We start from the raw sequence: 60,948 nt of genomic DNA, 5'->3' as shown, positions 1-60,948 counted from the left end.
AAATTTTCATCTGAAGAATGGTTGCTGTTTGGCTTAAATAAGATACTAATATTGTGAGGTACAAATAAAATCATGAATGTGAAAGCACTTGGAAAAGCATAAAGCACTCTAAAAATACAAGGTATTACTATTAGGAAGGATGAACGTTTGACCAATTATATGCTATGGCTCTAGGTTTCCTTGACAACTCCCTGTGTAGTGCCATTAGCACTGTTTTCTTGCAATTGGAAATACAAAACAACCTTTCCCATAACAATTCTGTAAAATATTTCTCAAATATTTGTGAAAGACTTGGATTCTTATTCTGAGAGGAAAAAATCATTCTGTCTTTACATAGCTTTAATACTTTTCCTCGTTTTATTTATAGATTGCCAAGATCTCCACATAGGGCAGTGGAAATCGTCTTTGACTGTGAAACATTGGGCAGGAGCTTTGCCATTGACTGGCCAAAGAGGATGCAGAATGTCTTCATTGTCACACTATGGAGTTTAAACTTAAGAAGATTTTGGGTTAAACAGTAACATTTTACTCTGTAAATGATTATGTCTTCTCCTGTCCTCTGTGATCATCACAAACTAATGAAACACCTTTTTAGGTCTTATGAATTTAGGTCACACTGTTTTCCAATGCTCTGGCAGCTGAAACAGGTAGGATTGGGCTGGGTGTTGTGAGGAAAGGTGGAAGGGAAAGAACTAACTTTTCCCATTCTCCAGTCCTTGCTCAAGTTAAACATCTGTGCATGTAAAAGATTAGGTTAACTGCCCTGGCCGGTTTGGCTCAGCGGTTGGAGTGTCCTCGGCCTGAGGACCATGGAGTCCCGGGTTCAGTTCCCAGTAGGCCCTAGCGGCTAGGGGCACGTACAAAAAAAAAAAAAAAAAAAGATTAGGTTAACTAATCTAGGCTGTTTTATAGAATAGGATTGAACCTAGAGAAATGCTTTAGTTGTTACATTAGGATTTTTAAAAATATATAGAGATATGAAAGGCACAGTTTCTTCCAGTTTTATTTTGTTTGAGGACTTAAACTGATGTTGTGTTTGAAGGTACAATTTGAAAATAGTGGATAGCTTCTTTACATTTCACTTTCTGTACTAAATATCACAAGTGATTTTAACTGTGTGTGTACTCATGTTGACGGGCTTATTGCCTTTTCTAGGGGCCTATGAAAAATGGAACCAAACTCTCTGAGGACTAAAGTCCCAGCTTTCTTATCTGATTTGGGGAAGGCCACATTGAGAGGAATTAGAAAGTGTCCCCGATGCGGCACATACAATGGAACTCGGGGACTGAGCTGTAAGAACAAGACATGTGGAACCATATTCCGTTACGGTGCACGGAAGCAGCCTAGTGTTGAAGCTGTCAAAATCGTAACAGGCTCTGATCTGCAGGTCTACTCAGTGCGACAAAGAGACCGGGGCCCCGATTACCGATGCTTTGTGGAACTAGGTGTTTCAGAGACGACAATCCAGACGGTAGATGGGACAATCATCACTCAGCTGAGCTCTGGACGGTGTTATGTCCCCTCCTGCCTGAAAGCTGCCACCCAGGGTGTTGTGGAAAACCAGTGCCAGCACATCAAGCTGGCAGTGAACTGCCAGGCAGAGGCCACCCCTCTGACTCTAAAGAGCTCAGTCCTGAATGCAATGCAGGCCTCGTCAGAAACCAAGCAAACCATCTGGCAGTTGGCCACAGAACCCACGGGTCCTCTCGTACAGCGAATTACTAAAAATATTTTGGTGGTGAAATGCAAGGCGAGCCAGAAGCATAGTTTGGGGTACTTGCATATATCTTTTGTGCAGAAAATCAGTTCCAAAAGCTTGCCTGAACGTCGTTTCTTCTGTTCCTGCCAGACTCTGAAATCACACAAGTCGAATGCCTCCAAGGATGAGGCAGCACAGAGATGCATTCATTTCTTTGCTTGCATCTGTGCCTTTGCCAGTGACGAGACATTGGCTCAGGAATTCTCAGACTTCCTAAATTTTGATTCCAGCGGTAGGTAGTATGGTTGACACACACTGTTTTTCTAAAATGAGAGTGAAAGAGTTCCACTGATGGCATTTGGAGATTGTCCTAGCAACCTTCAGAAGCAGTTGCTAGGTAATTCAAATGAAAAGCGTTCCTTCTTTTAATCCCAGTCAGCACTTGCATAAAGGTTGGTTGGTTGGTTGGTTGGTTGAAATTAATGATCAAAAGACTTGGACATTTTCATTGAGACAATGTAGTTAAGTTAGCTTTGCTTTGATTTTTTTTTTTTTTACACATTTTTTCCACATTTGCCCTGTGTTAATAAAAACAAAGAACAAAAAATTTCCCTTTATTCTGGCTTGTTTCTTGCCTTTGAAGATGGAGAAAAGTACCTTGCTCAAAAGAAAACCTTTAAAGTTTCAAGTCTTTTGTTGTTGTTAACATATTTTTATCTTGTAGATGCTTTTTACCTTCATTTCTTTTTTTTAAGGTAATGAAAATTTTATTTATTTATTATTTTTTAGAGGAGGAGGAAGGGAGAGAGAATCATTGATATGAGAGAGAGACATTGATCAGTTGCCTCCCATACACTCAACCAGAGATTGAACCTGCTATCTTCTAGTGCACAGGACGACGTTCCAACCAACTGAGTCACAACTGCAAGGGCTACTTTCATTTCTTAAAAATTTTAGTTGGCAGCAGCTCCCAACTTTTTAGTTTTACATTTCTCTGTGGAGGCTCCTATCAAGTTAATGGTCCAGGAACAAAAATATGTTTTGGGCTGTCCTTTAAAGAAATTTTTTTATTTTTTGCAGGTCCACAATCTTTTTTAAAAATTAAATTAATTGGGGTGACATTGGTTAATAATATTGTATATGTTTCAAATATACAAGTCTATAATACATCATCTGTATATTGCATAGTGTGCTCACCACCCATACATAGTCTAGTCTGCCATATATTTAACCCTCTTTACCCTCTTCATCCCCCTCCTACCCCTTCACCCTCTGTTAACCTTCAAACTGTTGCCTGTGTCTATGAATTTGTTTATTTTGTTGTTTTGTTCATTGCTTTCTGTTTTATATACCCCATATAAGTGAAATCATATGCTTTTTGTCCTTTTCCATCTGACTGACTTTGTTAGCATGATAGTCTCAAGATCATCCTTGTTGACACAAATGTCAGTATTTTAGTCTTTCTTATGGCTGAGTAATATTCCATTGTATATATGTACCACATCTTCTTTATCCAATCATCCATTGAAGGGCACTTAGGTTGTTTCCATGTCTTGGCTACCGTGAATAAGGCTGCAATGAACATAGGGATACATATATCTTTACTAATAAATGTTTTCAAATTATTTGGGTAGATACCCAGAGGAGGGATTATTCGGTCATATGTTAGCTTTATTCTTAATTTCTTGAGGAACTTACATACTGTTTTCCATAGTGGCTGTGTTAGTTTTCATTCCCACCAGCAATGTATGAGGGTTTTTTTTCTTCATATCCTCTCCTGTGCTTGTTATTTCTTGTCTTATTTATAATAGACATTTTAACAAGTGTGAGGTGGTATGTCATTGTCATTTTGATTTGCATTTGAAAGTAATTTATTTTAATGTAGGCAATCACTCCATTGTTTGGGGATTGGGATATTTATAAATTAATTATTCTCTAAGTAGAGGTCCATATTTCTTCCTGGGTAGTAGTAATAATTTAGAAATCTGTTATATTTTAGGTCTTAAAGAGATTATTGTGCCCCAGTTGGGTTGCCATTCAGAATCAACAGTATCAGCTTGTGAGTCTACTCCATCTAAGACAAAAAAGAGGAAAAAGGATGATATATCTGGTGAGAAGCTGTTTGGTTTGTTTGTTTGATGGTGTTATCTTTAGAAATTGTTTTACTTGTTTCACTGAGTCTCAGCAATTACAAGAAACAGTTTTTATATGTTTTTTTTTCATGAAAAAGTTTTACTCTCCATTGATGATTCTTTGTCCAATCAAGCTAAGAGTAGGTTTTTCTGGCTAAATATAAGATCAAATTAAACTCAGCTCTTATTATTGAATATGTTTGTTCATCCCTTAAACACTCAGACTAGTCTTACACCTTAACCTACCTTAGGACAGTGTTAAGAGGTTTTTATCCATAGAGTCTTTTTAAAAACTTATGACAATAATTCATTATCTTTTCACACCAATGTAGGAATATAGTTTGTTACCTGCATTTTCATTCATACACACACACACACACACACACACACACATATTTTATATATGTGAATTTAATTCAAATAATACTACTGTCAGTTAAGGACTCTTATAAATCAATATAAAAATGATGAAGGACCCTACCAGATACATATCAAAAGACATAGACTCTAAATAAAGAGAAAATATTACCTGGTCCACAAATGTGGACCAAACTCCAAACTCACTAGTGAACAGAGAAATGCAGAAATTTTAGAAATACAAAATTAAAATAGATAAATTTTGCTACCAAATTAGCAAAAAAAAATTTTTTTAATGATGAGACCACAGGTAAAGGTGAAATTTAGGCTCTCTGGCATGGCTAGTGTAATGTAAGTTGGCATGATTATCTGTTAAGAAGCTGAAAAAAGGCTCCTACTCATAGGGAGTATTGCTAGTGGTGGGCCGGGTGATCATGCACAGGAGTTCTGGTGCTGGGAAGTTGGAGAAAAGTGGAAAAACAAAGCAACACAATCATTTTTGTAAGAGGTAATTCTAGCAGCAATGTAGAACAGAGATTATTGTTAAATGTTTACTTATTGGTCTTTCCCAGAAAAACATGAAATTAAAAAAAGTTCTTACCCTTTGCCACAGAAGCCCACTTCTAAATAATCTTTTCTAAGGAAACAATCCTTGGTACAGGAAAAGCATTTTGTCCAGAGATGCTAATTTTATGGTTATTTATAGTATTAAAAAATTAGAAACAACTAAAGGTCAACAACTAGGGGTAGGTAAATGAACCATGATAAAACTGTTGTAACGTGTCAGTGAGATAACTAGAGATGCACAGTCGAATTGTAAAGGAGCACTTCATTACACCAGTGGGCTGGGGGCCTACAGCTTCCCCAGAGGCCTCAGCCCCTATTCTTCTTGCTCTTCTGATTTTAAAGACAGAAGCCCCATACCCCTTTTGCCCCCCCCCCCCAACAGTAGTGGATGTGACAGCGATTACAGAAGTCAAAATTAGCATTATTCACTGGGCTCATGATTTGCAGTTTCCGATACTCAGAAACTGCAAATACCTCCCAACACGTGGGGCAACTATAACCTTAGGCAAAATTCCTTTACTTCTAGGGGTAATTAACCTATTATTGGAAAAATATCAAGGAAGGTCCATTGATGATAAAAATGGAGTCATTTAGTTGCCTTAGTCAAGAGGCCCACATAAGAAAGGAATCTAGTCGCCTTAGCCTCGGGGCCCAGGTCAAAACCACTTGTTAGAATATCAGGCAACCATTCAAAATGATTAAATAGAATTTAGAGAAATGTTTAGGTCACTCGGGTAGCCTGATAAAGTACAGAATGCTCAAACTTGACTTTCAGATAAACAAAGAATTTAAAAAAAAAATTTTTTTTCCTTTATTGATTAGAGAGAGAGAGGGGAAGTGAGAGAGAAAGAGAGATAGAAACATCAATGAAAAAGAACATCGATTGGCTGCTTCCTGCATGCCCCCCACTGGGGATCAGGACAACCAGGGAATGTGTCCTGACCAGGAACTGAACCTGCAGCCTCTTTGGTGAATGGGTCGATGCTCAACCACTGAGCCACACTGGCTGGACAAGAATTTTTTAGTATAAGTATGTCCCATGCAATATTTGGAACGTACTTTTGTTAAAAATCATTTATTTGGCCTGGCCAGTGTGGCTCACTGGTTGAGCATCAACCCATGCACCAAGAGATTGCTGATTGGATTCCCTGTTAGGGCACATGCCCAGGTTGTGGGCCCAATCCCCAGTGAGGGCATGTAGCAGGCACCAATCAATGTTCTCTCTCATCGATGCTTCTACCTTTCTCTCCCTCACACTTCCTCTCTCTAAAATCAATAAAGGGAAAAAAAACAATTTATAACAAAAATTTTCATTTATTTGAAATGAAAATTTTTCTTTTTGCTAAATCTGGTAGTCCTGGTAAAATCACAGCTACTTAAAATCACAAAACTAGCAAAATAATCTATTCATAGAAAAAATGGAAGATAGTTAACCAGAAAATTAATAATGATTCTGAGAGGTGGGAGCAATGAGTGAATTTTTTTCTTCCTTTCACTTTTGGGTTCCACCCACTTTACTTTAAAGAGCTTCAGAAACTTAAAATATTATATATTAAAGGCTAATGCTAATTTAGAAATTATCAAAGATAACTTAGAAATTATCAAAGACTTTTTATGTTTCAGACTCTTCAGAAATTAATATAAAATCTATTTATATTCTATAGATATGTTATTAAACAATATACTGATTTATGGTTTAGGTGCACAGACGAACAGCTCACTGTTGCCTCAAGATGCAGTGAGCAGTAATTTAAGGAAAAGTGGCCTGAAAAAGCCTGTGGTTGCTTCTTCATTAAAAAGGCAGGGTAAGTTTCCCTGCCTGAGGATAGGCTAAAAAGGTGGAAAATCATCTGAAAGAAGGTAAGGGCAATAAATCCAAAGAAACATTGCATGGTGTCCCCCAAAGAATGCTAAGATAAATATTAGAAGGCACTGAGGCTGAAATCTTTCCTGTCCCATTGGTCTCAAATCATGGGCAAAACCAAACGGTATATTTTAAATAACAAATACAACAAAAATTACATGTTTTGGCAGAGGTATTTTGTAGGATTTCCCCCTTCTTGTTTATTCACATGCAGTTGGTATGGAGATTTAAAGTTGAAGAAGAAACATGTTTTGATCTGGCCAGTTTGGCTTAGCAGTTAGAGCATTGGCCTGAAGACCAAAGAGTCACGGGTTCAATTCCAGTCAAAGGCACGAACGTCGGTTGCAGTTTGGTCCCCGACCCTGATCGGGGTTGTGCAGGAGGCAACTGGTGGATGTGTTTCTCTCTTTCTCACATCAGTTTCTCTCTCCTCTTTCCCTCCCACTCTATCTGAAGATAAATGGAAAAATATTCTCAAGTGAGGATTTTAAAAAAAGAAACATGTTTTATAACTATTCAGTGATAAATATTTATTGAGAAAGAAAAATGTAATCTGTTCTCCACAGTTAATGCAATTTGAAATCGTACCTAAAAAACCATGGCATTGCCTTGGCCAGTTTGGCTCAGCAGTTAGAGCGTTGGCCCACAGACCAGAGAGACCCAGGTTCAGTTCCCACTAAGGGCACATGCCTCAGTTTCAGTTTGTCCCTGGCCCCACGGCCCCAGTTGGAGTCGTATGGGTGGCAACCACTTGATGTGTCTCTCACACATCAATGTTTCTCTCTCTCTCCCTCCCCCTCTCCATCCTGCTCTATATGAAGATAAATACAGAAATGTCCTTGGGTGAGGATTAAAAACAAACAAAACAATGGCATGGCTATTGTTCTGAATTATTGAAGACAGATGACTTAATTTGAACATAACATTATATATATATAAAGAACGAGGCGGAACGAGGTGGTGCAGGGTCTCCAGAAGTGCAGGTTTATTAGGAATTAACCTGCCGCACTACCTCTAAGAAGAGAGTAGCAACCAGCTCATACAGACTAAGGATTTTTATTTTTTTATTTTGTTTTTGTTTTTGTTTTTTTATCCTCACCCGAGGATATATTTTGATATTTTGTTCAGATAGCGTGGGGGAGAGAGAGAGAGAGAGAAACATGTTCCGCCTGACTGGAGTGATGGGTTTTGGTTTCCTGGAATGAGAGGCTTAGGGCAAGGTTAAACGATAAGAGACTTGGGGCATCAATATAAAAGTAAAAGATTTAAGAGCTTGGGGCAGTAATATGTTAAGAGCTAACATATATCAATCACTTTTCTACCAAGAATAATTAAGCTCAGACATTTGGGAAATCAACCTTTTTTTTTTATCCTCAGCCAAGCACATTTTTTGATATTTTGTTCAGATAGAGTGGGAGGGAGAGAGAGAGAGAGAGAAACATCAACATGAAAGGGACACATCGAATGGTTGCCACCCACACGACCCAACCAGGGCCAGGGACAAACTGCAACCGAGGTATGTGCCCTTGGTGGAAACTGAACCCAGGTCTCTCCAAACTGCAGGCCAATGCTGTAACCGCTGAGCCAAACCGGCCAGGGCGGGAATCAACCTTTTTAAAACTCTTCTTATACATTTTGTGAAAATAGTTTAGTTCAATTTTGGTAGTATTTATGGAATATTTGCTATGATATGGTTGACCATGTAATATGGCTGGGTGATTAAAAACGAGACATCATCCCTGCCCTCATACTCTGATTTGGAAGACCAATACATAAATATAAAAAAAGCCCTTCTGGTGTGGCTCAGTGGATTGAGCATTGTCCCATGAACTGAGAAGTCCTGGTTTGATTCCCGGTCAGGGCACTTGCCTGGGTTGTGGACTCGATCTGTAGTAGGGGGCATGCAGGAGGCAGCTGATTGATGTTTCTCTCTCACATCGATGTTTCTCTCTCTCTCTTCCTCTCTCTCTAAAAAATTAATAAAAACATATTTTAAAAAACACAAGACCAAATCTTAATTAACTAATTAAGAACTTGCACGTTCCATGAATAAATGTTTTTGGAAAGTTAGGAAATACACAGATCAACTGTATCAAGTAGAAGATTTTCAACAAATTTACATCATTTGCTTTGGCACAAAGAAGAAAGAAAAGAGCTTTTCTTAAAAAAATTTTTTTTCCTTTATTGATTTTAGAGAGAGAGGAAGTGAAATGGAGAGAGAGAGAGAGAAACATCCATGAGAGAGAACATCGATTGGCCACCTCACGCATGCCCCCCACTGGGGGTCGGGCCCACAATCTGGGCATGTTTCCTGGCCGGGAATCAAACCGGTGACCTCTTGATGCATGGGTCGATGCTCAACCACTGAGCCACACCAGCTGGACGAAAGAAAAGAGCTTTTAATGTAAATTATCACTATATGCATTTACCTAATAGAATTTTAATTTCAAATGGATAGTAGCTATAGCATTAGTATCTCTCTATTAAAGAGCATATAGCCTGGCCACTGTGGCTCAGTGGATTGAACAACGTCCCATGGACAGAGGTCTCAGTTTGATTTCTGGTCAGGGCACATGCCTGGGTTGCGGGCTCAATCTCCAGTGGGAGGCCTGCAGGAGGCAGACAATCAATGTTTCTCTCTCACATCAATGTTTCTGTCTCTCTAAAAAAAAAAAAAATCAATAAAAATATATTTTTTTAAAAAGAGAGAGATGATTCTCATTTAAAAAAAAGTTACTAAAACATTTTGTTGTTTTTTTCTAGCCTGCGGTCAGCTGTTAGATGAAGTACAGGTGACCTTATCCTTCCAAGACTGGCTAGCCAGTGTCACAGAACGCATCCATCAAACCATGCACTATCAGTTTGATGGTAAGTATTGGTTGCCAAACTGGGCTGTTGTTGAAAGTAGGAGAAATTAAAGTAATTGTGCTGGAGTTCTCTGTTTTGATAGGAAAAGTAACTGGGCTTGACTCCAGAGTACATTGGGCCACAAAAAGTAGAAATCTAACTGAAAGAAAGGAATTCTCAGATTATTTATTTATTTTTATTTTTATTTTTATTTTTTTGGTATGCGCCCCCAGCAGAAACCGAACCCGGGACTCTCTGGTCCTCTCTGGTCCGCAGGCTGATGCTCCAACCGCTGAGCCAAACCGGAATTCTCACATAATTTAAATGTGGATCAACAAACTGAATTTAGAAATGGAGGTAGATAGCTTTGATCTTGGGTAGGTGGTGTTTGGTGAGGAAGATATCAAAGTCTTAGAAAATTATATAACTCCAATTTAAAATTGAAGGAAGGGGGAGAAAATTTAGAGAAAATCTAAAGTGTGAGACTAAAATAGTTACATAATATTACACAGACATGCTACAGAAGATTGGAGAACACAGGCTGGGTATGATTATAATACCTTCATGGGACCTCAGCAATTTCAGAGGTGCACCATCCAGCCAGTCCTTGACCATTGCTTTAAAAGCATCCTTGCCAGCCCTGGCTGGTTTGGCTCAGCGGTTAGAGCGTTGGCCTGCGGTCTGGAGAGACCCGGGTTCAGTTTCCGCTAAGGGCATGTACCTTGGTTGCAGTTTGTCGCTGGCTCTGGTTGGGTCGTGGGGGAGGCAGCCACTCGATGTGTCCCTTTCATGTCGATGTTTTTCTCTCTCTTTCCCTCCCACTCTCTCTGAACAAAATATCAAAAAATGAGGATAAAAAAAAAAAAGCATCCTTGCCTGGCTGGTGTGGCTAAGTGGATTGAGTGTTGTCCCATGGACTGAGAGGTCCCGGTTCAATTCCTGGTCATGGCACATGCCTGGGTTTTGGGCTTGATTCCCAGTAGGGGCATGTAGGAGACAGCCAACCGATGTGTTTCTGTCACATAGATGTTTCTATCTCTCTCTCCCTTCCTTTCTCTCTAAAAAAAAAATCAATAAAAATACTTTTAAAAAATAAATAAATAAAATAAAGTATCCTTGATGGATGGTTTTCCAGCTTTGTTCAGTGATGAGAAGCTCACTGCTTTCTAATTAGTTCATAACATTGTTGGACAGTGATAGCTGTGAGGAAGGTCTTCCTCATTGCTAAATGGACGTGTGTGTTTTTTTATAGGTCCACTTATATTTTCTCTTCTTAAGTCAATTATATTTTATTTATTTTTTTTAATATTCATTTATTTTATTTTATTTTTGTTACATATGTTTCTCCTTTTTTACCTCATTGACACACTCCCCTCATGCTCCCCACCCCGTACCCGGCTTTGTCCATGTCCATTGGTTACGCATACATGCATATACGTTCTGTGGTTTATCTCTTCCCCCCCCCCCCACCCCCTCTTCTGAGGGTTGTCAGTCTGTACTCTACTTCCATGTTTCTGGGTCTACCCTATTCCTCAGACTGTTATGATCATTATATTCCACAAATAAGTGAGATCATGTGGTATTTGTCTTTTTCTTCTTGGCTTGTTTCGCTTAGGATAATACTTTCCAGGTCCCTCCATGTTGTCTCAAAGGATAAGAGATCTTTCTTTCTTATAGCTGCATAGTACTCCATTGTGTATATTTACCACAAATTTTTTACCCATTCGTCTACTGATGGACCCTTGGGCTGCTTCCAGATCTTAGCTATTGTAAATGGTGCTGCTATGAACATGGGGGTACATATATTCTTTCTGATTGGTGTTTCAGGCTTCTTAGGGTATATTCCTAGAAGTGGGATCACTGAGTCAAATGGCAATTCAATTTTTAATTTTTTGAGGTAACACCATATTGTTTTCCATAGTGGCTGCACCAGTCTGCATTCCCACCAGCAGTGTACTAGAGTCCCCTTTTCTCCACACCCTCGCCAACACTTGTTGATTGATGATTTGTTGATGGCGGCCATTATGACAGGTGTGAGGTGATACCTCATTGATGTTTTAATTTACATCTCTCTGATGATTAGTGATATTGAGCATTTCTTCATATGTCTCTCGGCCATTTGTATGTCCTGTTTGGAGAGGTGTCTATTCAACTCCTCTGCCCATTTTTTACTTGGGTTCTTTGTCTTCCTTTTGTTGAGTTGTATGAGCACTCTATATATTTTGGAAATTAACCCCTTATCTGATGTGTCATTGGCAATGATGCTCTCCCATACATTGGTTGCCTTTCCATTTTGATGGTTGTTTCTTTTGCTGTGCAGATGCTTTTTAGTTTGAAGTAGTCCCATGTGTTCATTTTTTCCTTTGTTTCAGTTGCCTTAGGTGATGTATCAGTGAAAACTCTGCTGCGTATGATGTCGGAAATTTTGTTGCCTACATTTTCTTCTAGGATTTTTATGGATTCACGGGTCACATTTAAGTCTTTTATTCATTTTGAGTTTATTTTTGTGTATGGTGTAAGTTGATGGTCTAGTTTCATTTTTTGCATGTAGCTGTCCAATTTTCCCAACACCATTTATTAAAGAGGCTGTCTTTATTCCATTGTATGCTCTTGCCTCCTTTGTCAAATATTAATTGAGCATAATGTATTGGGTCCAATTTTGGGTTCTCTGTTCTGTTCCAGTGGTCTGTATGCCTGTTCTTGTGTCAGTACCAGGTTGATTTGATTACAGTAGCTTTGTAGTATAACCTGATATCTGGTATTGTGATCCCACCTACTTTGTGCTTCTTTTTCAAGATTGCTGTGGCTATTCAGGGTCTTTTTTGGTTCCATATGAACTTTTGAAGTATTTGTTCTAGTTCTGTGAAATATGTTGTTGGTATATTGATGGGGATTGCATTGAATCTATAGATTGGGGTAATATGGACATTTTAATGATGTTAATTCTTCCAATCCATGAACAAGGTATGTGCTTCCTTTTTTCATATCTTACTGTGTTTCTTTTTTCAATGTCCTGTAGTTTTCTGCAAATAGGTCCTTTACTTCTTTGGTTAAGTTTATTCCCAGGTATCTTAATTTTTTTGCTGATGGTAAATGGGATTGTTTTTTCAGTTTCTCTTTCTGTGAGTTCAGCATTGGTGTATAAGAATGCCGTCGATTTCTTGACGTTAATTTTGTATCCTGCTACTTTGGCAAATTCATTTATTAAGTCTAGTAGATTTTTGATGGAGTCTTTAGGGTTTTCTATGTATAATATCATGTCATCTTCAAATAATGAGTTTCACTTCCTCCTTTCCAATTTGGATCCCTTTTATTTTTTCTTCCTGTCTGATTGCTGTGGCTAAGACTTCCAGTACTATGTTAAATAAGAGTGGCGAAAGTGGGCATCCCTGTCTTGTTCTGTTCTTAAGGGAAATGCTTTTAGTTTCTGCCCATTGAGTATTATGTTGGCTGTAGGTCTTTCATACATGGCCTTTATTATGTCGAGATATGATCCCTCTAGTCCCACATTGCTGAGTGTTTTTTTCAGAAATGGATGCTGGATTTTGTCGAATGCTTTTTCAGCATCTATTGATATGATCATGTGGTTTTTAGTCTTCATTTTATTTATGTGGTGTATCACATTTATTGATTTGCGAATATTGTACCAGCCTTGCATCCCTGGAATGAATCCCACTTGGTCATGGTGAATAATTTTTTTGATGTATTGCTGGATTCAGTTTGCTAGTATTTTGTTCTGGATTTTGGCGTCTATGTTCATCAGCGATATTGGCCTGTAGTTTTCTTTCTTTATAGTGTCTTTTTCTGGTTTTGTAATTAGAATTATGCTGGCCTCATAAAACAAGTTTGGAAGTCTTCCTTCTTCTTGAATTTTTTGAAATAGTTTGAGGAGAATGGGTGTTAGTTCTTTTTTGAATGTTCGGTAAAACTCCCCCGTGAAGCCATCCGGGCCTGGGCTCTTGTTTGCTGGGAGAGTCTTTTTTAAAATTTTTTTATCCTCACCTAAGGACATTTTTCCATATTTTGTTCAGATAGAGTGGGAGGGAGAGAGGGAGAGAGAAACATTGACGTGAAAGGGACACATCAAGTGGCTGCCACCCACACAACCCAACCAGGGCCAGGGACAAACTGCAACTGAGGTACATGCCCTTAGCAGGAACCGAACCTGGGTCTCTCTGGACCGCAGGCCGAAGCTCTAACTGCTGAGGCAAACTGGCCAGGGCTGCTGGGAGAGTCTTGATTACCTCTTCAATTTCCTTGGTTGTTATTGGCCTGTTCAAGTTTTCTATCTCTTCCCGGTCCAGTTTTGGGAGACTATGTGTTTCTAGGAATTTGTCCATTTCGCTTAGATTGTCGAATTTGTTGCCATATAATTAATTGTTCATAGTAGTTGTTAATGATCTTTTGTATTTCTGTGGTGTCAGTTGTTACTTCTCCTCTTTCATTTCTGATTTTGTGTATTTGGATTCTCTCTGTTTCTTGGTGAGTCTAGCTAAGGTCCATCAATCTTGTTTATCTTTTCCAAAAATCAGCTCTTTATTTCATTGATCCTTTGAATTGTTTTTTTGATCTCTATGTCATTTATTTCTGCTCTGATCTTTACTATTTCCTTCCTTCTACTTGCTCTGGAGTTTTCTTTTTGTTTGTTTTCAAGTTCTTTAAGTAGTGAGGTTAGACAGTCTATTAGAAATTTTTCTTGATTCTTGAGGTAGGCCTGTATTGCTATGAACTTCCCTCTCAGAACTGCTTTGCTGCATCCCATAGATTTTGTGCTGTTGTGCATTCATTTTCATTGGTTTCCAGGAAGTTTTTAATTTCTTCCTTGATCGCCTTGGTAACCCATTCATTGTTTAATAACATGCTATTTAGCCTCCATGTGTTCAAATGTCTTTGCATGTTCTTTTTTAAATTTTTTTCTATGCATTTTTAATTAATTTATTTATTTTATTAATTAATTAATTTTTGTTGCAGATGTTTCTCCTTTTCCCCCCACTGATATCCCCTCCCTCCCTGCCCTGTCCCCAACTTTGTTGTACATGTCCATTGTTCATGCATACATGCATATAAGTTCTGTGGTTTATATCTCCCCCACCACCCCCTCTTCTGGGGATTGTCAGTCTGTACCCCACTTCCACGTCTCTGGGACTACCCCATTCCTCAAACTGTTATGTTCATTTTATTCCACAAATAAGTGAGATCATATGATACTTGTCTTTCTCTGTTTGGCTTGTTTCACTTAGGATGATACTTTCCAGGTCCCTCCATGTCATCTCAAAGGATAAGAGATCTTTCTTTCTTACAGCTGCATAGTACTCCATTGTGTATATATACCAATGCTTTTTTATCCATTCGTCTACTGATGGACACTTGGGTTGTTTCCAGATTTTAGCTATTGTAAATAGTGCTGCTACAAACATGGGGGTACATATATTCTTTCTGATTGGTATTTCAGGCTTCTTAGGGTATATTCCTAGAAGTGGGATCACTGGGTTAAATGGCAGTTCAATTTTTAATTTTTTGAGGTAACACCATATTGTTTTCCATAGTGGCTGCACCAGTCTGCATTCCCACCAGCAGTGTACTAGAGTGCCCTTTTCTCCACACCCTCGCCAACACTTGTTGTTTGATGATTTGTTGATGGCGGCCATTCTGACAGGTGTGAGGTGATATACCTCATTGTTTGCATGTTCTTGTCACAGTTGATTTCTAGTTTCATGCCATTGTGATCTGAGAAGATGCTTGATATGATTTCAGTCGTCTTGAACTTGTAGAGATTTAGTTTGTGTCCTAACATGTGGTCTGTCTTTGAGAATGTCCCATGTGCACTTGAGAAGAATGTGAATTCTCTAGTTTTGGGGTGTAATTCTCTGTAGATATCTATTAAATTCATTTGGTCTAGTGCTTCATTTAGAGTCTCTGTTTCCTTGCTAATTTTTTGTCTAGAGGATCTATCCAATAATGTCAGTAGGGTGTTGAAATCCCCTGCTATGATTGTATTGCTGTCAGTTTCTCCTTTGAAGTCCTCCAGAAGATTTTTAATATATTTTCTCCTATATTGGGTGCTTATATGTTTATCAAGGTTGGGTGGAACCTTTCAATATTATGTAGTGGCCTTCTTTGTCTAGTTTTGGCCTTCATTTTGAAATCTATTTTATTAGATATGAGTATTGCTACCCCAGCTTTTTTTCCTTTCCATTTGCCTGGAAGATTTTTTCCATCCCTTCACTTTCAACCTATGTGAGTCTTTTGTTGTGAGGTGGGTCTCTTGTAAAGAACATACAGATGAGTCATGGTTTCTTATCCAATCAGCTACTCTTTGTCTTTTTATGGGAGCATTCAGTCCATTTACATTTAAGGTGATTATTGATATGTACTTATTTATTGCCATTTTTGTTTAGTGTGGTTCTATTTTTCTTCCTATTTCCTCTACTAATTACAGCAATCCTTTTAACATTTCTTGCAGTGCTGGTTTGGTGCTAATGTATTCCCTTAGCCTTTTTTTGTCTGGGAAGCTCTTTATTTGACCTTCTATTTTGAATGATAGCCTTGCTGGGTAGAGTAGTCTTGGATTCAGATCCTTGTTTTCCATGACCTTGATTACTTCGTGCCATTCCCTTCTGGCCTGTAGTGTTTCTGTTGAGAAGTCAGCTGAGAGCCTTATTGGTGTTTCTTTGTAGGTAACCTGTTGCTTATCTCTTGCTGCTTTTAGGATTTCTCTTTGTCTTTAATTTTTGGCATTTTATTACTATGTATCTTGGTGTGGGCCTGTTTGGATTCTTCTTACTTAGGGCTCCCTGTGCTTCTTGAACTTGAATGCTTTCTTCCTTCACCAAATTAGGGAAGTTTTCTGTCACTATTTCTTCCAATATATTCTCTAACCCTTGCTCATTTTCTTCTTCGGGGACTCCAATGATGCGAATATTATTATGTTTCCAGTTGTCCCACAGTTCTCTTAAGCTGTCTTCCTGTTTTTTAATTGTTTTTTTGTTTGTTTGTTTTCTGATTGGTTGACTTTTTCTACCATGTCTTCTAATTCACTGATCCAGTCCTCAGCTTCCTCTACTCTGCTGGTTAGACCTTCCAATGTGTTCTTTTTTTTTTTTTTTTTTTTTAATCCTCACCGGAGGACATTTTTCCATTTTTTGTTCAGGTAGAGTGGGAGGGAGAGAGAGGAACAGAGAGAGAGAGAGAAACATCGATGTGAAAGGGACACATCGAGTGGCTGCCACCCGCACAACCGACCAGGGCCGGGGACAAACTGCAACCGAGGTACGTGCCCTTATCGGGAACTGAACCTGGGTCTCTCAGGACCACAGGCCGATGCTCTAACTGCTGAGCCAAACCGGCCAGGGCCCAATGTGTTCTTTACTTCTGATATGTCATTCTTCATTTCTTCTTGGTGGTTTTTAATTTCTAGTTGGTTGATTTTCAACATTTCTATGTCTTTACTCATGGTGTTGATGTCCTTACTCATGCTGTTGAGCGTCCTCAAGATCATGGCTCTGAATTCTAGCTCTGTTAGCTTGCTTAACTGCTCCTCATTTATCTCATCTTCAGTAGAGGTCTCTTGGTCTTTCATTTGGCATTTGTTTCTTTGTTTCACCATTTTGGCTACCACAGGGGACTTTGGAGCCTGCCAAATTTATTTATTTATTTATTTATTTATTTATTTTTGTGGGTGTTGGTGTTCTGCTGTGTGTGGCTCTCTCTCCTGGGTTTGGGTGAGCGAGGGAGGACCCACATTAAACACCACCGTCAAATCTTAGTTTCCTGGTTAGAGTTGCTAGGCCAGGAATGATTCAGTTATCCTCTAGCTTTTTGCCTGGAGGCTATCAGTAGCAGTTACTTGAAGAGCCTTGGGTTCTCATTTGTTTTTTTGTTTTGTTTTGTTTTGTTTTTTTATCCTCACCCGAGGACATTTTTCCATTTTGTGTTCAGATAGAGCGGGAGGGAGAGAGAGGAAGAGAGAGAGAGAGAAACATCGACGTGAAGGAACACATCGAGCGGCTGCCACCCGCATGACCGACCAGGGCCGGGGACAAACTGCAACCGAGGTACGTGCCCTTAGCGGGAACCGAACCCGGGTCTCTCTGTACCGCAGGCCGATGCTCCAACCACTGAGCCAAACCGGCCAGGGCGGGTTCTCATTTGAATGAAAAACTCCTTCAGGTGCTCAATGTAAGGGGATTTCCTGAGGGTGGGGTAGGTGCTGGTTGTTAATGAGCCTCAATTTGCATTTCAATGGCCCACCTGGGTTGGGTTGAATCTCTGAGGGAGGGGCTGCCGCCTTTCCCCAGAGTCCTGTGAAGGAGTAAGATGGCCACAGTCGCCCTGGCTGGTTTGGCTCAGCGGTTGGAGCATTGGCCTGAGGTCCAGAGAGACCCGGGTTTGGTTCCCTCTAAGGGCACGTACCTCGGTTGCAGTTTGTCCTTGGCCCTGGTGGGTCGTGCGGGTGGCAGCCGTTCAATGTGTCCCTTTCACGTCGATGTTTCTCTCTCTCTCTCTCTTCCTCTCTCTCCCTCCCACTCTACCTGAACAAAAAATGGAAAAATGTCCTCAGGTGAGGATAAAAAAACACACAAAAAAACAGATGGCCACAGTCCTGTGTGGCTGCAACTCAGCAAAAGCTCTGAGCACCCTCCAAATACCGAGTGTCCCCACACAGTTCCAGTCTAGTCCGCCCTCCCTCTGCTGGAACCGAAGGTGAGTGACTTAGGGCATTTCAGCATCTGTCCAGGCTCTGCGCTGTGGAGCCGCTTGGGAGTATAACCCTGAGGGCACTGCTCACAGCTAAGACTGCTGCTGTCCGTGAGCTCCCAGCACCCCTTTCATGCCTCCGCAGTCCTACCAGGATCGAGTCAGTGTCCCTGGTTAGATAGATGGTCCTCGCAAGCTGCTTTTCAGTTGCTTTTTCCCGATGATTTGTCTTTATTTTAGTTGTAATGCCAGTTTGGTCCTGGGAGACAGTCCGTGTAGCTTCCATTCACTCCGCCGCCATTTTCTAAGTGGTCGTTTTTCCTATAATACTCCTGTTGGTTCTGGTTCTATATTCCAGCCACATGAAATAGGTCTGTTTCTGTTTCAGAAAAACAGTCCCTGCTACTGCACATACATCCATTGCCCTGCTTGACAGTTTTCCCTTTTCCAAATGTTACATCGTATATCTTCAAACACTCCTCATGGTGTATCTACAGACTTCATATCATTTTTTTTTAAATATGTTTTTATTGATGTTTTAGAGAAAGGTTAGAAGGGAGAGAGAGATAGAAACATTGATCAGCTGCCTTCTGCACACCCCCTACTGAGGATCAAGCCCACAACCTGGGCATGTGCCCTGACTAGGAATCGAACCGGGACCTCTCAGTCCATGGGATGACACTCAATCCACTGAGTCACATCAGCCGGACAGACCTCATATCATTTTGATTTCTTTGCTAATTATGTTGCAGTTTATGAATATCATTTTAAAAATAAAGTACCCCAAACTAAATAGTAGCCTGATGGCAGATACTCAGTAAAAGAAGATGAGTGTTGAAGAATTAGAACAGTAATGACTTCCCTGGCCAGTTTGGCTCAGCTGTTAGAGTGTCAGCCTGCAGACTGAAGACTCTCGAGTGCGAGTCCATGCACTAAGAGGTCGCCCGTTCGATTCCTGGTCAGGGCACATGCCCAGGTTGTGGACCAAATCCCCAGTGGGGGGCATGCAGGAGGCAGCCAGTTGATATTCTCTCTCATCAGTGTTTCTATCTCTCTTTCCCTCTCCTTTCCTCGCTCTCTCAAATTAATAAAAAAAAAAAATTAAAAAGAACATCTCCTATGTAGGCCATAATCTAATTTCAAGATGAAAGATTTTAAAGTTTATCTAGTGACTACTCTAAAATGCCCAGATATTAATATTTTAGTGCCTCAAAAGCAGTGACAGTTTTGTCATTAACAGTCTGCATTCAATAAAGTAGGTAAAATCAATTGAAAGAATGTAAAATGTCTCTCAATGGAATTCTAGAAGACCTTTCATTTTAATTTTCCTTGGCTTGACCTTTGTTTCAAGAAGGCATCTGACCTTGTCTTTAATAGTCTTTCTTCAAGTCCTGGCCGGTTTGGCTCAGCGGTTGGAGCGTTGGCCTGAGAACCAGAGTCCTGGGTTCGGTTCCCGCTAGGGGTATGTACAAAAAAAAAAGAGTCTTTCTTCAAGAGACATTCTTTTTTTTTTTCTTTTAATTTATTATTATTTTTTAATGTTTTTTTAAATTAATTTTCAGTTTTTTAAGAGAGGGAGGATGGGGGAGAGAGATAGAAACATCGATGTGAGAGAGAAACATCGATTGGCTGCCTTCTGCACACCCCCTAGTGGGGATCGAGCCCATGCCCTGACTGGGAATCAAACCAGGAGCTATCAGTCTATGGGCTGATGCTCAATCCACTGAGCCACACTGGCTGGGCAAAGGACATTCTTTAAGTTGTATATTTATTCATGTGGTTCCGGATGTTTTCCCTCTGCTAGGGCTAGGTAGACACAGTTTAAAAAAAAAAAACTCAGACCTCTTTTAACCTGTCCCTTGAACACTCTGTTGACTTTACTTGACCTAGTGCCTTGTACGTTTCTTTAAAAGGTTTATGAAGTATTTTCCAACATTTTACCTGACTTGAGATCATATTCAGGGGGAAAGACTAATGTTTATTTGATAGAGTCCTAATTTTGTGGTCTCTGACATTCCCGGTCCTAACCATCTGAGAGAGAGCATGTACTTTGTTTAGGCATGAATGTATATAGCAAGTGCCTGGGGATAGTAAGCAGAGTGAAAAGTTTGCCTTCTCAACTCTGCTTCATTGTTCTCATCTCATCTTATTTCATATACCCTTTCAAGGAAAAGTCTATGTTGTGGTATTTACAAAATTGGGGATTTAAAGAATTATCCTTGGTGGATGACAAGGGTCTGCTATATTTTTTATGATTTCAAGGGATCAAGAGTAGGGCTGGTGACAGTACTTAACTTCTAAAGGTCAATCAAAGCCTTCATTTTGCCTCTATATAAGGAAATCTCTTTATAAAGTGGTATTTTTAGTTATTACTGTCCTTCAGTTCCATTTCTTTCATCTCTCTCTACACATCAGAAAATCCACTGAGTTTCTCTATTTTTTTCCTTTGTTGTTCTCTATATGAGTTTCTCCTTTTTAAATTTTGTATTATTTTTTATTTTATTTTAACTTTATTTTTTACTTATTATTATTATTATTATTATTATTATTAGTTTAACCCCACCCTGCCCCGGCTCCGCCCCTGCACTCCTATTTATTATTATTAGTTTTTTATCCTCACCCGAAGACACTTTTCCATTTTTTGTTCAGATAGAGTGGGAAGAAGAGAGAGGAAGAGAGAGAGAGAGAGAGAAACATCCACGTGAAAGGGACACATCGAGTGGCTGCTTCCTGCATGACCCAACCAGAGCCGGGACAAACCACAACCAAGGTACATGCACTTAGCGAGAACCCAACTCAGGTGTCTCTGGACCGCAGGCTGATGCTGTAACCGCTGAGCCAAACTGGCCAGGGCAAGTTTCTCCTTTTTTTAAACTTTGAGATAGTTTTATTGGCTCATAAAACCTTTACATATAAAAAAATAACCCAAAACACTATGCAGTATTAAATCACAATTACATTTTTTACCAATTAAAACTCCTCAGAACATACATTTTTTTTTTTTAATCCTTAGTGAGGACATTTTTTCTTTTTTTCTTTTTTTTGTTCAGATAGAGTGGGGAGGGAGAGAGAGGAAGAGAGAGGGAGAGAGAGAAACATCGACGTGAAAGGGACACATCGAGTGGCTGCCACCCACACGACCAACCAGGGCCAGGGACAAACTGCAACCGAGGTACATGCCCTTAGCGGGAACCAAACCCGGGTCTCTGGACCGCAGGCCGATGCTCTAACCGCTGAGCCAAACCGGCCAGGGCAGAATATACATTTTTAAAGATCCTACAGAACTGAATTCTGAAGTGACATTATGACTTAAATACTGTGACAAAATAGATAATTCCTTATAACATTAATTCATTGCACAAAAGCTGCTAGATACTTTCATATGCATAACAATTTGCAAATGAACAGTTTCAACATTACACATTTAGTTGAAATAACTGTGCCTCCACCTAAGGAACTCTCACATTTCTGGCACAAAAAGTTGGTCTGTTTTAACTGAATGAGTTTCTTCTTATTTCCAAAAGGCAAACCAGAGCCACTGGTGTTCCATATTCCTCAGTCCTTTTTTGATGCCCTACAGCAGAGAATATCTATAGGAAGTACAAAAAAACGGCTTCCCAACTCCACCACAGGTATGGGATTTTTTCTTCAGGAATAGCGACAAATGTCTTATCCTTAGAGAATTATGTTTGGAAAAATCATGTGGCATTTTCAGAATTGGGACTTCTAGCTGCATGCTGAGAGTATGAAGCCTTAGCCAGTCAGCTCTTAGAATAATGATCACACACTTCACTGTGACCCCATACTTCAGTACAAATTAATGGAACAATTCAGAAAGTGCAGACTTGGTAAAAGAACAATAATGAAGTACAATGAAGGTGCCTACCAAGAAATTTGATATTTTCTAGGTATGAATCAATTTTAACAAAAGCATTGCAGACTTTAATCATTATTTGGGCTGGCTTCTTGGAAGCATATTACAGTTTGTATCAAAAAACTAAAAGTTATTATTTTCCCAATTTTTGATGCAGGAAGATTTTATTTTTAGAGTTATTCTTAGGCTTGGAACACTTTATCATTACATTATTCTGGTACTTATGTCTTGGTTTCATATAACTCATATAACTCTTTCAGATCTCTTACTAGACATCTCAACATACTTATTGGGAAATATAAAGAAATAAGGGAGAGAAAAGGAGGAAGAAAGACTTGCTCAGTAGCAATAGACCAAGAGTAACTACAGCTAGAAATCAATGCTATTTCTTCAGTAAATTGTTATTTAATGGTATAATAGGGATTGTGGGACTGTTCGAGGCTTAGTTCTGTTTTTGAATAATGCAAGCCATGAAAATCTGTCTTCACAGCTTATCTACCTGACTTTTGAAGTAGTGTTAATTCTTTCTTCCATTTTAAACTTTAGGTCTAATATGTTAATTTTAACCCATCCCTTAGCTAGTTTTGCAGACTTTTGGTGGAGCCCCTTTATAATCCTACAGTCAGGACAATGAATTAGCAACCATGTCAGCAGGCTTAATCCTTGTGTAATTATTTTAAGGACTATGATTTGACCTCTGATATATCTAAAGTTGTAAGAGGTATAAGAAGCTGTCTTATAATAGAGTCCTGTGCATGTAGCTTTACCAAACAAAGAAACAAGTTTCTAAGGTACCAGAAGTAAGTAGCATCTCAAAGAAGCATCAGAGACTTCATATAGCAGAAATTTTCATCACTTGATTTGTCACATTCATGTCAAACACTATTATATATTTGCCTCTAAATTTTCTTTTTTTTTAATGTGCTGAGATTCATTCTATAAGGAAAGAGTAGTACTGCGCTGAAATCTCTAGAAACTGGGTAACAAATAGTGAAAGAGATGTTATGTTTTTGTAGGCTAATTTTGTTCCCTTTTCACATTGAAGCTTTTGTTCGAAAAGATGCCTTGCCACTGGGAACGTTTTCCAAGTATACTTGGCATATCACTAATATCCTGCAAGTTAAACAAATCTTAGATACTCCTGAGGTAAGAGTTTATTTCTGCAATATGGGAGGGCAGAAAGGGAAAGAGAGGGAAGCAAATGCAGGAAGTATGTTTGTACCAGTTCTTAAAGTCATAGACACCAAAGAGAATTCTTTTTTTTTTTTTTCATATTAAGAGATTATTCAGAAACATGCATGGCTTTATAGTGCTGACTCTAATTTTAATGGGTATTCCCTAGAGCTTGAAAAAGTATCTTAAATTGGAGTGGTCTTTTTCTTTAACTTGGAATCAGAAAACAGCAATGATTTTCTCTGTAAATTAAATAATGATCACCTACTAGCTATGGTGAGCCCTAGATTAACTGGTAGGCAGCTAAAAATATATATAAATAGCCCTGGCCAGTTTTTCTCAGTGGTTAGAGCGTTGGCCCAAAGACCAAAGTCTCGGGTTTGATTCTGGTCAAGGGCAGGTGCCTCAATTGCAGTTCAATCCCCAGCCCTGGTTGGGGTCATGCAGGAGGCAACCAATCAATGTGTGTCTCTCACATCGATGTTTCTCTCTCTCTCTTCTCTCTCTCTCTCTCTTCTCTCTCTCTCTCTGTCTCCCTCCCTCCCTCCTACCTTCCCTCCCACTCTATCTGAAAAATCAGTGGAAAAATATCCTCAGGTGAGGATTTAAAAAAATTATATATATATATCTTATATATATATATAAAATTTGAGATGATAATATACTATTTGTGAAATTAGTGGGCCCAGCACAATTAAACACTCTTCCCCAAACTGCAATTTAGTTCTCATTAGCGAAATGACCTTGAGTTTGTGTTCTTTTTCACAAGGGAAATATTAGATATTTTTAAACATTTTTTTTCCAGCAGACTCTGAAAATTTGAGGATTTTCCCTTCATACAATAATGGAATATTGTTGAAAATTCAGTATCATGTAATTTGATGCACTAAGAGTAGCTTAATTTCAAGACATTGTTATGTTCAGAAAAAGAATGAATTGCCTGGTAGCTATAGAACTTAATGTGAACCCTAGAGAAAGCCTATGTTAGCACTAAAGACATTTGAGGAACTTCCTTAAATGCAAGATATCACAGAGCCAGCTTCCAGCCTGGAACAAGTGTTGTTTAGGGAGGCAGTGAGCAACCCAGAGCAAAGGCAAGTGAGGGAAGAAAGCTAATAATCATTGAGCTTCTGTCTGTTGGGCATTATTTACCTGTATCACCTCATGTATTTTGCATATGAGAAACAGGCTGTGAGAAGCTCACCCTGCTGGTTAGTGGCAAAGACAAATTCAGTTCAAGTTCTGTCTGGCTCAGTCACAAGAATGGTGTGAAGCATACAGTATGGTGAGGTCAGCTTGAGGTGCTATCAATAATGTTTTTAGGAGAATGCTCTAGCAGAGAAGTAGGGGAAGAAAACAAAAAACAATTTTAGAGCAGGTCTGTGCCAGTAATGGTCATGTAGCCATGAAGAAAGATGTTAGGGTTTCAGTTCAGTATGGTTTGGCTGGGGTTCAAATTAAAGTTATAGAGAAAAAAGGAAAGCCAAGCCATGGGTGGTGTAAGGAATAAAAAGGCAGATTTGTTGACAGAATTTAGTTGAAAATACATGGAGAAAAAAAGAAGAAAATACAAGGGGAAGTTTTAATTAATTTGAATGTGCTTAATAAGTAACAATGAATATGTAAAAGATCTATTCTCATCCAGGTGCTTTGAAAATTTTTCTTTCTCACCTTTCTTGGTATTGTCTATGTGTCCAGATGCCCTTGGAAATTACCCGTAGTTTTATCCAGAACCGGGATGGGACTTATGAGTTATTTAAATGCCCTAAAGTGGAAGTAGAGAGCATCGCAGAAACCTATGGCCGTATAGAAAAGCAACCAGTACTGCGACCCTTGGAACTGAAAACTTTTCTCAAAGTTGGTAAGTGACTACTGATTACAATAGTGCATCTTCCTGTGAAAGTCAACTATGTGCAATACATTGTCCTAGATTTTGGATCTTGACCTTAGACAAAGAAGGTACATTTAGTCATCTTGTAAAGGTAATCATGGGATAAGGCATTTTGTTTCATTTGATCCAGTGCTTTAAAAATAAAATTATAGACATGCCCAGCTGGTGTGGCTCAGTGCTTGAGCATCAACCCATGTACCAAGAGATCGCCAGTTCGGTTCCCGATGAGGGTCCAATCCCCGGTAGGAGGTGTGCAGGAAGCGGCCAATTGATGTTCGCTCTCATCGATGTTTCTCTCTCTCTCTCCCTTCTTCCTCTCCCCCTAAAATCAATAAAAAAAATTTTTTTAAATAAAAATAAAATTCTAGAAGTAATACATGTTCATTATAGAGGAATCATAGATTTTATAAAGAAGAAAAATAAAAAACACCTGTAATCCCACCCACCATAGACAGCATCACCATTAAGATTTTGGTGTCAACCTTTTCAGACTCTTTTCTGTGCATAAAGTTTCTAAAAAATGGGATCATACCTCAGCTGCCTTTTCACTTAAAAATATATAATGAACAGCTTTTGATGTCTATCTTCAACTTTATTTAACTTTTTTTATTGTTCTAAAACATACATAATATAAAATTTACCATTTTAACCATTTTTTTTAAACATTTTTTTCTTTATTGGTTTTTTAGAGAGAGGAAGGGAACAGGAGAGAAAGATAGAAATATTGAAGACAGAGAACATCGATTGGCCGCCTCCTGCATGCTCCCCACTGGGGATCAGGCCCACAACCTGGACATGTGTACTGACCGGGAATCGAACTGGTGACCTCTTGGTGCATGGGTCCATGCTCAACCACTGAGCCACACTGACCCATTTTAACCATTTTTAAGTTTTTAAGTTCTCTGACATTAAGTACATTCACATTGTTTTTGTTTTTTGTTTTGGTACGTGCCCCTAGCAGGAACCGAACCCAGGACTCTCTAATCCACATGCCAACTCTCCAACTGCTCAGCCAAACTGACCAGGGCCACATTATTTTGTGTGTGTGTGTGTGTGTGTGTGTGTGTGTGTGTGTGTGTGTGTTTTCATCCTCACCTGAGGACATTTTTGCATTTTATTTTCAGATAGAGAGAGAGGCAGAGAGAGAGAGAGAAACATCGATGTGAAAGAGACACATCAAGTGGCTGCCACCCACACAGCCCGGGACAAACTGCAACCGAGGTATATGCCCTTAGTGGGAACCAAACCCGGGACTCTCTGGTCCACGAGCCAACACTCTAACGGCTGAGCCAAACCGGCCAGGGTACATTCACATTTTTGTGCAACCATCACCACCATCCATCTCCAGAACTTTTTCATCTTTTTTAACTGAAACTATACCCATTAAACACTAATTTCCTGCGCTGGCTGGTTTGGCTTAATGGTTGGAGCATCGGCCTGCAGACCATAGAGTCCCGGGTTTGGTTCTCACTAAGGGCACGTACAAAGAAAAGAAAGAAAGAAAACAACACTGATTCCCTACTCTGCCTCCTCCTAGCCTCTGGCAACGACCATTCTACTCTCTTGTTGGATTTGACTATTCTAGGTACCTCATATTAAATATAATCAGATAGTATTTTTCCTTTTGTAACTAGCTTACTTTAGTTAGCATAATCTCAACATCAATGTTGTAGCAAGTGTCAAAATTTCTTCCCTTTTTAAGGCTGAATAATATTCCATTATATACCACATTTTGTTTATCTATTCATCTGTTGATGGACACTTGGGTTGCTTCAACCTTTTGGCTATTGTGAATACAGTTTTAACAGCTACGTAAAATTCATTCATTAAAGTATCTCACTCTAATCAATCCTCTGTTTAAGTTGTTTCAAATATTTTGCTGTTATAAACAATGCTTCCTTTTAGATTTAACTTTGTTTGTTTGTTTGTTTTAGATTTAACTTACTTTTACATAAAATTTCTATATCCTGCCTGGCCAGTGTGGCTCAGTGGTTGAGCATCAACCCATGCACCAGGAGGTCGCCAGTTGGATTCCTGGTTAGGGCACATGCCCAGGTTGTGGGCCAGATCCTCATTGGGGGACATGCAGGAGGCGGCCAACCGATGTTCTCTCTCGTTGATGTTTCTATCTTTCTTTCCCTCTCCGTTCCTCTCTCTCTAAAATCAATAAAGAAAAAAAAATTTTTTTTGTATCCTTAATTATTTCCTAACTTCTTTAGGATATTCTTTGGGATAAACTGCTAAAAGTGAAATTAGAGCTCTGGCCAGTTTGGCTTGGCAGTTGGAGCATCGGCCTGCGGTCCAGAGAGACTCGGGTTTGGTTCCCGCTAAGGGTGCATACTTCGGTTGCAGTTTGTCCCTGGCTCTGGTTGGGTTGTGCGGGTGGCAGCCACTTGATGTGTCCCTTTCATGTCGATGTTTCTCTCTCTCGTTCTCTTCCCCTCTCTCCCTCCTACTCTATCTGAACAAAAAATGGAAAAAATGTCCTCGGGTGAGGATAAAAAACATTTTTTAAAGTGAAATTAGAGGTTCAGAGGTTATGTACATTTTTAGGGCTTTGATTCTTTTTGTCACACTGCTATTCAGAAAGATTGTAATACTTATATAATTTACTCCAGCCATCTATGTAGGAAAGAATTTGTTTTGGTTTTTCTAAAGATCTTCTAAATTGATTTTTAGAGAGCCCTGGCCGGTTTGGCTCAGCGGTTAGAGTGTCGGCCTACAGTCCAGAGAGACCCGACTTCGGTTCCCACTAAGGGCGCGTACCTCAGTTGCAGTTTGTGCCCGGCCCTGGTTGGGTTGTGTGGGTGGCAGCCACTCGATGTGTCCCTTTCACGTCGATGTTTCTCTCTCTCTCTCTCTCTCTCTCCCTCTCCCCCCCCCCCCCACCACCACTCTATCTGAACAAAGAAATGGGAAAAAAAAGTCCTCAGGTGAGGATTAAAAAAAAATAAAATAAAAATAAATTGATTTTTAGAGAGATAGGAAGAGAGAGGGAGAAAGAAACATCAATGTAAGAACGGCACCAATAGGCTGCCTTCTGCATGCCCTCTACCCAGGATGGAGTCCCCTGTCCAGAATTGAGCCTGATACCCAGGCATGTGCCCTGAATGGGAATCACAGCCCCACAGTTCACAGGACAACGCCCAACCAACTAAGTGAGCCATACCAGCCAGGGCTGTTTGTTTTTCTTTTCTTTTTTTAAACTTTTCTAAATACTGTTTTTATTGTGTTTGTTTTTTTTTTTTATCCTCACCTGAGGACATTTTCCCATTTTTATTCAGATAGAGTGGGAAGGAGAGAGAGAAACATCGACGTGAAAGGTACTCATCGAGTGGCTGCCACCCACACGACACAAGCAGGGCCGGGGACAAACTGCAACCGAGGTCCGTGCCCTTACGGGAACCAAATCCTGGTCTCTCTGGACCACAGGCTGACACTCTAACCGCTGAGCCAAACCGGCCGGGGCTTATTGGGGGTTTTTTAGACAGAGAGGGAGGGCCCTGGCCAGTTTGGCTCAGCAGTTAGAGTGTTGGCCTGCGGACTGGAGAGTCCCAGGTTCAGTTCCCACTAAGGGCATGTACCTTCGTTGCAGTTTGTCCCTGGCCTGGTTGGGGTCATGTGGGTGGCGAGCACTTGATGTGTCTCTCGCACATCAATGTTTCTCTCTCTCTCTTCCTCCCTCTCTATCTGAGGATGAATGCAGAAATGTCCTTGGGTGAGGATTTTTTTTAAAAAGGGGAGGGTGGGCCCTGGCCGGTTTTGCTCAGTGGTTAGAGCGTCGGCCTGCGGTCCTGAGAGACCCGGGTTCGGTTCCCGCTAAGGGCACGTACTTCGGTTGCAGTTTGTCCCCGGCCCTGGTTGGTCGTGCGGGCGGCAGCCACTCGATGTGTCCCTTTCACATCGATGTTTCTCTCTCTCTCTTTCTCTCTCTCCCTCCCACTCTATCTGTATAAAAAATGAAAAAATGTCCTCAGGTGAGGATTAAAAAAAAAAAGGGGGGGGGAGGGTGGTTAGAAACATCAGTGTGAGAGAGACATTGATTGGCTGCCTCCTGCACATCCCAAACCAGGAATTGAACCCACAACCTGGGCATGTGCCCTGAGTGGGAATGAAAGCAGCAACCTTTCAGTGCACGAATGACATCCAATCAACTGAGCCACGCCAGCCAGGGCTCTTTGTCTAATTTTAATAAAATAGTATTTTTATTTTTATATTATATTTAATAAAAATATACTTTATAGTATTATAACAATACTGAGGTATTTGTATAATAATTTAATAATAATGGCAACTATAACAAGTAGCACTTAATGAGCACCTACTGTGGTTATTGATTTACAATGCATTAATTAATTTAATGACCATCAACTCACTAAGAGATAGATTCTGTGATCCCTATTTACAGATAAATAAACTGAGGTGAAGATAGATGCAGTCCTCCTGCTCAGTTACACAACTAGTAGGTGGAGCTGGACTTCAACCCCAGGCAGTTTTAGACTCCACAGCCTGCACTTCTAGCCATCTAATACATCTCTTTCCACTGACTGTAAGCTCTTCCAGGGCAGTAAACTATGTCACTTTTGCTCATTACTTTACCCCAAGATAGCATAGTGCCTGGTTCATAATAGGCACTTGATGAATGAATGAATGAATTGTTGAATGAAGAATGAATGAATGAATGCCAGCCATAATTTTATTTACCTTAGTGTTGCCATCTATCCAGAAGGCCTCATTCATTTCTCCAATTGTGTACTTACTCTTTTAGGAGAAATTTAGAATTATACATTTAGAATTTGTAATTATTTGTCGAATTTTTGTGACTATATTCCTACACATATATTTTCCTGTTCTTGTAAATAGGATGTTTATCATGTTTCTAACTTGTTACTGCCTATGTATAGAAAGCTCTTGAGTTAGTATACTATCAAGTCGGCCCACTTACTGAACTCCTAGTAGTGATAATAGTTGTTTCACAATGTTTTCTAGGAAATCAATGATGTTTACTAGAAAAATAATCATAATTTTGTTTCCTATCAACTGTTTATATATCATTGTTTTTTTCTTGTTAAATTAGCTAGGATTTCAAGAGGAACAATGAATAATAGTAAAGCTAGCAGCCATAATTGTCATTTTAAACTATACAAAAGCTCCTCCAGTGTATCAGTTCCAATTCTGTCTGAAAGAAAAGCGGTGGAATCCGGCCACTGTGGCTCAGTGGTTGAGCGTTAACCCATGCAACAAGAGGTCACCGGTTCAATTCCTGGTCAGGATACATGCCCAGGTTGTAGGCCCAGTTCCCAGTGGGGGGCATGCAGGAGGCAGCCAATCTATGTTCTCTCTCATCAATGTTTCTCTCTCTCTCTCCCTCTCCCTTCCTCTCGTTCTGAAAGCAATAAGGGAAAAAAAAGAAAAGAAAGAAAAAGGTGGTGATAAGTATTCTGTGAAAAAAAGCATTCCAATGTCAAATAAGCTTGAGAAATTCTATGTATCATACATCTTTGATTCTAAGACCCTTGATTGTAAGATGCTCAGTCAATTTAGCAGTAACTTTTTTGGTGGGAAAGAAACTTTGCTATATGAAAACTACCCTGGTTTTTAAGATACACTCAGATCTCAGAAAATGTTGTAGTAGGGAGTAGTGTCTTAGAATATAATTTATCTCTCTTAGAAATTCATTTTATAAGTTTGCATATTAAAATGATCTTGAGCCCTGGCTGGGTGGCTCAGCTGATGGGAGCATTGTCCTGTATATGAAAAGGTTGCAGGTTTGATCCCCAGTCAAGGTGCCTACAAGAGGCAAGATCGATGTTTCTCACATCGATGTTTCTCTCCCTCTCTTTCTCCCTCCCTTCCTCTCTCTCTCTTTCTAAAAAAAAAAAAAAAAAAATCAATGAAACATATATCCTTGGGTGAGGATAAAAAAAAGATCCTGACATGAAAACAACTATTTAACTTTATTTACTCTGAGGTTTCCCAAACTTATCTGACCAGTGAAGACTTTTCAGGGGAATATCAGCATTTCATAGAATATTTTTTCTGGGAAAACCAACTCTGTTTCACTATTAAATAGTGGGCTGTTTGTTTGTTTTAATTTTTTAATCCTCACCCAAGGATATGTTCCCATTGATTTTAGAGGGACTGGAAGTGGGAGAAAGACACATTGATGGGAGAGAGAAACATTGGCCAGCTGACTCCCGCACACACCCTGACTGGAAATTGAATCCACAACCTAGGCATGTGCCTTGACCAGGAATCAAACCCAAACCCCCTTTTTTTTTAAATCCTCACCCAAGGATATTTTTCCATTTTTCTTCAGATAGAGTGGGAGGAAGAGAGAGAGAGAGAGAAACATCGGCATGAGACGTACACATCGACTGGTTGCCTCCTACACGACCCCAATCAGGGCCTGGGACAAACCACAACCGAGGCACATGCCCTTGACCGGAATTGAACCTGAGACTCATTGTTCCATGGTCCGACGCCCCAACCACTGAGACAAACCGGCCAGGGCAAACCCAAAACCCTTTAGTGCACAGGATGTTGTTCTAACCAACTGAGCCACCTGGCCAGGGCTAACTAGTAGGCTGTTGGTTACTGTTTTCAGATAATTTTTTTCATGAATGTAACAGTACATTGTATTCTTAGTTTATTAAGTGTTTTTATTAGGAACTAAAATTAAGTTTTATGAAATGTCTTTTTATCATTTTTTGATGTTTGTCTTCTGACCCATGTGCAATGAATTTTTTTTTAAAGTTGGTAAATTTTTTATTGAATGTATTAGGGTAATACTGGTAAGTCACATTATATATTTCAGGTGTACAACTTTACAACACAACATCCATACACTCTATTTTATGTTCATGACTAGAAATCTAGTCTCTGTCACCTTATAATTAACTACTTTATCCTCTTCTTCCTCCCCCCAACTCCTGCCTTTTGGTAAGCACCGTTCTGTTGTATATATCGATGAGTTTGATTTTTATTTGTTTGTATGTTTTGTTTGTTCATTTGTTGCTTTTTGTTTATATCTCACATGAGTAAAATTATACAGTTCTTGTCTTTTTCAACCTAATTTCACTTAGCATAATTCTCTCAAGATTCATCCATGTTGTCTCAAATGGCAATATTTCATGTTATTTATGGCTGAGTGGTATTCCAGTGTATATATGTATCACATCTTTATCCAGTTATCAGTTGAAGGACACTTGTTTGCATGTCTTGGCTATTGTGAATAATGCTGCAATGAACATAGGGGTACATATATCCTTATGAATAAGTGTTTTCAAATCTTTTGGGTAGATACCCAGAAGAGGGATTGCGGTATCATATGGTAGCTCTATTCTTAATTTTTTCAGGAGCCTCCACACAGTTTTCCATAGTGACTGTACCAGTTTACATTCCATCTAGCAGTGTGTGAGAGATCCCTTTTCTCTACATCTTCACCAGCGCTTCTTATTTCTTGTCTTACTGATAATAGTCATTCTAACAGGTAGTTTCTCATTGTGGTTTTGATTTGCATTCTTCTTTTAACTAATGATGTTGAACATCTTTTCATATATCTTATGGCCATCTGTATGTCTTCCTTGGAAGAGTGTTTATTCAGGTCATCTGTCATTTTTTTTTTTTATTCCTCACCCGAGGATACTTTTCTATTTATCATCAGATAGAGTGGGAGGGAGGAGAGAGAGAGAGACAGAAACACATTGATAGAGCCACATCGACGGGTTCCCTCCCGCACAACCCGACAAGGCTGGGGATGAACCACAACCAAGATACGTGCCCTTGACCAGAATCGAACCCACGACTCACTGGTCCATGGGCCAACACTCTAACCCCTAAGCAAAACTGGCCAGGACCATCTGTCATTTTTTAAATCAGATTTTTTGTTGTTGTTGAGTTGCATAAGTTCTTTATGTATTTTGGATATTAGCCCCTTATCGCAGGTATCGTTTGCAAATACCTTCTCCCTTTTGTTTGGTTGTTTTTTGCTGTTGTTGTTGTTGTTGTTGTTTTCTGTGCAGAAGACTTTTAGTTTGATATAGTCCCATTCATTTATTTTTGCTTTTAATTCCCTTGCCTTTGGGATCAAGTTCACCAATACCTCTCTGAGACTAAGGTCCATAAGTTTAGTGCTTATTGTTTCTTCTATGTATTTTATTGAAATACATAGATATGAAATATGAAAGTATTTCATTTATTTTGAGTTCATTTTTGTGTATGGTATCAGATAGCAATCTAGTTATATTTTTTTGCATGTGGCTTTCCAGTTTTCCCAACACCATTTTTTTTTCCCCAACACCATTTATTGAAGAGGCTTTCCTTCCTCCATTGTATGCTGTTGCCCCTTTGTCAAAAATTAATCGCCCACATTCATGTGGGTTTATTTCAGGGCTCTCAATTCTATTCCATTGGTCTGTGACTGTTTTTTTTTTCTTGATGATTAAAATGTATTCTCGCCCTGGCCGGTTTGGCTCAGCGGTTAGAGCGTCAGCCTGCGGTCCACAGAGACCCGGGTTCGGTTCCCGCTAAGGGCATGTACCTTGACTGCAGTTTGTCCCCAGCCCTGGTTGGGTCGTGTGGGTGGTGGCCACTCGATGTGTCCCTTTCACATCGATGTTTCTCTCTCTTCCTCTCTCTCCTTCCTGCTCTATCTGAGTAAAAAATGGAAAAATGTCCTCGGGTGAGGATAAAAAAAAAAATGTATTCTCCAAGTCTTCTTCTTTCTTATCTATGTCATTTGTACAGCCCCTGTCTTAAGTCCTATGAAACAGTGTTCTATGGAATACCAATTTGGAAAATGCTAGCCTGCTCCTGGGTCATTGGAGATTCAGTTACCTCTAAGAGATGACTCTTTGACCCTCAGGTTAGCCATCTGTGGGTTTCTTTCCTCTTCAACACTTCCTGTTACTAGGATCCTGAAATTCTTTCCCCCTACCACCTGCTAGTTGACTGAAAAACAACGCTCCCAACCTTCTATCTGTGCAACATTTCATATTTTCCTTTTCATTGTCTTCATCAAGCAAATACCACATCCTCTCTGAGAGAAGTCAGAGGGGAGTGGTTTGCAGCAGATACAAAGAACTGATCACCTCAATAAAGGAAAGGAAGAGGGGTTTCCAGCAACATTTCTGAATAGCTCAGTAAATGCAAAAAGCTGATGAGCATATGGTGTAGCCTAGAGTAATACAGAACCTTGGGCTCCAGCAGAGGGAGGGCATAGTGGACTGGAACTGTGTGGAGAGACTCAGGAGTTTGGAAAGCTGGGAGGTCACCCTGCGATGAATTTTTTAATAAATTTCTAATACTGAAGTAATCTTGTATTTCTGGAATAAATCCTAGTTAATATATATTCTAATGTTTTTTGCTAATGTTTTATTTAGAATTTTTGGTTATCTATTCATAGTGATAGTTGCCTACAATTTCTTTTTTTGGAGGTTATCTTATGTTTTGGATTTTGTTAAAAGTTATATAGAAAATGATTTTGGAAAGTTTGGGAACAAATTAAATAGTTTAGGAAATATCCATTCCATGAATGTTTAAAAAAATTATTTTCTGGAAAAAAAAAAAATTATTCTCTGGACTTAACCCTTTCTTACAATTCTCTAAAATCTGTTCAGTTTCTTTTGATTTACATTCGTGTATTTATGGTTTGTTTATATATTTTCTGGAGTCAATTTTGATCATTTATATTTTTCCCAAAACTCACCTATTTTCATCTCAAATTTAAATTATGTTGTAAAAATTAATAAACAGTAACAGGAGTTGAAAGCTAGAGAGAATTTGCATGCACATCACTCTATGCATACTACTGACCCCAAGAGGAAGAGAGGTACTTTGCATCTCCAATACTAGAAAGGAAGTGAAACTACTGCATTTTACTACCTAAGCAGGAGGAAGAAGAGATTCCTTCTTGCCTAGTAGCAGCTCAGTCAGTGGGAGATTGAAAAGTCAGCCAATGAAAAGTCATTTTACTTTAATTTTGTTTCCTCCAATGGACTCTTCGTTTACAATAGCCCTTCTCAAGTCTGTCTTTCATTCTTTATTTTAATGTTTTCATTGATTTTGTAGAGAGAGAGGAAGGGAGAGAGATAGAAACATCGAAGTGAGAAACATTGATCAGCTGCCTCCTGCATGCCCCCTACTGGGGATTGAGCCCACAACTCTGGGAATATGCACTGACCAGGAATCCAATGAGGACCTCTCAGTCCATGGGACCTTGCTCAATCCACTGAGCCACCCTTCTCAAGTCTTTAAAAGAACAATCCTCTCTTTTGTATCTCTGGGCTTACTGTGGTTCACCATCTGATTGCAGTTCTTTGTTATTTCCTAATAAATCCATTTTACTGGAGAAATAGCTGGCTGTTTATTTTTTTAGTCAGGAGTGTACATTTTAATAATTTTTGGTATAGATGATCATCACATAACTATTTAATGAAATTATTTTCTCACTTTTTTGGAGGCTGTACTTTGATTTTAGAGAGAGAACGAGAGAGAGAGAGAGAGAGAGAAACGACAGTGTGTGAGAGATACATCAATTGGTTGCCTCCTGTTCAAACCCCAACCAGGGATAAAACCTACAACCTAGTCACATAACTTTTAAAATCCATTGTAACTCAGAAGTTAAACACTATCAGAATTTTGTCTGTTCTATGGCTGTTTTTTTTTCTTTTTTTTCAAAGAATTGGCCTTTATGTTTATCCAATTGTTCTAAATTTCTGGTTCAGTTATTTTCTGCTACCTTTTCAATGTCTCTATTTTAGAAATTCAGAAATATTTTCTCACTAACTTAATATATGAATTTGTGCTAGCATAGATGTTATTTATCTAATATAAAGTCTTACATAACTTTAAAATAAGTCATATAATTTCATTAAGTCTTCTTTATCGTCATTTATTATCTCTGACCTACCAAAGACTGAAAGGTCATGAAACAATTTTGTATTACAATTATGTTTTTTCAAAATGTCTTATATTTCTAAAATATAAGAATATTTTGGATGCATTACATCTTTAAGTATTGTAATGTAGTGTTTTGGACACATCAATATGGATGTTGTATTGACCTTAAAGTCAGATATTTCTCCAGAAAAATGGGTTAATTAGGAAACAGCAAAGGATTGCAGTTTAGGACATGTAGCCTAATAGCAAACCATGTGCAAGTCCAGAGAACAAAGGGGAGGAACTGTTCTTTTTTTTTTCCTCACCCAAGGACATTTTTCCATTTTTTGTTCAGATGGAGTGGGAGGCAGAGAGAGAGTGAAACATTGATGTGAAAGGGACACATCGAGTGGCTGCCACCCACACAACCAACCAGGGCCGGGGACAAACTGTAACCGAGGTATGTGCCCTTAGCGGGAACCGAACCCGGGTCTCTCTGGACCACTGGCTGATGCTCTAACCGTTGAGCCAAACCAGCCAGAGCAGGAACTGTTCTTTTATAGAGGAAAGGGGGCTGTCAAAGGAGATCGTTGTAAACAGTAAGTCCATTGGAGAAAACTAAAAGTTCGAAGTGTAATGTCTTTTCATTGGCTGAACTGTAACAGTCTTTTGCATTGCCTGAGTGGTTGCCAGGTGTAAAGATTTTTCTTCTTCCTGTTGGACGTAGTAGAATAGAAACACATCTTCCTGTTGGAGATGGAAAGTAGTCTTTTCCTGTTTGGGACAATTGACAATGAATGGTAGAGCCCTGACTGCCCCCACTTTAGGCTCTTCCAACTCCAATTTAAATGAGGTTTCTGTTTTTGTTTTCTTTTTAAAAAAATTTTTTAATTGACTTTAGAAAGAAAGGAAGGGAGAGGGAGAGACTGATAGAAACATCAACAAAAAAGAACATCACCAGGCCAGTGTGGCTCAGTGGTTGAGCATCGATCCATGCACCAAGAGGTCACCAGTTTGATTCCCAGTCAGGGCACATGCCCAGGTTGTGGGCCCGATCCCCAGTGGGGGGCATGCAGGAGGTGGCCAATCGATGTTCTCTCTCATCAGTGTTTCTATCTCTTTCTCCCTCTCACTTCCTCTCTCTCTAAAATCAATAAAGAAAAAAAATTTTTTTTTAAAAAAAGGAAAGAACATCAATTGGCCACCTCCTACATGTCCCTCACTGGGGATTGGGCCCACAACCTGGGCATGTGCTCTGACTGGGAATTGAACTGGGGACCTCCCGGTGCATGGGTTGCTCAACCACTAAGCCACAGCTGGGGGTTTTCTGTTTGTTTGTTTGTTTGTTTGTTTGTTTGTTTGTTTATTTTAAATCCTCTCCTGAGGACATTTTTCCATTTTTTGTTCGGATAGAGTGGGAGGGAGAGAGAGGAAGAGAGAGAGAGAGAGAAACATCGATGTGAAAGGGACACATCGAGTGGCCGCCACCAGCATGACCAACCAGGGCCGGGGACAAACTGCAGCCGAGGTACGTGCCCTTAGCGGGAATCGAACCCGGGTCTCTCGGGACCGCAGGCCGACACTCTAACCTCTGAGCCAAACCGGCCAGGGCGGGTTTTCTGTTTATTAATCTTCACATTGTCACTGTAAATTATATACTTGTCTTTGTCCATGCAGGCTGCTATAACAAAATACCATAAACTGGGTAGCTTATAAACAACAGAAATTTATTTCTGATAGTTCTGGAGGCTGAGAAGTCCAAGATCAAGGCATTGGCCAATTTGATGTCTGGTGAGGGCTGGCTTCCTGATTCACAGATGGCAATCTTTTCTCTATGTCCTCACATGACAAAAAAGGTGAAGGCTCTCTAGGGTCTCTTTTATAAGGGCACTAATTCTTCGGGGCTCCACCCTCATGACCTAACAACCTCCCAGGACCCCACCTCCAAACACCACCACGTTGGGGATTAGGTTTTCAATTTATGAATTTGGGGAGGATACAAACATTAAGTCTATGGCAATACCTTATCAATGTAAAAATTAATTTTGTCCTACAGTTTTTTTATCCAGTATTACAACAGTGACACCAGTTTTTTTCATTTTTGTTTGCCATCCTTTTACTTTTAAATTTTTTGTGATACTTTATTTTTTAATTTATTGATTTTTTTAGAGAGAGAGAGAAGGGAGAGAGAGAAATAGAGATATGAGAAACATCAATCGGCTACCTCCTGCACACCCCTTAATGGGGATTGAACCGGCATGTGCCCTAACCAGGGATTGAACAGACCTCACAGTCAATGGGATGTCGCTCAATCTACTGAGCCACACCAGCTGGGCTGTGACACTTTGTTTTAGTTGACTGTCTTATCAACATCATACACTTCGTTTTTATTTTTCTCCAATTTTAATAATTTATCCTCTTTATTATAATTGATATAACTGGCCTTCTGTCTTCTTGTTTTGTTTTCTGGTTTGCTAAATGGATTGTTTTCTGTGCTTAATTGTCTCCATAGTTTTGAAAATGTTAACACATTCTTAAATTCTGCTGGTGTTTTAGATTTCTCAAAAGCATTCTTTAACCTAAGTTTTTCATGTTTATATCTTTGATCATCTAGAATTTATTTTGATGTAAGGTATTGGATAAGATTCTGCCACCTTTTTATTTTCTTCTAGTTATCTGCTTGATTCACACCACTTATTATAAGAAACACTTACTTGTATTTCTTTTACTAATTGAAAATGTTTCCTTTACCATATACTAAATTTCTCTTCTATTTGTGTCTATTTTGGATCTTTCTGTTTTGTTCTTTTAATCTATCTACACATGGCAGTACTACACTCTTTTGGTTATTAAGGATTTGATATATATTTTAGAACCACATATATTTTAATTCTATTTCCTTTTGGTTTTCTTGAAACCTTTTCTGTTAAAAAAAAAAAAAGTATTTTAGAGAGAAAGGGAGAGAGAGAGAGAAACATTGATGCAAGAGAGAAACATCTACCTATTTCCTCCTGTACACACACTGACTGGGGATCGAACCCATAACCTTTTGGTGTACAGGACGATGCTCTAACCTAATGAGCCACCCAGCCAGGGCTGAAATGACCTTTTCTTACTAGTCTCCCTTTTAATCTCATCCAGCTGTCCTTTCCTCTCAGTCGTTTTAGGATTCTTTTGGCCCCATTTTCATAACGTCTGGGTCTTATTTTATTCAAGGATGTCACACAGTTCCCTGAAATTTTCTTTTGGATAGGTAACAGCAGTAATTGCTTTTGCCTTCCCTTGGTTCTTGTTGTTATTTTTCCCTGGTTTTCTTTCTCAGTGTTTTTAAATTTATTTTCCTTTTTTATTCCTAAACAGAGTAAGATCTGTCCAGACTCAAATTTTGGAATTGTACTAATCAGTGTTCCTTTCTTGTTCTTTTTTTTGTCTTCAGGCAACACTTCCCCAGATCAAAAGGAGCCAACCCCTTTCATCATCGAATGGATCCCAGATATCCTTCCCCAATCCAAGATTGGTGAGCTGCGGATCAAGTTTGAGTATGGTCACCACCGGAATGGGCATGTGGCAGAATACCAAGACCAGCGGCCCCCCCTGGACCAACCCTTGGAACTGGCCCCTCTGACCACCATCACTTTCCCTTAAGGCAAAACAATAGTCTTTTACTGCTAAATTTGCACATCCCCAACCCTTGACAACTTCAAATACCAGTTAGGTACTTAGATGGCCCTGTTCCTTAGTGAACTGCTTTTAGCTAAGATGCAATTTCTTAACACATCTAAGTGGATTCTGTTGAAGAAAAACCCTTCTTGTAAATAGCCTTTTTGGTGCTGCTGTGTATAGTCTTCATTATAAATGGGGAGGTATTTCTGGCTAGTGTTTAAAGGAGCAAAAAGAAAACCAGCTCATTTTCCTTCTTAAAGAATTCACCTTTAGTTTGTTTCAACCTTTGTAGTAATTAGCAACACTCTACCTTATACAAACAATGTTGGAAAGTTAATGACACCCTAGTTAGGAAGAATGTTAAGGACCATCCTGGCAAGAGTTCCAGCCATGCCCTTTTATTCTGTTATCAAATAAAGCACATTGTCACTAGTTTTTCCAAATTATACCTCACGTTGGCCTGATTTTAAAATTATAAACCTTTTAGGGGAATTTAGTTTATAGTAAATTAGGAAAAAAGAGGTCTGGGTGTCAAGGTAAATATTGACAAATCAAACTAATGCTTGTAATTGCTTATTCACTTGATATTTATTTCCCTCTTTATTCTCTGAAAAGTTTAACATCTGGTAAAGTTCAATTCCTATTTCTGAGTTCAGTGACTGCAGAATGGAGATATGAAAGATACAGAAGTGAAAGCCTGTTTTCAAGGAGAAAAGGGAACGAACATTTTCTATATGCCTACTATGTGTCAGGTACTTTTATATGCATTCCTACTTAATTATTTTTCTCATTTAGTCTTAATTTTTCTTTGAGTTTTAAATATTACCCCTTCTTTTATAAAGTTAAAGGAAAAGCCTCTCTGAGATTAAGTATCTTGCTGGAAACAGCATTAAAAATGTTTTGTTTTACTTCAAAGTACATATTCTTTCTGCTTTATCACATTGCTTTGTATAAATTCCTTATCATTCATTGACCTTCGGAAGACAAGAAAAATCCGTATGAAGTAGTCTCTTGGTTTTCTTTTGATTGCAGGTAACAAAAACCCAACTCTCATCAGTTTAGGCAAAAATAGGAAATGACTGACTAGTTTGTAGACACTAAAATAGGGCTGGACAACCAATTCTGGTAGAGCTGGGGTGTAGTTAGGCCTCAGAACCCAGGGAGCCAGGCTCCATCTGACCCATCTCTGCCTCTACTAGAGATTCTGGTAGGATTCTGGCTTCTGACATGCAAGTATGGCTTCCACATTAGAGCAGGACTGACTGCTCTCTTCTTCCTGATCCAAAGGGCAAAAACTCCCAAGAAATGAAATTGGCCTGATTTGTGTGTTTATGTGTGTGTGGGGGGGGGGGGGGGTGAGTGTTCTTGGTAAAGAGGGAGCTGTGCCCCTAAAAGAGGGGGATAGGCAGGCAAATTAACTGTTGTCTAACATGTACAATTGAGTGACTGGCTTTTGTGGAGAGCTCCCAAGTGTTTCAAACTGGGGGAAATCCTTGAGGAGAATCCAGGGAAGTCCATAGAGAACTTAGAACTTGCACTGGGCTTTAAGGAGAGGAAAGGTGGATAGGTATGGAGAAGAGGATAAATTAAAACTAGGTGAGGCATAGAGCCTGCCTGAAAAGCAAGAACACTCAAAGAAACATGGTGGTTGGCCCATTCTGAGAAATCTTTCAACTTGACAATTTTGAGGACATTGATCACAGCCTTTTTGACCATGACAGACCAAGTGACAGGCAAATGCCTGGGTCTAGCAATGCTTGACTGACTCAGGAGAACCACAGGGGCCATAAAACACACAGCTGAGGCAGATGATCTACCCAAAGAGGCCCCCAATCAAGTGCTAAGGTCTTCACCCAGGACCACTTCAGCCCATCAAAATCTGGAATGGAGTTCAGAGTGACATATACCCTTTTTTTCTAACTTGACACCCTTTTTACCAGGAGTACCAGCAGGACCTCTATACCCACTCCCAGTGTCCCGACACCATCAGCATTGACTTCATTTCAGACTCATTCCATGCTCTACCAGACTGGTCCTAGGTACTCCCACCAGAACAGTGCTCTTCAAACCATGCACCCACCTACTTCCCCTCCCATACACACTCCATCTAGTACTATTCATTTGCACACCTCTTTCATTAGTCATTGGAATCTGCCGTCTCTACAGGCTGCCCATCTGCTGCCTTTCTACACTGAAGAGACCATTTATATTCTGGAGTCAATAGCTCAAAATCTTTCATGTCTGCACAGCCACCTGTGTACTGCACAGACTAATCATCCTCAGACTGACTGTATTATTAATGGGTCTGAGAGGGACACTGCCTTAACTTCTTTTCCCAGGCAACATGGCTGGGCCCCTAACATTGTGGGCATCATGAGAACAACTTGCTACTCCTCCAACCTGAACATTTTGGTTCTAACCTATCATGTCCTTATGTCTTATCAGAACTGCTGTCATTTCAGTAGCTTGCTAGTATTTAGAGGTGTGATAGGCCACTAGGAGACTTCCAGAAAATATGACTCCAAGAACTACCCACCTAAGCAAAGGTCTATAGGCCTGCTACCTGGCTCTCTCAAGGTACCAGCAATCTTCAATCACATAAGTCCACCCCATCTTTCATTGATTCCTGTTAAGTCTGGTCTGCCAATAACCTGCCCTTCCCTCTAGCCCACACACACATCACACATTCTCCAACCCCCAGCCCGGCCACGTACAGACTGCAACCTATGACAGACAGAGTCCAGAACTTGTCCTGCTCTAGAACCCAAGGAAAGCCCACTCTATCTGCTAAGAGTGAGGAAATGGGCAGGGGCTGCTCTCCTCTAGTACCTTGAGTGAATTGGTCCCTCTCAAGCATAAGTCACAGACAACACAAAAAAGTCAGTCACAGAGAACAGCCCTTGTTTTTTGTGTGTGTGAATTTTTTACCCCAAACTATTTCTCTCTTCTTTTTTTATATCTCCCAGTTTCTGATTTCCTAGTTTTCCTCCTTTGCATTTTGTGGCATTTTCTGATACTCCTTATTTGATATTCTTGTTAAACCTCCTTACAGACCCTGTCTGCCCGCCCTCCCATCATCCAGATCTGCAAGCTCCCTTCACATTTTTCTACCATCCCACCTGCCTTGCCAAGGGAGAATGCCTTTTTTTACAACAGTGCTTCAGTATGCATAGGCATCACCCAGGGATCTAGTAAGAATGCATATTCTGATTTAGAAGTTCTAGGGTGGGGTCCAAGATTCTCTATTTGTTATCAAGCTGGATGCAGAAAGTACTGAACTGTAGAGGGGCTGGTGGACTCCAGACTGCACTTTGAGTAGCAAGAGGTAATTCCTGGGCTGGTATTATGACTCACACCTTTCACTGCCACGGATTGGGGCAGTGCTGGAGGTCAATGACAGCAAATAGTGGCCCTTGCGTGTAGCTAGGGCACTAAGCTAGCAGAAAGCTAGGTGTATCAAGGCAGTGTATTAGTGTGAACTGCTTTATAGCATCCTCCCACAAAGTTGCTCCTACTGATGGAGACACTACCCTTGCTCCTCGGATCTAGTTCCAACCCGACAGCCCCATAAGTAGACTGGGTATGTAACCATATACACTCCCTGCGGTTTTTCTGCCTTCTCTTCAGCACCATATTTTTCATTGTCCTCCCCACACTCACAATCCTAAGGATAAAATTTTAAGCCCTGGGTTCAAACCCCCACGTTGCCACCTGCTTATTAATCCTCTGAGCCCGTTTTCTCACTTGAACCATGTACATATTAAATAAGACACTGTATGAAAAACGCTCATTAAATAACTAGCCAGTACCCTTTCGCCTATTGTTTGCACTTCTTCCTCTCTACCGTGTTTTTCTTACCCAGCCTTAAGGCTCTAATGGTGCTTTGTCCTTTCTTGAGAATTTTTGTACCTAATACCACTGTGATACAGCAAGATCACAATTTTGTTTAACGGAAAAAAGAAAAAAAGCTGGAAGTAAATATGAAAGGGAGGGGTGCTGGTATTCATTTTCTCCATCATTCTCCCAAAATTTCTATAATGAACACTTACTTTGATAAGTTCGAAAAAAGGCAAGATTACCACCACAAAAGACGGGGCATGCAAATAAAGCTACCATCCTCTACTGAAAGGAGGAGGAGAGAGACGCAGAGCGCAGCGGGCGGGAGCAGGTCACGCGGCTGTCGCCCTCGCCTCCGCGAGATGACGTCGGTCACGTTCTCTCGCCTGCGCCGCCGCTTCCGGCCGGTGTGACCACTCTCCTTCCACCAGGCGGCGCTGCACGACGTTCGGTGTTGAGGCCTCCTGCGCAGCCGCAGTGGTTCCCCTGGACACGTAACCACCTTCGCGTCTTTTCTGGAGAGCGCGGGAAGGCGATGGCTAAGAGGGTGGTGACGACACTGGGGTTCCCCGCGTGGCTCGCGGGGCGGGGCCGCGGACGTGGCGCACGCGGGGGGGCGGGACGGAGGATGGGGGAGGGGTGGTGTAGAGTGTAGGACCCCGCCAGGACTGACCGGGCCGCGCCCGCTCCAGCGCCCGCTGCAGCGCCCGCCTCGTGATCCACTGTGGGGCCGAGCCCAGATCCACTGCGGGAAAGGTGCTGACGAAGCGAGTCTCGGCGGGTAGGGCGCCGGCGGCCATGCGAGAGGCCCTCCCGAGGTCGTTTGCCGGCCGGGCCGCCCCCTGGCGTGCCTTTAGACACGCTTTTAGGCCGGCCACCGACTTCTGGCCGCGCCTTCGTGCAGGCAGGACCAGTTCTGGAATCTAACCCGTGGGCCCTCCCGGGCAGTGGCATGAACTCCGGGCACGTGGGGCCGGGCCGCACCCCACCCCAGGCTCCAGACCCCGCGGCGGGCGGGCGGAGTGGCTGCCCGGCCCAGGCCCCTCCCCGCACGGCTCAGTCATTCTCCACACCCCCACAGACCTGCCGCCCTAGAGTTGGCCAGCCCTCCCCCAGGCTCTTCCTGCCTAGTCGGGAAAGAAAGCACGTGGGCTCTAGGAGGAGACCTGGGTTTGACTCGTGGCCCACCACTTACTGTTTGCCTTGAGCGAGTCATTCAGTATTTCTGAGTTTCGGTTTCCTTATTTAAAATACAAATAGTGCCCTGGCCGGTTTGGCTCAGCAGTTAGAGCATGAGCCTGTGGTCCAGAGAGACCCGGGTTCGGTTCCGCTAAGGGCACGTACCTTGATTGCAGTTTGTCCCCGGCCCTGGTTGGGTCGTGAGGGTGGCAAGCACTTGATGTGTCCCTTTCACTACGATGTTTCTCTCCCTCCCACTCTATCTGAACAAAAAAAATGGAAAAATGTCCTTGGGTGAGGATAAAAAATTAATTAATTAATTAATTAAAATACAAATAGTATGATTGGCTTGATGGACTTACTAGTCTGTACTTAGCACATGGTAGGCGGTCCCTAAAACCATAAAAATTACTCACTTTTTCCTACTAGCCCCTTAGAGCCAGTTTTCAGTGGCATTAATCCCTGGGTAGTCATTAAAACAAAAGACTGTGTGGTTCCAGGTACTGTTTGTTTGTTGGTTGGTTGGTTTTTTAAATCCTCACCCAGGATATTTTTCCATTCATCTTAAGATAGAGTGGGAGGGAGGGAGAGAAAAGGAGAGAGAAACATCAATGTGAGAGACACACATTGACTGGTTGCCTCCCCAAGGACCCAGACCACAACCCAGGCATGTACCCTGACTGGAATGGAGCCTGAGACACTCTGATTAGTGAGCCAGGTGGACGCTCTAAACAGCTGAGTCAAATCGCCAGGGTATGTTGTTTGGTTTTTTTTTAATCCTCACCCAAGGATATTTTTCTACTTATCTTCAGATAGAGGGAGAGAAAGGGAGACAGAAACATCTACATGAGAGAGTCAAATCAACTGGTTGCCTCCCACATGACCCTATTAGGGCCAGGGATGAACCACAACTGAGGTGTGTGCCTTGGCTGGAATGGAACCTGTGGCCTACTGGTCTGTGGGCTAACACTCTACTGCTGATCCAAACTGGCCAGGCCAGGGGCATGGTTTTTAATAGAAGTTTCCCTTGGTTTGTGTGAGCTCCACAACCTGTGCTGTGGCTTTGGAAGAAAAGGTGGCAGAGGGCTCATCCATGACCTGATGAGTTGAACCTGGGCCTGTTCAGAATTTAAGGAGGGGTTGTTACTGGACTTTTCTCTAGGCCCTAGCACCAATGAAACTACTTAACTGAGAGATAACAAAATATCCTGCTGGGAGCCCAGTCTAGGGCACACTCTGCCTCCAGTTGTCTTTATCTTCTTGTTGCCCTTTTCCAGAATCTTGCACCTCATATTACATTGCTATGGCCAAGTCATCTTTCCTGGGATGGCCTGAGGCCTGGGGACAGGCTAGCCTCCAGTAGCTTATATGAAGTTGGTCTAACAAAGTAAACAGAGTGAAAGACTAGCTCTCCTGGTAGGAAGAAAGTTAATATATTATGAAGTGCTTATATAGATGTGGCAGGGACATTTCACTCACATTATCATCTCATTTGATTCTCACAACCAGTCCCGTGAGCTAGGTGGAATTATCATCTCTTTATATAGAGGAGGAAACTGTGGTTCAGCAGGTAAAATAACTGGTCTTCACATCTATAGCAAGGATATGGTAAAGCCAGTGCTCTTGGAAGCCATAGTAAGGTTGGAGACGGTACCTAGTCAGCCATTCCCATGAGTGTGAGATACTCAGGACCATCCTAGATGGTATGAGTGAAGGTTTCCCTTCCATATCACCACTCTTTTTTTTTTTTTTTAAAGAATAGTTTCTTGATTTTTAGAGAGAGAGGAAAGGAGAAGAGAGAAACATCAATGTGATATTGATTAGCTGCCTCCTGTACACCCCTACCAGGGATTGAGCCCACAATCCAGGCAAGTGCCCTGGCTGGGAATTGAACCAGCAACCTTTTGGTGCACAGGATAATACCCAACCAACTGAGCCACACTGGCCAGGGCCATATCCCCACTCTTGTAGCCACTTCTGACATTTTTATCAAGGCAAAACCAGGTTATGTGACACCTCAAGGGCAGCTTTTGAAGCTCCAGAAGTTCCAAAAGACAGAGAAGGAGCAGCCTCCTACCCCCAATTTGCCTTGGTCACGGAAGGGTAAATGGAAGGACTTCTGTGTGTTAGATTTGGGGCCCTTTTTTAGCACCGTCTGGCAGGAGCCACCTCTCCTCTTACCTGCTGTGTCTACAAACCATTTCTTATTTGTTGTCAGCGGTGCAAATGGCAGAATGTGGTGCCCGTGTAATTTGGATTCAGTGTACCTCAGGGACAGCTGTGTTCTTTGTATTATATTGTAAGAATGGCAGCCCATACCCACTCTCAGTTTTATGTGGAATTGCAAGACACAAGAGAAAGGCAACAAAAGGCAGAAGTCCCCTCTCCATTTTTTTTTTTTAATCTTGAACTTGGCTAGGGCAAAATAAAGAGAAATTCCTGGGATAAGGCAAACTGATAGGGCCCAGGTATTTTGGAGTAGTTCCTCAAAACCCAGGGCTTTATAGGTAAACTACTCCTTGGTTTTGAATAAGGCAAGTAGCTTTATTTTTAAATCCTCGCCAACAGGTACTTTTTTCTTTTTTTTCCTTACCTGAGTGGGAAGGAGAGAGAGGAAGAGAGAGACAGAAACATCGATGTGAAAGGGACACATTGAGTGGCTGCCTCCCGCAGGGCCCAACCAGGACCAGGGACAAACTGCAACCAAGGTACATGCCCTTAGCGGGAATCGAACCCGGGTCTCTCTGGACCGCAGGCCGACGCTCTGACCGCTGAACCAAACCGGCCAGGGCAATTTTTTTCATTTTTATCCTCAGAGTGGGAGAGAGAGGGAGACACATCGACGTGACGGAGACATATCAACTGAGGGAGAGACAACGATGTGAGAGAAACATCAATTGGTTGCCTCCCACACGACCCAGACCAGGGCCCGGGACTGAACCGCAACCGAGGTATGTACCCTTGACTGGAATTGAACCCGAGACTCTACCATAGGCCGACGCTCTGTAGCTGAGCCAAACTGGCCAGGGCATGTAGCTTTTTTTTTAATCTGAGAGAGAGAAGCATCGATCTGCCTCATGTACATAGCCCAATTGGGGATCGAACCCACAACCTAGGTATGTGCCCTGACCTGACCTGGAATCAAATCTGCAACTTTTTGGTGCACAGGACAATGCCTCAACCAACGGAACCACCTTGTCAGGGCAAGGCAGGTAGCTTTTGTGTTTTAGGTCCAGAGAGCCTAGTTGACCCAGGGCCACTTTCAATGGAGAATGAGTTTTTTCCCCTTACTCTTTGCTGCCAAAGCAACTCCTTCCAGTCCTAACTCATATTAACATACTTACTGAAATCTACAAGGCATAGGCCCTTAGACACTTATAGTCTAATTGGTGAAGTGTCTTCTGTTTTGCCATTACAGCCTTTGTACCTGAGTGATAGGTAATCTGTTTGCCTTCAGACCAGTAAAACCCACATGTAGTGGATAATTAGCTATCCATGAAAGTAAACCTAAAAATTGTCTATAAATTTGTTGCCTAAGTTTGAGGACACTTCAGACACTAATCATATGTTTGGGAGTAATCTCAGGAAAGAAGGGTTATAGTTTGGAAACTGGTTGTAATTTAGATCGCCTTATCGATTGTGTTATAAAGCAGTTTGTGTAACTGAGCAGAAGGTGTTTGGTCAACCTCGGAAGTATGAAAGTTAGCCCTGGCACTGCCTAAGGAAGGACAGGCCTTGACTAAGGGACTTGAGCTTCATGATTTCCTTGGTCACACTGCTCCTGTAGCAGGGAAAAGGGACCCTGCCATAAATGAGAGAATAGACTTTAAGTTGGCTATTTTTGTTCTAAGTCCATATTTACCAAGCAATCTAACCCATGAGGAAGAGATCAGCCAATCAGGCTGGTTCAAGCCTTCTATTGCATTAGAAGGTCCATCATTCCCTGGTGTGAATCAGTACATTGGCCTTTGGTTTATATGCCCATAGGCTTTTGTGTGAATTTATTTATTTATTTTTAATTTTTACCCAAGGACATTTTTCGATATTTTGTTCAGATAGAGTGGGAGGAAGAGAGAGAGAAACATCGGCGTGAAAGGGACACATCAAGTGGTTACCACCCCCATGACCCAACCAGGACCGGGGACAAACTGCAACCGAGGTACATGCCCTTAGCGGGAACTGAACCCGGGTGTCTGGACCGCAGGCTGACGCTCTAACTGCTGAGCCAAACCGGCCAGGGCAGCTTTTGTGTGAATTTAGTTAATAGGTGTTTGAGAGATGAGTCCATTTCCAGTGGGCCAGCCTGAAAGTGTAAGGCTCAGATCTGGTATCTCATTTAAATTCAGCAAGAGAAGCACTGCCTAGTGAAGACCTATAGGAAAGAGCTGTCAACATAAGAAACATCCAAATCTGTAGAGAATTGTTATAAGAGTTTGAGCCAAATTGATGACATATGCAGAGGAGCAAGATCTCAATGCTCCATAGAATAACATTTTTGCACTTCTTTTATGCATTTGAAATTTAAAAGAAAACATAAGACTACATGAGGGTGGGAGAAAGTAAAGCAAACATTAGATTAGGAGATTATGTGCTTTCTCAAGGGTGGTTATGTCTTGAGGGTTATTACTTCTGGCATCTCAAAGGTGTGTTAAATTAGATGCACAAGGACAGTGGACAAGGCTTGCTTTAAAAGTTTTTCCTAAAGAAGCTATAGTCTGGGGCATGACTACGCACCATGACCTGCCAGTTAGAAATTTATGATTTATTACATCATCCCTTTTTCATCCACAGTGGGTAGAAGGAGGTGGGGAGCAGAGGCAGGAAGACAGTTTTGCCAAGGAAATACTACCCTTGTTTTATTGTTAACCTTCCTGTGAGATTACTGTGGAAGGCTAAAGGATGGTGCCACAGAGAAGATGGGTAGGATTTGCCAAATAGATACTATTTCAGTAGGTGGAGATGTCAGAGGTGAAGAAATACCTCCTGCCACTTCACTGAAGTTCCCCTCTAGAGATGAGGTAAAATATATGGTCATCTGATCTCTTAGCTGTTAAACCAAAGGAAAAACATCGTTGTAGCAAGAGAGGGCGTGATAGGCCCCAGAGAAAAGGAAGGAAAAATCAACTGTTCAGTCAACGATCTTTTTTTTTTTTTAACCCTCACCCAAGGACATTTTTCCATTTATTTTCAGGTAGAGTGGGAGGGAGGCGGAGAGAGAGAGGGAGGGAGAAGCACTTGATGTGAGAGAGACTCATCAATTGGTTTCCTCCCACACAACCCTGACCAAGGCTAGGGACCTGCAACCGAGGTAGGTGCCCTTGACCGGAATCAAACCCATGATTCTTTGGTCCAAGGGCTGATGCTCTAACCACTGAGCAAACCATCCAGGTCTCAGTCAACCATTTTTTAATTCAATATTTGTTGAGTATCTACTATGTGCCAGGCACTGAGCTGGGTCCTGAGGATACAGAAATGAACAAAACAAACAAGAGCTCTATCTTCAAAAAGTGTACGTTCTAATGAGGAAAGACTATGAAAGGAAGGAAAGAAAGAAGAGGAAAGGAGGGAGGAAAAGAAGGACAGAGGGAGGAAAGACTATATAGTATGTTAGATGTGCTCTGGAGATAAAATGAGGGGTGAGGGGGTGGGAAGATATGCTGAGGTGGTTTTCTTCCAGTTTTTAAATGAATTATGTACAAATTAATATAAAGGTAAAAGTACACTCTGTCTTTGATCATTTTCTGTTGAGTTGGAGAGCTGACCAGGTTGTGACCCAGGAGATGAAATTTGTGAATATGACTCACTGCCTGGGAAAAATAAGCAAAGATCCATCCAGAGGAATGGAGCATTTTCTTCTGAAAGACAGAAAAGCCAGGTGTGATGATAGAGGAAAATGGAATTGTATCCCAGGCCCCTCAATACAAACACTGTGGTACTAAGACAATAAGTGTTGATCTGGTGAGACATGATAGAGCTAAGCAGAGAAGAATAAAGAGCAAGGTAGAACCTCAGTTCCTTTTCCTACCCATGTGATGGGAACTGGGGAATGATGGAGAGGAGAGGAGAGGAAAGGAAGGCAGGCCTTGAGATGGGGTGGGGCTGGCTGTGGAATCTGTGGAGACCACATGTTTTCCTCAGGAGGTTCCCTCTTTACAGATGCATGAGGAGGCTTAAGATAGTGAAGTTGAGGGAGGGATTTTAACCTTCCCACCTTGTCCTCCACAGCATTATTTTCTGAACCGAGAGTTTCAGAATTATAACGTTTATCATACTCTCTTAGTGCCAGAGATGAAATTGGGACACAAAAATATTGACAATCCAAATGCATTTTGATGGCATATGAGCATAATAGGATAGAATAGTAGACGGAAGTAGAAGTTTGTGGTTGAGGAGGGGAGGGTCAAATGTGGGACAGTATTAATACTATTGTTAGCCTGGCTAGTGTGGCTTAGTGGATTGAACATTGTCCCATGGACTGAGAGGGCCCAGTTTGTTTCCTGGTCAGGGTACATGCCCGAGTTGCAGGCTCAATCCCCAGTAGGGGGTGTGCAGGAGGCGGCTGATTGATGTTTCTCTCTCTCCCTCACTATAAAAAAAAATTCAATAAAAACATATTTTTAAAAATACCAGTGTTAACAGATAATACTTATTGGAATAAGGCTGATACAAGATAGAGTAGTGATCATCTTTAGTCTCTTTGAAGCTGGGGAAGTGGGATGGGGTTTATAGCTGAAATTGGCTCAGTAATTTAAAATTCCTGGTTTCATCTGCCACCTTCCCCTTCATCTCCTCTGTTAATAATAATGAGACAGGCCAGTAAGCTTGGAGAAGCGGAATAGGGAAACTGAGACAGATAGTTAAACAGCAGTTTGCAGCCATCTGGTAAATCCTTGGTGTAAACCAAGGACACTTAAGAGTAAATGGTTTGGCCCTGGCCGGTTTGGCTCAGCGGTTGGAGTGTCGGCCCGCGGACCAGAGAAGCCCAGGTTCGGTTCTAGCTAAGGGCATGTACTTCCTTGCAGTTTGTCTCCAGCTAAGGGCATGTACCTCGGTTGCAGTTTGTCCCTGGCCCTAGTTGGGGTCGTGTGGGTGGCAACCACTTGATGTGTCTCTCTCATATCAATGTTTCTCTCTCTCTTCCTCCATCTCTCTTTCTCGCTCTATCTGAAGATAAATGCAAAAAAAAAAAAAGGAATAAATGGTTTGCATTTCTCCTCCCCAGCAAGAGGGTAAAGAGTTCAAATCACCCTACTCAGGGAGACAGCAGAAATCCAATTAGTGCCATTTGCCAGCCACACCCAAGGACAGATGAAGTTAAGAGAATAAATCTCATTTTGGTACATAGGCATAAAGCTGATGAATATTCTATTGAAATTCTCCCCTAATGACCCAGCCTTTAAAACCCCTCAAAACAAAGGTTCCAGCCCACCCTCTCCTTCCCAGGAGAACAGCCTGCTCCTCCCCCGTCCCTTCTTCCTGCATAGGCACGCATCTCCTAAACTCTAAGGGACCCCATGAGGCTTGCAACCAGGGCAGCAATGGGCAGCAGCAGTTTGTCTCAGACAAATCCCCTGAACCTGTTCCCAGGATCCCTTTTCTCTGACTTAGTGAGCCAAAGCAAACCAACCTAGGCTCATTTCCCCAGCTCTTGTTTCACTGTTCCCAGCTTGAATAAACATTCTCTAAAATTCACCTGGACTCATGTGAAATTTTTCCTGCACAAAGTTGAGAACCCATGCACTACTAGGCAGACTCATTCAGAGCCAGGTCCCCTATCTGTTAATAATAAGATTGGGTGAAATTGAAAGGAATTCCTAATAGAAGTTGGGAGGGGGACTTGTGTTCTTGGCTGTCTGATGCTCTCTAGCTCTGTCCTTGGAAAAGTCTCTGTACCTCTTGGAATTCTAGCTTTCTCTTCTGCACAAGGACTTGAATTGATCTCTCTTGGTCCCTCAGACATTCTGTAAAGAGAAAGATGGGGGCCCCTTTACCAGCCCAGACTGTGTGGAAGTTGATCACTTATAAGTAGTTAGGTGTAATCTGTTTTTGAATTGTATTTTCCCTATTTGCATCTTCTGCACAGAAGAGGCCATGGGAATAAGCTCAAAAAAAGTTCTATGGGGACCTAAGAAGTGGCATCTCGCCCAGCTGTATAGTCTGAGTCTGTGATTTAGAAGAATCTGCAGGTTAACCAGTACTTTTTAAAATGTGTTTTTATTGATTTTTAGAGAAAGAGGAAGGGGGAGAGAGAGAGAGATATTAATGTGAAAGAGAAACATCAATCACCTGCCTCCTATACACACCCCCACCAGGGATCAAAACTGCAACCTGGGCATGTGCCCTGACCAGGAATCACCCAGCAAACTTTCAGTGCATGGAATGACACTGAACAAACTGAGCCACACCTGCCAGGGCTAACTAGTACTTTATTTAAAAAACATTTTGAGGGGTAAAAAAGGAGAGACATGTGTAACAAAAATAAAATTAAAAAAATAAATAAAAATAAAGTTAAAAAAATTTTTTTTTAATTTGTTGATTTGAGAGTAAGCAAGGAAGGGAGAGAAAAATACTGATTTGTTGTACCACTTATTTATGCATTCATTGGTTGATTCTTGTATGTGCCCTTACTAGGGATTGAATCTGCAACTTCAGTGTATTGAGATGATGCTCTAACCAACTGAGCTACCTGGCCAGAGCACCCGATATTTTCTATATGTGGTTAGCAGTGCCCATGAGAAATCATAAAAGTAATCTCCTCTTTAACCTAAAAATGGCATCCCCCTCTCTCCTATACAATATACTGATCCTATATTCTGTATATTCACACTGGAACTATCTTAGTTCAGCCCATCTTCATTTCTCACCTGGATCACTGCAGGTGCCTCCCTGGTTTTTCTGCCTCCATTTTCACCCTATTCAAATCTTGCCTCAATACGCCTGATTCTTAGGCACACCTGGTCACCTTATTTCCCTGCTTAAAACCCTTCAGTGGGTCACTCTCCCTCCCATCCTTTCCCTCCTCTCTCTTTCCGTCTTCCCTCTTCCTTACTTCTCTCACTGTCTCCCCCCCACCCCCTACCCCCTACCCCCCCATCTCTCCTTTCTCTGTCTCCCTCTCTCTCTCCCTCCCTCCAAATCTGTTTCTCTGTCTTTCTCTAAAAATACAAACAAATAAATAAACAAACAAACCCTTCAGTGGCTCCTCATTTTCTTCAGATGTTTATTAGCAACTAATATGTACCCATCACTGTCTGAGTCCCATGGAAGACAAAACAGACACAATACCCAGTCCTTACCTTAGCATGACAATAAGAGCCTTGGTCACCTTGTTCTAGTTTCCCTATGCATTCTTACCTCTTCCTCCTCGTCTTCTTTCACTTTTTATTCTCCATCCACACTAAACCACAAGAAACTCTGCTTGATTCATGTTTTCTTTCTTCTCTCTATCTTTGCACATGTTGGTCCCATTGCCTGAACATTCTTTTCTTCCACACTGCCCCTCACTAATTCCTCTTTACTCTTCAGGTATTCAACTTGGATGTCACAGTCTCTGGTTACTCTTCCCTAACTGTGTGTGCCATCATGCTTGAAACAAGGCAGGACATACAACAGTAAGCAGTTTCACTATGTGCAAACATTCATCATTGTGCCTTACTGTAACCATTGGTTTTCTTGGCTGTCCACCATTAGATTATGAACGTCTCAGAGACAGGAAATTTTTGTATTCCTGGCACCTAGCATAGTGGTTGAAACCTCAGAGGTGTTCTATAAATGTTTGTTGAATGAGTAAATGAATCAATTAATGAATGGACAAGTGCTCTGTCTGATCCTGAGCTTGACATGACAAGCCTGGAGGACAGGGCCTACACCCTTGTTACTTTGTTATTGGTTTTTCCATTTTTAAAACATGGTTTTATTGATTTTTTTAGAGAGAGGAAGGGAGAGAGAGAGAGAAAAATCGATGGGCTGCCTCCTGCATACCTTTTACTGGGGATTGAGCCTGAAACCTGGGCATGTGCCCTGACCTGGAATTTAACCAGGACTTCTCAGTCCATGGGACAACGCTCACTCCACTGTGCCACACCAGCTGGGCTCCATTGGTTTTTAGACAGAGTGGAAGGGAGGGGGGTGGGGGAAGAGAGAGAGAGAAACATCAACTGGTTGCCTCCCTCACAACCCCAACCAGGGCCAAGGATCAAACCTGCAACCCAGGTACATGCCTTTGATGGAATCAAACCAGAGCAGGCCGACACTCTTAACTGTTGAGCAAAACCGGCCAGGTCTACACCCTTTTTAAAAATATATGTTTTTATTGATTTTTAAGGGGGAGAGAGAGAGAAACATCAATGTGAGAGAGGAACATTGATTGGCTGCCTCCTGCACGTCCCCTACCAGAGATTGAGCCCGCAACCTGGGCATGTGTCCTGAACTGGGAATTGAACTGGGACCTCTCAGTCCATGAGACGACACTCAATCCACTGAGCCACACAGGCCGGGCTACACTCTTGTATTAGTGAATTCTTTTTCATCCTGTGGTTCCCCCAGGAAGACAGCTTATGCTATTCAGTGTGTAGTCTCATACTCTTTTGTACTGAACTGTCTATGCTGTTCAACACCATTTGGCAAAGCCCATGGGCATTGGGAAACTCACAGTCTTCAGTGTTACCAGCAAAATGGGGCCTGCCACTTTATGCATTAATGCTTATACCCTGAGTTTGTCACATCCTTACAACAAATTTGGTCCAAGGCTTTAATACAAGGCCCTGTCTGCTCAGAATGTGTGCATGGAGCCTTCCCAAGGTCCCCATGTTCCCATGTTTCTCTTCACTTGGAAGAAAAACTATCTGTCTTTAATGGGAATGGGTGATTTTCATGCCAGCTTTTAAGCTCTCCTTTGCAAGCTGACAGATTCTTGAGATTTTCAAGGACATGATATGGCAGTTTCCCATCTGTCATTTATTTTATACTGTTCAGTGACAGAACTGTGTTTTTAGCCAGGATGTCCTGAGAGGAAGCCTAAGTAACATAATACCTTCTTCCTGCTGGTGTGTTTTGTGTGGATATGTGGAAGCCACAATGGTGCAATAAATAGCTTCTTGCTGCTTCTTACAGTCTGTGGTGTTCTTTATCCTCAGCCTGGTTGGGGTTTTCCTCTGAGAATAAGCCAGTACAGAATTAATCCAATGGTATCATTCCCAGTATACACTTAATAGAGAATGGACATGCAGTCTCCTTGTAGCCTTCTGTTCTGTGTTCCCAGCAAATTTAACAACACTTGATGGCCATGTTCCGGCCCAACATCCTCAGGAGAGGTATATGGTATGGTGTTAGACACCTGAATCCCTGCCAAGCTCATCATCGCTGAGAATGACTTGCTTTTAGACTCACATTTGATTTGTGCAAAACCTTTCATTAAACACACCTGGCATACATCTCAAATTTCCTGCACATTAGCCAAGGAATTCTAACTAATGAAAGCTGAAAGCTATGACACTGTTATGACTAAATTAACACCCTGAAAGGTTAGTGAATCTTATGTGGATTACCTTAACTAGAGTTTGAATCATGGCTATGATGTTTACAATATAAAAATTATTTCTCAAATCTTAAAAAAGGGAGAAAGCCATCCCTATAAATCATATTTCTGACACATAGCTAATCCTGAAAATGTCCACAATTAAGTGATATAGTTGACACCTTGCAAATGGATTTAAAGAACAAAATGAATGAGACACTTATGAACTAAAGGTTCCATAACAGGATTGTTAGAGATTTGAGCAGGATCTGGGTCTCATGTTTGTTTCTGTACTCAGCACAGGGCCTCAAGATAGCCATAGATACATAGGTGTCAATTAACAGTCACTGAATTACTAAATGGAAATTTACTGCTGGTTTGGCTCAGTAGTTGAAGTGTTGGCCTATGGACTGACAGGTCATGGGTTTGAATCCCAGTCAAGGGAACTTCCCTGGGTTGCAGGTTCCATCCCTAGCCCTGCTCTGAGTCATGAGGGAGACATCCAATCAATGTGTCTCTCTCACATTGATGTTCTTCTCTCTCTACCTTTCTCCCTTCCACTCTGTCTAAAATCAATGGAAAAATATCCTTGGATAAGTATTAACAAAAAATATAAATAAATAAAATATATAAATTCAAATACATTACTCTGCTAAATTTTACAACTGGTATGTTCTACTTTGGGTGGGAAGTTGGACAAAATTACCTCTAATTTGAGGTTTATAGATTTAGGAAAAGGCAGATTTCTTTAAAAGACACTGATGAACCCAGCAGGGAAACTGGCAGTAAGTCAGACTGCGGTCCTTGTCTGAGAGGACTCAGGCCAAAGGAGGAAAAAAGTAAATAAAAGGCAGCCAGAGCTAGTAAGACATTTTGCAAAATTTTGTGGAGCTTTCCAGGTTTTTCTGGAAAAAGGAAGAAAAGGAGGGGCAGGAAGAGGATTGGTTAACAGCTGGCTTCAGAAATGCTGATGAGTGGATTTGCCTATTGGCTTTGTTTTTCTAAGTCAAGGATAAGGGAAGAGGGTGTGCTTGGCCTGGAGCTGCTTGCTGGCAGAACAGTTTTCCTGGTCTGTGTGCCACCTCTGTTAGAACCACTGGAGGAGTCCAGAGGCCTGCAGCCCTGTGTGACTCGTTGAAATGGGGACACAAATTGCCCTCCAAAGATGTCTTAGGCATGTGGAAGGATGGAAAGGACAGGAGTTTTGTTTTATTTTATTTTTAAATGTTTATATGTATTTGAATAGGTAGTTTATTTACATGGCTCAAAACTAAAAAATAGCCCTGGCCGGTTTGGCTCAGCGGTAGAGCGTCGGCCTGCGGTCCAGAGAGACCTGGGTTCGGTTCCCGCTAAGGGCATGTACCTTGGTTGCAGTTTGTCCCCGGCCCTGGTTGGGCTGTGTAGGTGGCAGCCACTCAATGTGTCCCTTTCACGTTGATGTTTCTCTCTCTCTCCCTCCCACTCTATCTGAACAAAAAATGGAAAAATGTCCTCGGGTGAGGATAAACAAACAAACAAACAAAAAACTAAAAAACATATATTAAAAGGTATATAGTGCCCTGTCCGGTAGCGTCGGCCTGCAGTCCAGAGACACCTGGGTCAGTCCAGAGACACCTGGATTCGGTTCCCGCTAAGGGCACCTACCTCAGTTGCGGTTTGTCCCCGGCCCTGGTTGGGTCGTGCAGGTGGCAGCCACTCTATGTGTCCCTTTCTTTCTTTTTTGTTTTTATCCTCACGCAAGGACATTTTTCCATCTTTTGTACAGATAGAGTGGGAGGGAGGGAGGGAGGGAGAGAGAGAGAGAGAGAGAGAGAGAGAGAGAAACATCAACGTGAAAGGGACACATCGAGTGGCTGCCACCCGCAAGACCAACCAGGGCCGGGGACAAACTGCAACCAAAGTACGTGCCCTTAGCGGGAACCAAACCCGGGTCTCTCCAGAACGCAGGCCGACCCTCTAACTGCTGAGCCAAACCGGCCAGGGCCGATGTGTCCCTTTCACGGAGATGATGTTTCTCTCTCTCTCTCTCTCTCTTCCTCCCACTCTATCTGAACAAAAAAAAAGGAAAAAATGTCCTCGGGTGAGAATAAACAAAAAAGGTATATAGTGAAAAGTGTCTGCTGCCCAGCCAATGTGGCTCAGTGGTTGAGCATCGACCCATGCACCAAGAGGTCCCAATTCGATTCCCAGTCAGGGCACATGCCCAGGTTGTGGGCTCAATCCCCAGTGGGGGGCATGCAGAAGGTAACCAGTGGATGTTCTCTCTCGCTCCCTCTCCCTCTGTAAAAAATCAATAAGAAAAAAAAATTGTTTTAAAAGAAAAGTTTGTTTGCTGTTCCTATGTCCCATCTGCCCATTTCCCCCACCTCAAATAGATAATCTGTTATTAAGTTTTGTTTTATCTTTCTAATACTGTTTTTAAGCATTTACAAGCTAAAACAGATATATAATTCTCTTTACTACATTTAAACATAAATGGTACCATGCTATACATACCTTCTGAATCTTGTTGGCTTTTTTTTTCCCCTTAACACTATATCTTGGAAACAAAATAAAAAGCATTCTGATTTATACTTTATTAAAAATATTTTTTTATTGATTATTTATTTATTTTTTTAGAGAGAGAGAAACATCAATCAGCTGCCTCTTGCACACCCCCTACTGGGGATCAAGCCTGCAACCCGGGTATGTACCCTGACGGGGAATCGAACTGGGACCTCTCAGTCCATGGGACAACACTCAATCCACTGAGCCACACTGGCCAGGCTCATTTTTATTTTTAAAGTGCAGTGTTTTCCAATGTATGAATGTATGTACTGTAATTTAACTTGTTCTCACTGAGGGACATTTAGGTTATTTCCAGTCTTTGGTAATACAAATAAAGTCATGGAGTTTGTTTGTTTGTTTTTTATTTAAAGGGCATGGACTTTAAAGACAAATATGCCTTCAAATCCTAGTCCTAATGCTTACTAGATGATTGACTTTGGGCCTCCGTTGCCTCATTAGAAAAACAGTGATTATTTTATGTTTTTATTACCTGTCCCATAACTTGCCATGAAAGATTAAATAATACAATATACAAAGTACTTGAGAGAAAGTAGGTCTCAGTGAAAACCATACACCTTGCAATTGGGCACTGTAGAATTTATCCTGCTTTTTATTTTATTTTATTCTTATTATTTTTAAAAATACGTTTTTATTGATTTTTTTTAGAGAGAGAGAAACATCAACGTGAGAGAGAAACATCGATCAGCTGCCTCCTGCATGCCCCCCACTGGGGATCCAGCCCAAGACCCGGGCATGTGCCCTGACTGGGAATCTAACTGGGACCTTTCAGTCCATGGGATGATACTCAATGCAATGAGCCACACCAGCCAGGCTATCTTTTATTGTTTTTTTTGTTTTTTTTTATCCTCACCCGAGGATATTTTTCCATTTTTTGTACAGATAGAGTGGGAGGGAGAGAGAGAGAGAAACATCAATGTGAAGGGACACATCGAGTGGCTGCCACCCACACGACCAACCAGGGCCGGGGACAAACTGCAACCGAAGTACGTGCCCTTAGCGGGAACCGAACCCGGGTCTCTCCGGACCGCAGGCCAATGCTCTAACCGCTGAGCCAAACTGGCCAGGGCCAGGCTATCTTTTAAAAAAAAAAAAGATTGCTTATTGATTTTAGGGAGAGAGAGGAAGGGAGAGAAAAACATCATTTTGTTGATCTACTTATTTATGCATTCATTGGTTGATTCTTTTTTTTTCATAGGAAGTCCAGGGGTCATTGGTTGATTCTTGTATGTGCCTTAACCAGGGATCAAACCTGCAACCTTAACATATAGAGATGACACTCTAACCAACTGAACAACCTGGCCAGGGCCGGTAGAATTTATTCTTGAAAAAAAAAGATAATTTGCCCTGGCTGGTTTGGCTCAGTTGAAGACCAAAGGGTTGGAGGTTTGATTCCTTGTCAAGGGCACATACCTGGTTTGCAGGTTCTATCCCAGCCGGTCAGGGTTGTGTGGGAGGATGTCTCTCTCTCACATCAATGTTTCTCTCTCTCTTCACCCTCTTCCTCCCTCCCTCTCTTTCACTATATCTAAAACATCGACGTGAAAAGGACACATCGAGTGGCTGCCACCTGCATGGCCAATCAGGGCCGGGGACAAACTGCAACAGAGGTACACGCCCTTAGCGAGGGCAGCCATATATTTTTTTTAATTTAAATATTTATTTAATTTAGCCCTGACCAGTTTGGCTCAGCGGTTTAGAGTGTCAGCCTACGGTCCAGTGAGACTCGGGTTCGGTTCCCACTAGGGGCTGTGCCTCGGTTGCAGTTTGTCCCCAGACCTGGTTGGTAGTGCAGGTGGCAGCCACTCGATGTGTCCCTTTCACGTCGATGTTTTTCTCTCTCTCTTCCTCTCTCTCCCTCCCACTCTATCTGAACAGAAAATGGAAAAATGTCCTCGGGTGAGGATAAAAGAAAATATATATTTAATTTAAATATTACATAAATATATATTTGTAATAAATATATATTTACAATACTGTCCAGTGCTCTTCTTTCCTTCTTTTTTAAAATTAATTAATTAATTAATTTTTATTTATTTATTTATTTTTATTCTCACCAGAGGACTTTTTTTTTTTTCATTTTTTTGTTCAGATAGAGCAGGAGGGGGAGAGAGAGAGAGAGTGAGAGAGAGAAACATCGATGTGAAAGGGACTCATTGAGTGGCTGCCACCCGCCCGACCAACCAGGGCCGGGGACAAACTGCAAC

At 41.2% G+C, this 60,948-nt stretch overlaps 1 protein-coding gene across 1 annotated transcript; it reads left to right on the top strand.

Moving 5' to 3' along the window:
* Positions 1 to 540: 540 nt before the first annotated feature.
* On the top strand, positions 541 to 39,684 carry CUNH2orf42 (chromosome unknown C2orf42 homolog). The gene is made up of 9 exons (XM_036263469.1): positions 541 to 647; positions 1,156 to 1,991; positions 3,699 to 3,809; positions 6,456 to 6,560; positions 9,383 to 9,487; positions 21,688 to 21,795; positions 23,083 to 23,183; positions 24,909 to 25,071; positions 39,419 to 39,684. Exons 2-9 carry the CDS (start codon positions 1,169 to 1,171, stop codon positions 39,625 to 39,627), a joined length of 1,725 nt encoding a protein of 574 aa, XP_036119362.1. The 5' UTR covers positions 541 to 647; positions 1,156 to 1,168; the 3' UTR covers positions 39,628 to 39,684.
* The last annotated feature ends 21,264 nt before the right edge of the window (positions 39,685 to 60,948 follow it).

This window comes from Molossus molossus, unplaced genomic scaffold, assembly GCF_014108415.1.
Source record: "Molossus molossus isolate mMolMol1 unplaced genomic scaffold, mMolMol1.p scaffold_m16_p_15, whole genome shotgun sequence".
Lineage (NCBI taxonomy): Eukaryota > Metazoa > Chordata > Mammalia > Chiroptera > Molossidae > Molossus > Molossus molossus.
Note: the sequence above shows the minus strand (reverse complement) of the source record. Positions and strands in the feature narration are given on the sequence as shown.

Bases quoted from the DNA above. Each gene is read 5' to 3' on its own strand.
- CUNH2orf42 (XM_036263469.1), top strand. From the start codon at position 1,169: ATGGAACCAAACTCTCTGAGGACTAAAGTCCCAGCTTTCTTATCTGAT. The intron at 6,561-9,382 runs GTAAGTTTCCCT...GTTTTTTTCTAG, and splicing joins TTCTTCATTAAAAAGGCAGG to CCTGCGGTCAGCTGTTAGAT. The intron at 23,184-24,908 runs GTAAGAGTTTAT...CTATGTGTCCAG, and splicing joins AAATCTTAGATACTCCTGAG to ATGCCCTTGGAAATTACCCG.